Below are 71,160 nucleotides of genomic sequence, written 5' to 3'. Positions count from 1 at the left end.
TCCCAGCCTGGTCCTGTGCTCCCAGCTCTGCAGGTCCAGCACCCAGCCAGCTTTGGACTGGGCACCCCAGAGCTGCCAGCCCAGGGCTCAGGATGTGCCACAAACCCCTTGGGAAGGCTCCTGGAGCTGCTGGTGGTCCCTGCACCTCCCTGTCCCACTCCAGCTTGGTTTTCCCCTGCAGCTGCTGCAGCCAAGCCCTGATTGTTCCTCTGGGGAGAGCCAGACACTTACACCTTACCACAGAAGAGGGCATCCTGAGCCCACAGGCAGGAAGGCTGGGAAATATCAGGAAAAACGAGTGGGTGGGGGAGCTCAAGGGACCAGTGGGAGGATGCGGGAAATCAGTAACAGTGATCTGAAGAACTGGTAACAATTATTAGATCTTTTTTGGTATGAATCATCTCAGAGACTCATTATTTAAATGATGTCACTCAAGGGGCAGTAAAAAATACAGTAGAAGCCACCAGCCTGCCATGAGAGGGGTTTGGAGCCACAGTGGGATGGGCCAAACAGGACTGGGAAACTTCACCAACACATCAAAAAGGGAGTGAGTTTGGTGGAGAACACACACTCTGACAGATCAGGCAGGCAAATCTGTCCTTGGCAAGATGGTGATGTTACTTAGAGCTCTGATGAATCTGCCTGAGCTGCTGGAGAAGGAGTAGCCTCACTTACCTGATGAGCACTGACCTTGTCCTTGCCCTGTGCCCTCCACAAGGGCGGAATTCATATTTGAAGCTACAGGTTGTAAAATCAGCCAGCCAGAACCACCCAGAGGGAACAAACCTAAACAAGAACAACCACACAACCCAAACCAAGCAAACAACAGAGTGAGGTTGAACAGAATCTGTTCTGGGCTCATCAGAGCCACCCAAGAGCTGCCATCCCTGCAGGGGAAGGGGCAGCAGAGGGGGTGCTGCCCTGTGCACAGCTCAGCTCCTTTTACCTTCTTAAACAACTGCAGCAGGAGGAAACACTCTTCAATCAACAACCAGTAGCATCAGCAGGCTCAGGAATCCAGCAGTAACCACATCACAGCCCTCATCCCTTTCTCCACACCTTCCACATGGCACACCCCCTTTTCCCAGACTGCAAACCAGGGCCGTTTTCTGCCAACATAAAGCACCTTCACCACCCAATCCATGTCTGCTTCTCACCTGTGGGCAAAATACCAGATACTGCCAGCGCTCCTTTGCAGCCAGTCACCCAAACCTGGCCGTGGCTGAGGAGCTGGGTGTGAACAGACATTTACAGGGAGTTTAAAGAACTTCCCAGATCCAAAATAGGGGTGGAAACCATCCCTGTGTGTGGAACAGAGCAGGGGCAAAGCTGAAATTACTCACTGCTCCAGGAAGGCTCTTAGCTTCCTGAAGTCAGGGATGATCTCCAGGTTGCTCTTCCCTTTTCAGACACACAGCTGCCAGCATCTCCCATGCAGAAGTGCTCTGCCAGAAGGAGTTTCTTAAGCGTTTCTTAATTTCTCAATAATTTTTTTTTGTACTTGGTGGACGTTTATGGAATTTAGGCACACATAGAGAAAAATATAGGACTTGGCTCCTGGAAACACTGTGCATTAGAGAGCTGCTACTGGTTTCAGACCTTCCTTACCTATGATGGGAGAAAAGGCAAAAGGAAGATTAGAGAACCCCGGAGTTGCAATTTCAACATGGTGGTTTTCAACCCAAGATTGAAGCAATACAAGGTACTGCTCTCCAACAGACCTGACAAACCAGAGATCTGGTTTAAGAAAGAAGATAAAAACCTTCAGGCCTCACCACTATGCACTGATTGTGATGGAGCAACTACTCAAACCCCAGGAACTTTAATTTGCTTGGAGCTTTCTGGGGAGGAGGGAGTGGAGACCGTGGGGATTTAGGGAAGGCTCAAGAGAAGTGCAGCACTTGGTTCCACACATGCATCTGGAGCACAGCCCATTGCAACAAGGTAATGTGAGTTTGAGCCAAGTACACCATGTTGAGTTATCAGTATCTATTATTAACCTAAAAAAATTAACCTTAATTGTTAGCATAATTCTATGTTTTCACAACATCTGTCAGCAATTATTTGTGTTTACTTGCACTGCAAATGCAGAAGAAAAGTCAGAGAAATAAACACCAGAATTCCCACCAGCCTGGTGTTTTCCCACAAAGAATCTCTAATCATTGCTGTTTAGACACTCACATTTGTTCCTTGCCCTCTCCAGTGTGGAATTTCTTCCCAATCCTCTATGACCAGTAACCACCAGTCCTCATTCACCCTGCAGCAAACGGGGACTAACCCCTCTGCAATTAGTGGTGTTAACTCCAGGGTTCTGATGGCAGAAATCAGAGCTGTGCTGTTCCCTGGGTTCCAAAGAGCTCCTGCTCTCCCCTTGGCCATGCCTCAGCCCAGCAAGACGGAGCAGGGAGAGCAAGGGCTGTGCTCCAGTGGCACTCCACCTGTGCAAGGCAGGGTGAGGAACAGGTTAGCTGGGTGAAAAGTTCACTGCAAGCTGAGCTGTCTGTTTCTCTTGCTTAATTTATCCGATATTTGGCTAACCTTGCTCTGAACCCAGCCCCCAAGACCCCCTTCCTCTCATCCCTCCCCAGCGGGCCGGTGTCAGCCAAAGACACCGCCTGCAATTCCCTTCTCCTGACCCTGCCCAGGGGAGGGGGGCTGGGACACAGGGCCAGGCACAGAGCAGAGCCTCAGCACTGCTCAGACAATCATTATTTATGCTCGAAACTTCAACGAGAGCAAACACAAAAAAACCCCACAGTCAGCAACATTGCCTGACCCGGTGCTCCAGCCTGTCAGCCTTCCCGAGGCTGGGTGGCACCCCTGTACCCCCACCCTGCACCCTCTGCAGCCTCCTGCTCCTCTGAGGATGCAACACTTCCTACAGCAGCTTGGGATGCATCCTGACCCCCCTGGCACACAGCTCCCACATCCACAGCCTCCAAGATGCCAGTTAACCCGGGATGTCCATCACCTCATCCCTGCAGCTCAAGATCCTCAAAAGGAAGCTCACTGACAAATTTAAACTTTGCAAAGCAGAGAGCGGTGACTGCAGTGACACAGAACACGAGCAGGGAGACCTTAAAGGGCTTTTCTCGCCCCAAATCCCATCAAGTCCGTGGAGGAAAGGCTGGAGGGTATCAAGATGTGCTACTGCTGCTCTTTGGAGAACAGGATTCCCTGATCCACAGACCTTTATGCATCCATAAGCTGCAGAATACAGCCAAGGTTTGCTCAGAAGCTGCTGTGCAGTTTCTCTTTCCCTGGTAATCTACAGCTTCCCACCCTGTCCCTGTGCCCAAAAAATGGGTGTCAAGAGCCCTGACACTGCCCCTGAAGTGCAGGGCAGTGCTCTGTGGATGCCCTCTCAGCACCTCCTGGCTGCACACGTCAGAGCCCAGCGCTGGTGATGCAAATGTGGAAAAGCTGCCCGGAACACGCGCTCCTGGCAGGCTGCTCTTGTTTTCCTGCTGTGCTCAGGACTGCTCCCAGCACTCTTCAGGGCAGCACAAAGTGCATTTGATGGCTTCTCAATGAACCGGGCACAACTTCAGAGCAAGGCACAAACCAAACCTGCTGAGCTGTCCCTGCTCCCTTTGGTGTTCAGCCCTGGGCTCCCCAGAATCCACACTGCCCCTCCCAGCCTCTGGCACCCTGCTCCCAGTCCCTGCCTCTGAGACAGGGGGACTGAGGATGTGCCTCAGATTCTGGGCATGGAGCAGAACAAATGTTTCCTGCAAATCTTAACTTTATCATTTTTGACCTGACAAAGAAGCTCAGAGCTGTGCCATGGCTTTGATACACCTGAGCTGCCTCAGGTCAGGAGAGACTCTGACAAACAACTTGTTATTATTTTTACAGTCTGCATCATCAGAGTGCCCAAAGCTCCATTACAGTGTGTGTGAACACACAAAGTTCCTGTCCCATGGCAGAAAGAGTCTGACAGCTTTACAATAAGTGGAAATTCCTTGTGGTCTAAGAACAAGATTCAGCTTGTTTCTCGAGGTCAGCAGATGACCTTGCCTTGACACATGGCTTTGTTTCTCTGGAAGCAGTGAGGACTGGCCTAGCTCTGATGTGGCCACTAATTTAGTGACACCATCCATTCCAAACTTCACCACTCCCACACCAAAGTAGCAAAATACCAGTTTACAAAGAGTACTTTGAAATGAAAAAACCCCAGGCTGTTAGCAAAGCACATGATCCAGCAGCACCCTCCCCATCCAATGCTCCACGTTTTCAAGGCATGAAAGTTGCTGAGAAGAGCCAAATAATGTTGTCAGGAAGACATGAAACTCCAAACTGCTACATAAATAAACTGAGGATACACAAAATCTCCTCAGCCCACGTGGCATCACTCCCCTGGTACCTGCATTCCTCAACAGCAGGGCCAGCACAGGTACTCACCACTGCCTCAGCACAATGAATCTGTAAAATAACTAACAATGTATCATTTCCATCCAAGGAATCCTTTGTGCAAACTTTGTTACGGATTTTAACACTTTTTCAAAACTGCTGGAATGAGTCATGGGTGGGTAAAAAGGAACAGGATTGTTCCAGCAGGTGAGAGAGAAGGTCAATCACAGAGCTCAGTGCCACAGATCCCTGTTTGCTCCTTCCAGCCACGGCACAGAAAAGAAAAAATACTTCAAAAGATGCCATACCATAATTAAAGACAAGCTGAATGCAATGAAGCTCAAATTGTTTACAGGTGCAGCTTAAGAATCACCTAATTTGAAAAAAGGACTGCACATAGTGGGTGCAGCCATTTTAATAATTCAGCCCAAAACCCCAGAGTTTGTTCATAACAGAAAAGAGCTTGTGAAAACCTAGAGAGACACAACTTTCACTTTAAAAATACAGGAGAGCAATTAACAGCTCAGACTTCAAAGCTATGTCCTCTTCTCCATGTATCCAACTTAGAGGCTTCTGTTTGTGGGGAAAAATCCCAAACAAAACCAAGAAAAAAACCACAAGAAACACAGAAACCCCAAAACCTCCATCCCCTGCTCCCAAAAAACCATCCCACATCATAAAAATGAAAGAGGGCAGCAATCAGAAATTCACCCTCAGCCTTTCAGGCAGATTCCTCAGCTCTTGAGCCTCTCAGATTCCTGAGGAAGAGTTTAGCCCCCCGTGCCTGCAGAGGGACCCTGACAGACACAATGCTCCCCTGCAGGCACTCAGGGCACAATCCCAGTGCTGCTGCTGCCAGAGCAGGCTCAGACACAGCCCCTGAGCCCCAGGGACTGTGTGACACCAGGAGACCCAGGAATGATGCTTAAAACAGGAATTAAGTGAGATCAGCCCAGCTGGTTGGTGCTGGCTTCAATCCCTCTGCAGGCCATTCAGGAGTTGGACTCAATGGAAGACCCCCTTTGGGGGTGCCTTCCAATCCAGAGGAGTCTGGGATTCTAAATTAAAGCCAAGGACAGGCAAACCCATGACCCTGAGAGCCTTTGGTGAGCTGGTAAGGATGGCCTGGTGTTCTGGGGTTTCTCCATGACCTGCCCCTTCCCACAGCTCTGGGAGGTCCCACTCGAGCCCCAGCCCAGCCCTGGGATGCAGAATCCCAGGAGATAAGTGTCTGAGAGCAGGGTGGCTGTGGAGCCCACCAAGGGCTGCTGTTGCAAGGCAGGATTGTTGTTGGTCACAAACAAGGGTTGTTGTTGATAACACTGTGAGAAAGAACAAGATGTGGCTGGAGAAGGGCCCACGTGGAGGTGGGCAGCACTTTCCTGGACAAACATCCTTGTTCAGGCTCCTGGAGATAAGCACAGCACAGGCACAGGAGTGAGGCTGGGCAGTGGGCAGGGGCTGTGAGGGGGGTCAGCATCACCAGAGTCCCACGAAGCCTCTGACCCATTTCCAGAAAGGTCTGAAAGAACGTCTGTGACACCTCATCTGCATAGAAAGGGAGAAAACAATCCTGACAATGGGAAACCCTGTCCATCAAAGGGAACCCCCCAAGCCTGAGAGGAATGTCAGGGCTCTTGTCACCCATTTTTTGGGCACAGGCACAGGGTGGGTGGGAAGCTGTAGGTTACCAGGGAAAGGGAATTTGCACAGCAGCTTCTGAACAAACCTTGGCTGCATTCTGCAGAGTGAGCAGCTTATGGATGCATAAAGGTCTGTGGATCAGGGAATCCTGTTCTCCAAAGAGCCTCTTTCCCTTTTCCCTTTCCTATTCCCTTTCCCTTTTTTCCTTTCCGTTTTTCCCTTTCCCTTTTTCCTTTCCCTTTTTCCGTTCCCCTTTCCCTTCACTTCCCTCCTTTCCCTTTCCCTTTTCCCTTTCCTATTCCCTTTCTCCTTCCCTTTCCCTTTTCTCTTTCCCTTTTCTCATTCCCATTCCCTTTCCCTTTTTCCTTCCCTTTTTTCCTTTCCCTTTTTCCCTTCCCCTTTCCCTTTCTCTTTCCCTTTTCCCTTTCCTATTCCCTTTCTCCTTCCCTTTCCCTTTTTCCTTTCCCTTTTTCCCTTTCCCTTTCCCTTTCCCTTTCCCTTCCCTTTCCCTTTCCTTGCTGTGCCCATTTATGACCCTGTTTCCTTGCCCTGCAGGGATGCCCTCCAGGCCCTGAGCAGCCCCGGGGGCTCAGTCAGACAGACAGCCAGACAGACAGACAGCCAGCCAGCGGTGCTGGTGTGGCTGGACAGTGACCTCAGCACCAGAGGGGGGACAGCAGCAGGCAGGAGTGGCTCCCTTGGCCGGGCACAGCCAGCACCAACCCTCCACAGCACCTACAGAGCAGCCCAGCACCAACAATGGCTCACATGTGGGATCCATTAGGGCATTTCCAAGGAATTCACGTTCATTGTTTCCCTTGAAATATAAAGGTTATAAAACTTAATGGCCACATGACAAGGAAACTATATGAAACACTCAGAGATTTACAGAGTGACTGCTCAGCTCTCGGGGCATGTGGCTGGAAATTGCTGGGCAAAAGCCAATGAGCCCCATGGTCTGAGCTTTTGGGCAGTTTTCTTATTTCTTCCTTTCTTTTCCTGACCTTGCAGACTGGTATTCGGTTACCACAGCAGCTCCAAAGTCAAACAGAAACACAGCTTGTATCTTCTTTCAAGTATTTATTTCTTTTGTCCTGTTAACACCAAGTAATGAAAGGAATTGTAAGGATTTTTAAGGGTGGGGGGAAGGAATGAAAGCAGGAGAAAGCAAAAAAAAATATGGACATAGTGGCTTAATTTCTCACAGCGTGTGCAGCACAAATGAACAGTAAACAAATCCCAGGGAAAAATGCAAACAAAGGCTACGTTTGCTCAAAGTTCCAAGAAAAAAGCCCATCGTGAGTGCCACTGAGCAAACATTTCTGTGATTAAACCCTCAGAGCCTCTGTGCTCAGCACAGCAGGTACCTCCCCCTTCCCCCAGAGCATCCCTGGGCAGCAGCAGCCACAGGGCCAGGTCTCCAAGCCTTGTTTTGGTTTAAGGCATGGAAATGTTGTAATTGTGGCATTAAGCAGGCATCTAATCCAATGAGTCAAGGGCAAGTGTGAAAATCTGATTAGAGATCTAACTAGGGTTTGTCTGCAGAGAGTGAAACAATCAAGCAGCAGATCATGAACAAATACTGTATTTTGTTGGGATTTCTGACCCAGATTTTGGCAGTCCCAGCCAGGTGAGAAACTCATGATGTTGGCTGCCACCAAAGGATCTTTGGGTGACCCTAAGGGTTGTACCAGCAGTACAATAATAAATTATCTCATTGTGTGACACCAGGTGAAACTGTCCCATTTTCTGTGTCACCTTTCCACGTCTGTAACAAATGGAAGTGCTCTGGCAGGGCCAGGCTGGCACAGGTGAGAGTCAAACAGTGTGCCATGCTTTTCCTGCATTTCCTTTCTTCCCAAACCTCAGCTGCAGCACAACTCCAGCTCACTTTATTTTCTTAAATAGACCAAGGGTGAATGTGCAGCAACACAAACCCCAAAATACCATCATGCCATTCCCCTCATGTGGAAATATGCCATGCCCTGATGTTGGGAGGTCACTCTTATTTCAATGAACTCTTTGCAGGATTTCCAGTGTGATTATTTTTCCCTTGATGACCTGAGGCTGAGAGGCAAATCCAGTGACAGAAACCAAACCAAACTGTGAAAATTTTCTGCTGCGAGTAAAGGCAAATGCACTTTTGACAGTATCCCAAGTTAAGGGTTTTTCCCTTGGAAATGTCTATAGGCACGTTTTTGATCACAGGATTGGAAATATGTCATGAGAACACACTCAAATATGCATTTGCATTAACACTGCTGCCAGAAGCCATCTCACAGTCATCACCAGACATCCTGGAGCCCCTAGAAAGCTTTCTGTGGGATTGGAAGGCATCCAGCCAGGAGAAAGCAAAGCCACCATGCGATGGGGATGGCCAGTTCCACAGGAAAATGAACATTAATGAATGGCAAGCACTCAAAGAGGGAGTTACCGTTAAGGGCTTGCAAGGAAATCACTGGCTGAGAAGCATCATGTGCATAAAATATCTGATAAATGAAAATCTGAAAGAAATCTATGTAAAAATGATCCACTGAAAGAAAACAGGCTGATTTTATAGCAAGAATTGCCCATGTAAAGCAGTGCTGCTGGCTGTAATAAAGATCACTGGAATACAAGTTGCTCACCCAGCCTCAAAGGATGTGTACCTTAGACTGCAAAAGGACACTCAGAAGCATCATGAAAATAATCTATTTTACTACTTGTGTATGAAATTGTCAGAAGAAACCAAACAGCAGTGCTGGGTATTGGGGCTTGCACCGTGTTTCTGTTTTTCCACAGATGACTTTTACCTTATGATTCCCCCTCTAACCATAAAGTGAGGTTCTGGCCACCCACTCCCTCCCAGTCCTTCCCAGTTCAAATTCGGATCATGTAGGTGTTAAACAGAATGTGCAGTGATGAACAGAACTAGCAGCTCTCTGGGGCTGAGCTACACTTCATGCTTCAAAGGAACAAACCTGAAGATATTTAGGGCAGTTTGCAGAGTTAATGTCTCAGAAGGTGTGCACAAGGCACAGGTGAGGGGAGGGAGCAGAGGTGAATCTGCAGGCACAGCATTCTGGCTCAGGAGCTCTCCAAACACAGCCCTCTCCAACAGGAACAATTGGAAGAGACAGATGAAATGATGAAAAATGAAGGGATCAGCAGAAATCAGACCTAATATAAACCCAAGCAAAATAAACTCAGCATGGCTCCTGTGGCTCGTTCAAAAGCAGCTCTTCTCCAATGAACTCAGGTCAGGGGAAGGATGGACTGCAGCTTACTCTGCTCTGTGCTTTAGGAGCCACTGGCAATGGGAAGAGGTTTTTAAAGGGAAATACTGAAGATTGCAACTCTACCTCCTACGTTGCATCACAGGAAATGTGACATCCCCAGCCAGAAAGTGTAACTGCTCCTAAATCCTGAGCTGCGGAATTTGAAAGAATTAACATTATTTTCATAATTGGTGTTAGGTCAGAGCTGTGTGTACTTGCCTGAATTCAAAGCCAAGCAGTAGTTTTTACATAAGAAAGCTTACAAGTCTGTCATTTATTTTTAAAACTGGAATGAAGATGCTTTGACTCTGCATGTGTAAAACAGAAGGAGATCAGGAGGCTCAATGCTGTGTCCCTGGGATGATGGAAGCAGAGCATTCTATTGCACAATTAAATGGAGTTGTTTGTAAATTATTTATGTGCTTTTTAACATATGTAGAAACTTTTGCTACAGGACAAATCAACACTGGGGTTTTTATTTTTCTACATCAGCATCAGATCACTTCTAGAGAAATTCAAGGCCATATTTGATCATTTGATTAACATGCTTGTTAAACCTCAGCTAAAACAACAGGACAACAGAGAAACTGAATGTGGTTTGGGATTCAAAAATATTGTAATAGTTGATCTGGGTGAAGAAGGTTTTTTGGCTATAGCAGACAGTTGAGAAACATGTCAGATTGCTTCTACTGAATAGTCCAAAATATCAGAATATTGAAAGTCACAGACTATTCTGCCACCAAAGCACAAGTGATAGTACTTGCTTGTGTTTCTCTCCACTGTCTTCTGCACAGTCCTTAGAACAGGAGTAAAATATTGCCTGGCTCCACAAGTGCTCTCCATGAATTTGCAGCTCTGATGGGAGTTCAGAAAAAAATATGAGGTATTTTACTGCTGGAAAGAAGAGAGCCAAGCTGATCTGGGATTCTGTTTAATCCCATGGCTGAATTGAGTCATATTCCACATTTATTACCATTAACAAGGGGAGATGTGGCCCAAAGACCTCAAGGTAGGAGCTGCTGTGGCTCTTTTTTTTACTGGTACCTGAGAGACTCCTCCATTCTCTAAGGCTGACACTGACCCAGAGAATTGCTTTGTTCTCTGACTGATGGATTTTTTATTTTTATTTTTTTTACCAGCTATTTTGCTACATTTAACAGTTGAGAGAGCAGAGAGCATGGCTTGTCACCTCTGCTGCTACTTGTAGTAGGCAGAGTTGAAGGAGGTGTAAGACTGGAGTGACCTGTGTGACATGTCTGCAGGGAATCAGTGCTCCCAGCAGGCTCTGGGAACGGGAATTGGGTGTTTGGGTATCACTTGTTTTCCATTCTTGCTATTTCTATCTTCTGTTAACATTCCTCTGACATGAGCCCTTTTTTCTTATCCCATGTGGCAGCAGTGTTCATGTCACCAAAGCACCCCAGGAAGCTGATCACCCTGCACTTACTTCTGTCCTCTCTGCAAAAAGGCACTAAAAGGTGACTTTCCTGGAAAAGATAGCAAGGAATTGCCTCCTTATCTTAGAGCTGAAGTCAGTGCTGCCCTGTGCCAGCCCAGTGCCTGGGAACACTGATCAGATCAGCAGTGATGCCCAAGGGCAGCTGGTGGCCACATCCAAAGGGTCTGACCCTGAAAAATGAAGGAAGATCTCAGTTCATGTACTCCTGATGCCCAGGGTGTGCACATGGTGGCCCAAGGGTCCAGTCAGGGGTGAGATGTGAGGCAGGAGGTGGGAGCTGTGCCCTGAGCTCTCTGGCACCTACGGACAAGCACAGCCTCCCCCAGTGCTCAGGTCTGTCCTGGTTACACCTGGGGCTGCCTCCTTCTTCACCCTGGATTTGTCAGGAGTGTCCTGTGGGACTAGAATTTTAAATCCATCTGTTCAGAGTTTGCATGTGCACTCTTTACTCCACCAGTGCACTGTGATAGTGACCTGCTCAGGAAACCAAATTCACTGCCAAGTGCCCCAGGGACCTGCAGGAAGACAATTTTGGAAGCCAGGATAATTTTCAGACAGAAGCCAGCAGGCTTCTGAGATGGATTGATTTAAGGCATTGATCTTCCCAACAGGGCTCCTCTTCTTAGTTCCACATGGCTTGGAGAAAGAAGACATCCAACAGGAACTCTTCACTTCTATATTCTTTTCATTATCACTTGATTAACATAGGTGGGAAATCTTCCCGTCTAGGATGGCTGTCTGTGAAAAGCCTGTACAATACAGAGGCAACTAACTCAGGTAAAGAAAAATAATATCTAAAAATGCTTTTTCTTAAGAAAAAAATAGGAAATGGAATCACATCTACCTAGAAGCCCCGGGTCAGGATGATTAGTGACACAAGCCAGAGAACCACGTCCTTGTAGTACCTACACATGATGGATGGCCCTTGCAGCTGGAGAAAGTGAGTAGGGAGTCACACTGATCCCTGCTTTTACATGGCTGGGCTGCTTTCCTTCCCTCAAAAAAACCCAGAGTCAGCTGCCAGTTACCAGCACATTGGAGTTTCCGAGCCAGCAAGCTACAAGATTAATTGACTGCTTTTTAGGGCATGGTGACCCACTGGAACGAGCAGGAGTGACAACGGGCTTCTTTTATAGACTTTGCATTTGGCTGGAAATCACACGCCCCTGTTATTATGTAACTCCAGGGATGTAAGGTGGCATCTTGCCTCTGTCTGTTTAGGGCCATCACACTCCCCCTAAGATTGCATCTTATCTTCTATTTTGTATTCTCATATACTTTTCAGTCACTCTCCAACTCCAACTACAGTGCTTTCTTCCCTCATTTAAGGAGGAATTGTTCTAGTTTTATGCAGAAAAAAAATCGTTATATGATGCATAAAAAAAAAATCATCACACATCTGTCTTAATTTTTTTTCTGTGCTAAGATGTCACAGTGCCCATAACAGAGGTGAGCATAAGGAACTAGTAAGTTTGGACTCTTTGGGAAGGTGTGAAGATATGAATTGTCTCAGAGGTTTGTGCCTTCAGTCCAGCCTGGGCAGGCTGGGTCAGTGTGTGTTCCTGCTCACAGGATCTGTTACAGGAACAGAAGGGGGTGTGATGCTGAAAGCAGAGATGACAGGAACGGTCCAGGGGCAATCAGGTGTGTCCTGTGTCTTCCAGCTGTGCTCTGCAGCTGGGGCAGCTCAGCCCCCTGCAGCAGCCCCTGTCTGCTCTGCCCCTCCTGATCCCACTCCCTGGGGCACAGACAGGGGGTTTCAGCTTCCCCAGGGGAGGGAAGGAAGGTGCTGAGGTGACCTCAGGAGAACAGAGGTGGTGAAGGGGGCAAGAAGAATCTGAATTGCCACCTTCCCACAGGGAACACGGGACAGAAGAGAATGAGCTGCAGGGAGCAGGTGAAGTTCTGGTTTTCTTCTTGTCTTTCTCCAAGTCCCTGAATCTGTGGCTGCCACTACTCACAGCTCAACATCTCCCTCAGAAAAGTGTGAGGTCAAAGAGGATTCAGTTCCCCAGAGAATGCAACTGCTGCTGGTGACTGACAGGTTTGCTCAGACTGCAAACATACCAGGATCTTAGTGCTGGGGAGGTGAGAGCTGCAAACAGGGCAGAATATTCTCATTCCCAGGGCTGCTGGTTGGTAAAAATGCAAAATGCTGCATTTGACATAATCCTGCTTTGCCCCAAACTTAGGAACCAGTACTGTCGAAAAAGTGGCTGTCACCTAGATTAAATTTATTAAATCCAGGTGAAGAAATAAAAACAAAAGAGATGCTCCAAGGATCACCTTGCGCTCTTTTCTCAACAGTTGCAGTTCAGCTCGAGGAAGGCACTAGGCCACATTAATGTCTGCTCCAAGCAGATGTGTTCTCTTTGAAATAAATGCACCCACTTATGCTCTGCCTGCACTGAGCCTGTTTCTGGGTTTTGAGGAGCCCTGGCAAGTGCTGTCTGTTAATATCTGAAGGTGGGAGTGTTCAGGGAGTTGTCGGAAAGGCTTGCAAGACTAGATCTGATCATACCCACCCACACTAATTAACACATTACATAAAAGTACAACAAGTTTCTCTTTGCAAACATCAGAATCACTTGCCCAGGCACTTTCTGTGCAGTTCTAGAAGAACTTGAGGGACAGACTCTGTTGCTTTTTAACCTCACCAGAACAATGGGTGAGCGGGGAGGGTACAGCTCCCACTTTCAGGGCCCACTCCTTTTTGTGATGTTGCTAAAAACATGCCATTGGCAGGGACATGGCTGGAACAACCTTTTTAAAGTTCACCAGGGGTGCATGAGGGTGAACTTTTTTCTCATCAAAAACCACAAAAGGAAATATCGAACATGAGGGATCAGATTCCTCTACAAAGGACTCCTCCTCTCCCTGCCCTGCCTTGCTTATTCTGAAAATCACTTACTATAAACAGCAGCCCTTGTAGCCACCTTGAACTGAAAAATCCTCCCATTTAAATTTGGCATTTTTTTTTTTTTTCGTCAAGGGAACATGTTCCAAACTAGCTCATGTTTCTCAAATTTTAAATCAGCAGCAATCTCCTGTATAAGAGCCATAGTGAGGACTCTTTTACTTCTTCAGAGTTTGGAGCAAGTAAAACTAATTTCCTATGAAACTCCTGTGACCTGCTCCTGCAGCCTCACCTGGATTCCTCCAGCAGGATAATAAATGGATATCCCAATCTTGATTTACTCCAGACTCTTGTATGACATCTGGCTTCAAGATGGTGGCACAGAAAATTGCAGTGATGACATAGGAAAACAGAAGGAAAAAAAGAATTGTGCAGTGGAGAGCAGGAGGCAGCAGAGAGAGCGGGGAAAATCAAAATTAAAGTAAATCAAAGGGCGGAAATTCCTCGGAGAAGGCCTTGGGCTTCAACAAAGCTCGTCCACATTTGCAGCACTTCAAGATTACCCAACAGTACCCTGATGTGGGAAGGTCCCAGCAGACCTCAGCAGGCATTCCAGAGGAGCCTTTCTATTAAAAAACAAAAACTCTTCAGTGTCTCCATCCCCGTTCGCAGTGGGCACCGTCCTGCCTCGCAGCGCCCACCCCGCAGGGAACTCCTACCCAACTCTTCCCTGCTATCTGCAAAGCCAAGTTCATGTTTTCCTCATAATTTTCTGCTTGCTGCAACCCTCTCCCCCACCGTGAGTGCTGTTTGACCTGCTGAACGCTCCGGGACCCCGGGGGGAGACAGAGGGAGTTGTGACAGGAGAGGAGAGAGAGGATGAGTCTCAGGATGAGAATACAGCCTTGCTTGTATTCACCAGGAAGAAACAACAGCACCCAGTGTGCAGCTCTGCAGACAGGGAACACCTTTTGTGGTGCAGGGAGAGAGCAGACCCACGCAAGGGACAGGATCTGGGGATGAATGGGGATTCCAGGGTGTGCTTTTACCTCACTTCTGCATTAGGAAGTTACCAATGAACAGAATCTCAGCACAAAGGTTTAATTTCAAGGGGACGCTGCTCTTTCACCACAGCTGATTGCACTTGCAGCTACAAGCCTGGCACGCCCAGCTGGGATTAATGAGAAACTGGAATGGATCACAGAGCACAGGGGAAAGTTGGTATCACCAGATCTTCCTCTCCCAAACCTCTCCTGGCAAACCTGGTACCTTCAGTATTCCAGGCAGATCCTGGAAGGGTTCTCCCCTCATGGCACTTGACCTTCCAGTGAGATGGGCTTCTCAAAAAAAAAAAAGAAAAGACAAAAAATAAAGGTGGAAGCATCTATTAGGGTGGTCTCAAAATGACAGAGAAGTTTCTTTTCATCCTCTCCAGAGAGCCTCAGACATCCAGGAATTCCAAGGAATTTAAGAAACATGTTCAGAGGTGTCACAGTGCTCCAGGTTACAGTTCTGCACTGACTCAGGCAGGAGAGCCCCTCCAAACACTCACCCAGGCAGAGGGAATTCAGCAGTGGCACTTCTGGCAGCACCTTCCTCTTGGAGAGCTCCAGAAAGGAGAAATCCAATGGTCTGCAGTAAGGCCAGACCTGATTTTAACCTGATTCACACCTTTGCACCTCAGTAGCAGGTCTCCATTAAAGAAGTATTTTAGACACAGCTCACAGCTTTTCTGCTGTACCTCAGAAGTCTTTTAGGAGATGATATATTGTGGCATATGGGTTTTGTCCTCATCTAAATTTTTGTATAGAACCTCTTGGTCTATGAACAGATACTGCTTTTCCTTTCTAGAACATGCTGCATTTGAATTTGCTGAGCTTTTGACAGACATTTAGGTAGTCAGACTTGCAATTTGAGGTAGGGAAACACTAGAAATATCTGCTTTGCAGGTCAGGGTGCTCCTTCAGGTGACACATTTTGCCCCAAGCCACACAGGACATCTACAGAAAAGCTCGAAATTCGAGTCAGGAGCCCTAAATTCACTCCTTTAATCACACATCCACCCCTGAGGCACTTCATTCAGGTGTCTCCAGTTGGACTTGCTACTTCCTGTATTGCAATTATATTAATTTCTCTCTTAGTAGTGCTCCAATGTGCTGCTCACTGCATTTTGCACAGGAATGCAGTGTTGCCCTTCCTAGGCTGACCAAGAGAATATTTCACTACAAAAATAAATAATGTCTAGTTGCTTCTGGCACCTCAGTCCAAGCATATTTATCACTTTTGGCTGATCAGTGCCTGATTCAATGTCCCTAAAGCACAATGGGTTTATACCCAGATGAATTCAAAATGCATTTAATCAGGTCTTTGCTAAATGTGCTCCCAAATTTCACATCTCATGAGCACAACAGTACTGACTCTTAGAGCATTATTCCACTTCACTGTGCAGACTGATACAATGGATTTTCCTCTGCATGGATTATGTCAGTGAATGTGTGTTTGTACAAGCAGGCTCTAGCTTTAGTTCTAGATTTAGTTCATCCCCAATGTGCTGCTGCCTACATGTGTGGCAGTCTAGGATTAACACTAAAAATATATTTATATTTTATCAGAAATGAACAAAAAAAAATCAGAACGACAATTTCACATGTGAGTTCAGTGACAGAAAGAATCTTCCACTATTTAAGCTCTCAGCTCTGCTGCCTGAGCCTTCCTGTCCAGCCTCCACAGGGGAAGTACAACAGCTTTTTTGGGCCCAGAAAGAGAAGTCCTGGGTGGCCTCTAGCAAAGAAAACATTGCTTCATGGTTTGCTCCTTCCCCAGTGTGTGCTGGGAACAGCTTCATCATGGGATGGAAAGTAAAGAAAGAGAAAGAAGAACTGTCCATATCTTTTAGTTCTTCAAAGTAATTTCGAAGTTCCCCATTCAAAAAGCTGACATGAAACCAGTGGCAGCTCCTCTGGAGAGAGGGCAGTTTGGGATGGGATGGGATGCCTCTCCACTGAGACAGCCCACAGACACTTCAGAAACAAAAATCACATCTTAAAACTATGAGTAGATTTAACAATTGAACTCTAAAGAATTAAACACCATAGAAACGTTTCACACTTTCTGTTTTTCTTTCCAAGGGTCCACAGTCCACTCACTCAATCCTGTGCAAAGGTCATGTTACTATGGATATGACCTGCAAGAAATGTGTTGCCTCAGAGCAGCACAAGTCACATGAACAGGCTGAAAGCCAAGACTTGCTGATTCACAGTCCTGTAGGATTTTCATGCTCGTGCTGGGTTCAGTGCAGAGCAGTCCTTGTGCCAGCCTATGTTCGTCCTTTGAAAGTGTTCATGCAGGTGTAGCTCCCAGAAAACTTGTGGATTTCTTCAAGTGCTGCCTGGGGGAGAATGCTGGTGTAGAAGCAGAAAGAAAAGGAGCAGATGAGACAAACCCCTCAATCTGTTCTAATGAGAGAGGTGTAAATATGCATTTATGGACATAAATACACAAATGTTCAAAAGCCAGCTAGTGAGAGACACAGACAAAACTGGCATCAGTTTCCTGCTCTGAGGAGGCTTACAGGGAGGAAGTTCCACCCAGTCACTCTTTCTCTACAGAAATATTTATCCAAAAAAGTCTGTAAAAGCTCTAACTTGGAAGATACCATTATGTTTTACTCCTTCTAAATACAATACTCTGATATATACAGATTTAACCTGAATTCTCTGGTTAACCTGCCATCTGGCTGTGCATGGCATGTGGCCTCCTTGTCCTAAAGAATGGATAGAGACCTGACTTCCTGACAGCTACTGTAATGGAAAATAACCTATTAATTCTCAAAATAAAAAGGAACAGCCCTTTTTCTTGTTGACAGAATTTCTGGTAACTTTTACTCCAAATTTTACATTCAGAGCAAAGCATTTACTGTGAATTATTTTTTCTTGTTTTTTTACAAATTTTACAAATTTTACATTCAGAGCAAAGCATTTACTGTGAATTATTTTTTCTTGTTTGAAATGCAATACTGAAATTATTTTCCACAGAAGTCTTATTGCCTTGTTTTAGTTCCTGACTGCAGCAGCTTTTCCAAAGGCTTTAGTGCAAACTGTCATGGAAACACAACTGTGAATGTCCTTCCTCTGTGCTTGTTCCAGAAAATGAAGTTATGGTTTTTTTCCTTAGGTACCTTAAAATTTCAGTCCTGGTCATACACAAAAATATTGATTTAATAGTTTCACTGATGTAACATAGGCAATGCTCTCTAAATGCAGGTGGGATGTCCAGGCCTTATAGTTCAAAAATGCTGCACCATAAAAAGCCTGGAGTTCAACAAGTGACTTAATAAATCCCAATCAACTACCTGTGCAAGTTAATGATTATGAAATTCCCTAGACAAAAACCCAGTTTACACCTCAGGAATGCAAATTTTGGGAACAAAACTGGTTTCATGAGGGGTTATACAAAAAAAAAAAAATCTCCAAAGGGAATTTCAAAGTGTCTCCCTTTTGCTTCCATGACTGTCTTTCAAGGGAAGAGATGAGAGAGCAGTTCAGTCAGCCTGAGCTCTGCCTCAGGGAGCAGACACAGAGCCAACCTTCCCTAGGTGGCCAGGCTATTGCTGGGCAAAGGAAATACTCACCTTTTTAGGATAACAAGAACGTGCATTGTCCATGGAAGGAGCAGGAAGGCTTGATTCATCTGAACAGCTTCTACCGTCCTCCTAGCCACTGTCTCTGGCTTGAGAGGAGGAAAAAGGCTAGGGAACCTGAACAAAGGAAATAAAATAATTACAGCTGAACCAACTCCTCCTTTGAGGTGTTACTGACCACGTCCTGTTACTCTAAGTCATTGCTGGTAACTGGCCATCAAACATGCCCAGCACAGGCTATGTTTCTTAGAGGCAGAAAATTCCAGTTCCAGCCAAAAATGCCCAAAAGCAGAAAGGCAAGTTCCCATTTAGCTAAACAGTTAAGAATGTACATGTTGGTGCCCTCAGGGAGAAGTGGCAGAGAGTAATCAGAGCCCTGATTCAGGGCTTTTCTTAATTTGAATGCAAACCAACACCAAATGCTGTCTTTTCAGTGATGGTGTTTTTCCTTTTACTCTCTGTTCCTCTTTGCTTGATTCAAATCCTTGACAGGTGAAAGACAAATATTTTCCTCCATTGCTTTTAATACCAAACATAAGGCTTTTCCCAGCTCCTGCAAGAGCTTGACACTGCAGATTTTCTTGACTAAGAGAGCACAAGCTGTATTAAAGGTTATTTTACCCACTTTAAAAGATTAATTTGGACAGCCATTACTTGTTCTCTTGGACAGAGGTAAAAAGGAGGTACTGATAGTCTCACTTCAGTAAGTGGCTGTCATTCCTTTCAGTGGGAAAGGATTAAGTATTCCAGTGAATAAAGAAGGAACTTGTACTGTTAATTCTCAAGTAATTTGTAGACTCCTCTTTCTGCATGAACATTGCAGACCTTGCAGATGGCTTCCCCTCCCTGTCTGGTATGGCTTGAACACACGCAGGGAAAGCCAGCTTCCAGCTCTCTCAGCAGCAGTCAATGTCTCCCCAGCACAGGGTGGTGCAGGAATATCCCAGCACACTGAGGGAACCAGTCTGATGGGTCCCAGGTGGCCTGAAGTGACCCTCTGTTCCCAGGCAGCCAAATGAGACATCAAATTCTCTTAACTAAATGAAGCATTAATTAGGAGTGTATTCTGATGATTCATTTAAAATGAGATGCTTTATTCTAGCTCCCCTGGACTGACCTGATTCTCATGCCCTGGAACATCTCTGTGCTGGTGTGGAAGGGCAGGACTGTGGTGGCATTCACCCCAGGACAGTCCAGCAGCCCCAGGGTCAGGCTCTCCATGAAGGCAAAGGATGAGGCTTTGGAGGTGCAATAGTCAATGGCACCAGGGATGGCTGACAAGGCCAGGACAGAGTTCAGGCAAACAATGTGCCCATTCTGGAGCTCCAGCATCCTTGGCAGGAATGCTTTGGTGGTCTGAAGAATAAGAGAGTTAAAAGAAGAAAAGAAAAGAAAAAAAAATTGCTTAGCAGTGATACAACAAAAATAGCACTGACTGAAAAAGATAAAGGTGACACAGACACAAGCCCAAGTGTTCCTGTTCACTATGTAAGCAAAGGAGGGGCAGAGGACCTCGTTGTTTTGTCATTTTCTGAGATTCTAAGTGGGCAAAGTTTGTGTAGAAACACAACAAAAGTCTTTCCTAGCACATACATAAGCAGTACCCCCAGATAGAGGCCATGAACAAAGTGCCTTCTATGCTTAAGAACTTTTACAGGATAAAGTCTTCAAGTAAGTGATGAAATCACAAGAAGCTCTTTTTAATTTCTATTGTCTGATTCAAACTGGACTGAGTTTCATAGCTCCCTTCCCTGTAGTCCCACACTCCTCTGATGTTCCCTTCACATCACCACACAGGAAACTCCTCTGTGAGCTCAGGCTTTGACAAAGACATCAAATGTTTTATTGGAAATCACAGAATGGGAATAAAGAGCATCACTTACTGAGTACTACTGAAAAAATTATGTTGGTTTTTTTTTTTTTATTTTTGACCTCTTTCCTCCTGCCTTTGCCCCTCACATTGTTTTTTCTCTTGTTTTCAAGACAGACTGGTTTTACCAAGCATCCCTTAGAAAGATCTACTGGCTGTAATGTGTCACTCTCCTTCCCAACTCTGAGTACATGGGACACAAGAGCTTATCTCACCCAGAACTGCCCCAGGGTGTTTATGTGCTGGGATTTGAGCAGGGCATCATCGTCGCTGTCCATCAGGCTCTTCCCATGAACCACAGCAGCATTGTTCACCAGGATGGTGATGTCACCCACCTGCAGAAAAAAAAAAAAAAATTTTGTGAAAAAAGGTATCTCTCCTCACAAATCAGCCATTTCCATTAGAGCTGAATAGCCATTAGTGCCCAAATACATTGTTATTTTCATGGTTTTTGACATTCTTGCCTATGGGCCTTGTAATCCTTTGTATCACCTCATACAGATAGCTGGACTTTGTACAATCTTGTCTGTGTGGTCACCCTCCTTTTTTCCCAATATGTTTTTTTTTTTCCCATCAAATACTGAATCACAAAATCACAGAATTGCTAAGGTTGGAAAAGACCTCTGAGATCACCAAGTCCAACCACCAATCCAGCTCCACCACTGTGTTCAGCACTAACCCACCTCCCCAGGTGCCACATCCACATGGATTTTGAACACTTCCAGGGATGGTCACATCCACTACTGCCCCGGGCAGCCTGTTCTGATGCTTTACAACCATTTCCATGAACATGTTTTCACTAATATCCAATCTAAAACCTCCCTTGGTGCAACTTGAGGCCATTTCCCGTCATCCTGTCCCTTGTTCCCTGGGAGCAGAGCTGGACCCCCCTGGCTGCTCCCTCCTGTCAGGGAGCTGTGCAGAGCCAGAAGTGCATGGCACTATTTAAAGTGAAAGCACTTTGATTCGGAAGAAGCAAGGATGAAGGTGAAGGCTAATAATGGAAGTTTATAAATGCAGCTGACATCTTAGCACCCTGTGTCTTTCATGCTGTCCTTCATTTACCCTCCTGGTGCTCTCTCCTCTCTTAATGCTCTGTTGTTTTTCCCCCTGTGAGCCAAGTGCTGCTGAGAGCAAGCTGAGTTTGATCCATTTACGTGCCTATGGGTATAGAGGGGGCTGTTATTTAACACTGAAATTTGTGAAATGATCTATGAAACCTCCAGGGTGAACTCTGCTAAGGGGCAGGCTTTTATAATCTGTGCATTATACTCCACAATACGCATTTTATATATAAAATACACATTACACATAATGAGTCTCCCCCTCCAGAGTCTCCTTTTCCCACAGGGAGCCCCCAGCTCCCCCAGCCCCTCCCAAGCAGTGTTTTTCCCCCTGACCTTCTCCCTCACGGCCTTGGCCTGCCGATAGACCTCCTCACGGTTCCCAACGTCGCAGATGAAGTAGTGGCACTCTGTCCCCATCATCCTGATCTCCTCCGTGGTCTCCTTCAGGCACTTCTCAGTCCGACCCCACAGGATGATCTGCAGCAAGAAACTTTTGTTAGAGGCGAACTGCTTCTGTTTCGTATCTGAAATAATTAAAGCATGCTTCTGACTTGAACGGTTTGATGGAAATCTTTGATGTGTTTTCACTGCCAGGGCTGTTGTTTTGCTTCATTTAAGAAAAGCAATGACTTTCTGTTACATGGGGAGTATCAAGTGGGACCTGTGCTCCGCTGCTGATCTTCTGTTTACAGATTCTTTACAAGCAACACAAGCTAAAACAAAAACTCACATCTGAAGTCTAATGTGACTGGTATATGGAATATTTGGAAATTTTTCTGCATCGTGTCATTTCAAGTCTCTGCCTGTTTTTGCTATACACATGTACAGAATGACAAATTTATTTAAAACCACAAACGTTCCTGAGTATCTGGTGTCTTCTATACTTGTTTTATGTATGGAGATAAAATCTGCTCTGTAGTAAAATGTATTTTTTCAGCCTAGGAATTACTTCCAATGCTGATTGCAGGCTGGTGTCTCACGTGCATTTCAAACAAGGGTTCATCCTAAAGTGAGAAATTTCAAGCATGAATTTATTTTGTAGCTCCTATATGCAGGATTTCACTTGCCACTGCCTTTTAACTCAATAAAAATTAAACACTGCTTCTTGTACAAAGAAAATTCTGAATATTCACAGAACAAGCATTCAAACAATGGAGCATGGATGTGATTTACAATGAGACATAACCAGCCACCCCTATCTGCGTTCCTACACCATCAGTGAGGTCAGAAATAGAAATAACTTGAAAAGTCACCAGGTTCATTAACTTTCATCATGGGGCTTTGTCCAGTACAATTCTTTCTAGTGAGGCAAAAACATCAAGTTTGAGATGGGGCTTCCACCACTGTCCTTCAAACATTAATCTGCAGCTAAACAGACATAACCACAATATTTTTTCTGAGTACACAACCTTATTTGCTACTATTTTAAGGCTACTGGAAGGAACATCATTTCATCTCAGTTACTTAAGATATCTATGAATGAACTGATCTATGGCTTTTGCTCTTCAACTAAGTCTTCTCAGCACTTATCATGTTAGAAATGGTGAGTCACTCTTGTTCTGCAAAAAATACATTGCTGAATGGAGCACGTTACTGCAATCAGCTGACTGTTCTGTGACTCTAAGAGCAAGATCCAAAAGAGAGAGAAGAAATGGTTGCTACACTGAAAATTTTCCATACACACACTATTTCCAAGTATGTGTGACCCAGGAACAGCTCCTTCTCACACTACTGTGTACTGAGTCTGTATGAATCTGACCAGTATATTGATTTTTTTAATGGTTAAAAATAAGTGCACTTACACTTAAAAGATTAAAAGAATCTTTTGAGTTTTCTGAAAGTTGAAAGAACAGAAGGAAAAAGGTCTGAATTGCATCACTGCTTATAGCTCAGTCCCTGCAATTATCTTAATAACAGCAAGATAAACATAAAATTATGTGTGCAATATTCTTACCCCACAACGAATCTCTGGCAGGGAGCTTTAACATGCTTATTTTTAAGGACTAGCTAAGCTTATCTCATAACTGGTACTAAAACTAATCTCTGGCAGGGTCAAAGAGCCTTTAGTGTGCCCAGCAAGGCTAAAATGCAGAAGTACCCGAATCCTTAACCACTTCCTAAACAAGTTACATTTACAATTAATCCCATTTCCATGTCATTAGCACATCTGTGAACACAAACACACCCAGACTGATAAGATTTATATCCTCAAATTCTCCAGAGCACTAACAAATCTGGTTAACCAGAAACTTCAGAGTGTGTATAAATATGCCAGAGCCATTTCACGGGAAATCTTATCTCAGGGGAAGTAATTTTCAAGGAAAAAGCTGTGATCACACTTAAAAACTATAAGAAAGCATATGGCTGAAATTGCAGCTTGTGCACTGGCCTGGCTTCTAAAGTCTCAGCGTATCACCCTTGGCCATCAGGGCTTGGCATCTCCTCAAAGCTTGTAAAACTGATGGCTATTTACTCACTTCTGATCCCAGGGCTAGACCGAGGAATATTTTTCATGTGTACACTGCAGGCTTGAAGGGAAATCAAGAACATGTGAGAAATTTCACAAGCTCTCAGGAAGTATTTACAAAATACTGTTCAGCTGCGAGCACACGCACACTTGCTCTCCCTTTCACAACCCACATGGAAAGGGGAAGGAAAAACCTCTGTGGAAAGGGGAAGAAAAAGCCAGCACAAAATGTCAACTGCAAACATCAAGTCTGATGCCCACAGAGTTTTGCATCCGGGTGAACTTCACCCTCTTTTCAGGGTTGGATTAGTCAATGTGCACACTTAAAAATGAAGTGACTTGCTGAAGAGTGATGGAAGGTAGGACAGGAAGAGGAGAGAAAGAGAAATAAGGTGTCAGACAAGGAGAGTGTAAGGCAGGAAACTGTGCTCACATATCTAACACTCCAGTGCTTCACACTGCTATTGCTAAATAAAAAGTAGATCCCTCACTCTTCACTTCAATCTGTTTCAAACATCCACAGAGCCTCCTGTTCCCAGGAGCTACCACTGGTGCACGGAATGTCAGGAAATATACATGGAAGAATAGTTAAGCAAAGGACGACCTGTCAAAGGAACATCTGTCTGTGATGCAAGTCTTGGATATACTATTTTTTTATGCCCCAACAGTTTCATTGAGACCTTTAATATCCTATAGGCAAGTCTTGCAAGGTGACCCCGTTAAAATCTGGGCCATCTGGGGAAGGCAGGATTTGCTGTTTATCCTGCTGACAACATTCATTTCAACACTGACTTCTTTCCATGAGACGTTTTCATGTCTTTGATACTGTCCACACTCAGGTGAAGGCTTCAGCCTGTGTAAGGGAAAGGCAGTAAATAAAAGACCATTCTTTTGTGAGAGGTCCCTGATGAGCCAGTGGGAAGTGAGGGCTCCTGCCGTCATTTCTGCTACTTTTTACAGATGGATAAAACTCAGAACTCAATACAATGTGCTTTTGGTCCAACTTCAAGCTTGACTGCTCCTATGAGATCATATGAGACTTTAAATTTCTCTCTTACATCTGGCCAGACTGAATTGGCACAGGCTTCCCCCCAGCCTCCCAGGACATCAGATCTTACAGCGAGACAAGTCTGGAGTTGCTGCATTTGTCTCACAGTTGAGGCTTCTGTTGTTGCTGAACATCTTTAGGAAGGGCTTGGTTTGCAGTCTTTCTGCATAGGCAATACAGCAGTTTTCTGATCTTTCTGATGTTTTCTGGGTCCTTTCTCTCCTACTGCCTCCTGAGATTTGCTACAAACTCCTCAGTTCTCTGTGCTCCCGCATTCGCCCTCTTCTGCAAAATGTGCCATTAGTGATGATCATCCAGTGCTCCTGAACAAACCCTTCTGCTCCCTGTTGACCTGATCAGCCACTGTGGCCTGGGGTTGTTTGCTGCTGCCCCATGAGCTCCAGTTACCCAAACATTGGCTCTTCACTTCCCTTGGGATAAAGGAATATTACTCTCTGCTCAGTAAACACCAAGAAAGGCACCACTTTACTTCACCCTGCCCCAGCTGGGATTCGAGGGCTCTGCAGTCATGCAGAGTCCAGAGATGTGGTTTCAGAAATGGTCCATTTTATTAGGAAACACAATTTTTCAAATGTAGACATGGGGCTCAGAGTCTGGTCTGTCTCCTCTTTCCTTTCTAAGTGCAAGTCTGAATTGGCAGTAAGTATGTCCCAAATGGAAGCTGAGAATGACTCCAACAGACACAGAAGTTCCTGTCTGGACAGAGGAAAATAAGAAGGAAAAAGGAGAGGCACTGTGTTCATGATTTCCCAGCCTGTCAGGATGCTGCACAGCCACCCATTCACCGTTAACTTAGTGGTGGACAGAGGAATATTTAATTTGCATTTTGGACAAATTCTTGGACAGTTAATTTTCCATCCTGGAAAGAATCCAGCCCTTATTTCTTCCCCCTCTTCATCTCTAGTGATCCTCCCCTGCCTGTTCCTGCTGCACCAGACACTCTCTCCTTTCACAGAGTTACTGACCAGAAAATTGGCCAGGGCAGGTGTCCGGGGAGGTGGATAATCCTGCTCCAAGGCTTCCTGCCTGTGCTTACCTCGGTGTGACCCCGGGCTGGCAGCAGCCAGGGAGGCAGGTGGAATGGGAAAGCCATCCTGACACTCCAGGCTGCCGGAGGAGCAGGGCAGGATCCCGCCACTGGACACAGGGAAGAAGAGATTTATGATGATGGAGGAACTCTGCGTGCCCTCCTCCCCTTGATGAACTTCAAAGTAGGCAAGGGCTGTGACATCACACTTGGTGCAGATTTTCCCAGGATTTATTAATGGATTTTTGCAAAACAAACCCTATCTGTGGATCTGGAGTCACAGAACTCCTTATCTGACCTTAGGAAAATCCTTTCAGCTGAGGGGCAGGCACTGCATCCTCTGCTCCCAGAGGATTAACTCTGGATCCTTTAACTCTGGATTTAATCTGGATCCTTTAACTCTGGATTTAATTTAATGAGGCCTGTCCCGAGGTCAGAGGGGACTCAGAGGGAAGGGTTTTGCTGCTCTTGGACCAAGGCAAGGCTGTCCAACAGACCTGCACTGGCTTCGTGCCAAAAACCCCAGTCCTGAATGCAGGGCCAAAGCCTGACTTTCACCATAACACAGGAAGAGTTATGCCTCTGACCACCGCAAAATCAGATAAAGCCACTAATTTATATAAACTGGTCTAGACTGAAGCTGCCATCAACCACAATATAAACATGTGATCAATGCTTCCAGAGACTGAAGGCTATTACTACTGCAGGACACAAGGTTAGAGCTAACTTTACATCATTTACAAGGCTAGTTAATTTGTTCAGTCCGATTTTACTGCTAGCACAATTCAAGAACGGCAGCAAAGGAATGTTGCCCTTTGACACTGTCAATTATTTTGGCACTGTATCTCCAGCAAACCCACTGTGCTAGAATTTCTGGCTCCAGTGAGCTGGAGCAGTACTGGAAAGGTGTCCCACCACAACTGCCACTATTGGGTTGTATTTGAGTAAAGAACTGCTCACTCTTGGTCTGTTACAGCACAAGGTGGGCTGTGATTAGCAGATATAACTTCCATTCCGAAAGTTTCTCCATTCTACGATTCACGAAGCAATTCTCTGATACAATCTGAAGACACTGAAAGATTAAAGTGTTGCAGAGAGACACAAATGCCCTTCCTGCCTGATCTCATTATTGCTGCCTCCACAAATCAAGCACAACTCCCAGCCCCAGATCAGCAGCGATAGGAAGTAGTTGGTAGGTCAACACATTTCATTCCCCCTTTCAACCTCCTTCCTAGTCCAGGGGAACAAAAGTTGCTCTGTGTGAGCTGGTATTTGTAATTGCACAGACCTTTGTTCAAACACAGAAAGCCTTTCTGCGCCCAACACTCAGAGTTCCTGCATACTTTTAGGAAGTACAAAGTGTAGATAATCCACTGAAGTATGCCAGCCTTATCCCCCTATATTCACAACGCCTGGTACTACTAACTCACAGCCTGTCCTCGGAAAAAAAACCGCATTCCAGTGTGTCCCATAATCCTGGCAGAGTTGTGCATGTCGTGAGAAAGGGAAGTTAAATCCCATAGCCTCAAAAGCTCCACGTCCTTTGCCTGTCAGTGGCAGATTTTCTCCTCCAGCCCTTCCCCTCTCTTGGCCCCAGGCAAAGGCAGACAAGTTCTTTCAGGAGTCCTCCATGGGAGAGGCAGCTCAAGGCTCATTACTGGGAGAGGGAAAGGTGTGGCCCTGCAGTGTGAAAAGCCAATCTTTGCTTTAGAAAGGGAAAAAAAAAAGAGCCCTGTGATGCCTGAAGTAGGTCAAAATACTTAACCCAGCCCCTTAGTGACACTTCTGTAAAGGTAAGCAAATAAAACAGGCCAGTGGAGAATTTCTCTCAGTTCCCACAGTGAATATCAAAGCTGGAAAGGACAGGTATGAGAAAAGTTGCATGTTAACGTGGAGAATCAAGAGAGTAAGCCTCTGTATCTATTTTACATGCAAGCTTTTCAAGATTACTATTTAGCAGTTGTAAAGCCTGTAAGAATTGAATTTAAATTTAATCCTGCCACCCTGGTAAACACAAACCACAGACTTTATTATAAACTGGTTTAAGTCCAGGAGTAACATATAGTAATGAGATTAAAAGTTAGGGCTAAAGAGACTTCAGAAGGCGACTGAAGGAGTGAATTCCAATCATTTTAGTCTGGAGTCAGAACTTTTACTAGTTCATATATTGGCTTAGCACTCAATGGGATTAACATTATTCACCTAAACAACAGTCAATTCCAGATGTAGCCCAGTCATCCCTTTTTCCCTCTTAAAGAAACCAAACAGCACCTAAAAATAATCACAGAGGAGTACGTCAACACCTGCCTGCTGCTCAACAGAGACCTTCCTTGGAAAGAAAATGTGTGATTTTCCGTGTGCACACAGGCATTTAAGACCAGCTCCCTGTGAAGGAGTGAACAAATGCCCACTGTTCTCACAGCCAGGACTATGTAAGGACAGGTGGCCCCACGCTGACTTTTTTTTTTTTTCCCAGTTTTTTTTTTTTTTTTCCCGCAATTGCTTTCGTCTGCAGCAGGAGCTGCTCTGCAGACTGCCCTGGGAGCAGGGAGGAAGGGCAGGGGTGAGAGGGTGAGGCTGTTTGCGAGGGGAGGTCAGGCAGCCTTCACAGTTCCATTAAGGCCGGCACGGGTCAAGCCCGGTGCGCGTCCCGGCAGAACGCACCGAGGGCCGCAGGCTGTCACCCTGCACGGTCCCTGGGAGCATCTGTGGGGTACAAAGGGACAGAGTGGTGACGGTGAATGGCCTGGCAGCCCGTGTGTGAGAACAGCCTGCTGCTGCTGCAGGGACCGCAGGCACACCTGCTTCTGTGAAATGCCACGCTGTGTTCGGTGTCAGCTACACACACGCAACTTGTGATTGTGCTACGTGTGGAAACCAACCACGGGACACTTATAAAGACAATTCTAATAAATAACTGAGGAAGTAAAGCATGGAAGAAGGCCTTTGAACCTATCCTTTGTTCGCAATTAACCTTTGTAAGTCTTAAGTTGGTTTAGGAGCATTTGAATTAAATGACAGGAACTTTTTGCTAGCAGCTAAGCTATAAAGAGTTTTGCAATAATAACCTTTTGAAGTGTAATTTTAGAATATTGCTTGTCGTAAGGATCTTTGAAACTATAGCTTCAGAATATATAAAAAGGAAACATGCTTATCTCAACGCCTTAACGAAACAGTGAAAAGCAGCTTGAGAAAGGAAGATGAACATCAACTCAAGGATTGATAGTTTGCAGGAAGATTCTCTGGCTGCAGCACAGGAAGAAGTGGCAAATCTGGGGGTGGGGAGAGGGGTTAGAAAAGTTCTGTATTTGAGGTAAGGCTTTGGAGACATCCACCAATAGAAATATAATACTCCACCCTGCAAAAATAACTAGTGTGCTGCTGCTGCCGCCTCCGTCTGCTTGGCATGGCATCCCTATAATCCAGATTCCTATAAAAATGTCCACAGATCTCAGGAAATTGTGGGGAGGGGAAATATGCAGGTGCAGAAAGCCCTTTTGTCCTGCAAGCACACCAGACAAGATGAAGGGATAAAAAGTCAGTAAATAACATTTCAAAGGGGAAAAAGAAATTACTATGATGGTCTGACAGGACATTTCAGCGTCATTGAAGTTTAACTGTGTGCACATTTTTCTTCCAAAATGCTGCATTACTATTTTTACTTACAGCATATAACTATCTGGGTAAAGAACCTATGGCAGGTTAAATGTTCATGTAAGACAGTTAGACATTTACTACAATGCAAAGTTATGTCTACACTGAACAGTAACTGTTCTTGGAAAGCTAAAAAAATCCAGAAGTTAGATTACAAGGTAATGTTAGGAGAAAGGGACATGTGGAATTAAAAAGTGGCTCCAATACAGTATTATTTCACCTGAGTGGGCAAAACTGCCCACAAACTGCCTCTTCAACAATTAACTGAAAAGTCTGCTACTTCTTAACTAACAAAATGGAAAAACCTGACAATATAAATATATGTAAAAGAAGAATGCAAGAGACACAAACTGAGTGCCAGTCGAAGCGGATTCTTCTGTAGAGTTTGCCTTTCCATTTCTGAGATGAATGCTGGAGCAGAGCAGCCTAACCTTGAAATGCTGGGTGGTTTTAATTCCAGTGTGGAGGGCTGGGCACTGCATCCCCCCAGGACAGCACTGACTCCTAGGCTAGACCCTGCATGGCTTATAAAATCATTAGTTATGCTGCATTACCAGTTTAAAGAATTGTCAGCTTTAATTCAGAACACCTTCAGTTTTGCTCCAAGCTAAATCATGATGAGCAGCTCATCAGCACTTCACTTATTTTGGGGAATATATAAAAAAATTCTCTACAAGCTCTATAAAAATAAAAAAAAAATAGATTTATCAATTCGATGCTATACTCAAAACATCACTGAAAAGAAAAACCAGGGAAGGGTTTAAATTTGTTAAGCTGGGAGAAGGTTTCAACAAAAATAGCCATAGAAACGTAAGGGTGAATAATGTTCCCAATGCTGTCATTATAAACTGCCCTCCAGAAAGGGCTAAAATGTGCTCCAGATCATCCATGGGCATAATGGGATGCAGCTCTTGACTGAAAAAATAACTTCTCCCGTGAGGTTACTGGAGAAGTATTGGAGTTAAAATAGCCTGCCTTAAATTTGTGTATAAACTGAACACCAGCAACTGCTCCAGACAAGCTCCCCTACAAGCCTTTCTCTGCCTCTAGAAAAAGAGAACTGCTACCATTTTCAAACCGTATAAAAGCTGTCAAAAGGTGCCTTTCTTGTAAGAATTTTAGTTGAAGAAATAAAGGACACTGCTTAGAAGAAAGCTTCAATATTGAAATGCTTAACTGGTTGCCTATCTTTTCATGTGCTTTTCAAAATGTTATTTTTTAATGGTGGCTGTTGCTATGCAACAGAGCAGAATCTCTAAAATCTATTCATGAGTTGTACAAATGGCAGTTTTCAGGACATATTTAACTCTCTCAGTCTATTAAGTCAAAGAAGGAGGATGGGAATCAGAGAACTGTAAGCTCCCAGAGCACAACCCCCACCCAGGGGTACAGCGTGGCTTAAAAAGGGTTTTTCACTGATCATACAATTTTTTTCAATACACTGTTAAGATGAACTAGCTACCTTGCTTTCAAAAAAATTTGAAAAACAGCACTGCTCTGTTAAATAAAATGATATCTATATGCAAAACCAAAAAGTTATGTACATGTTCATTACTTTTTCCCAGAAATGATCAAAGCAATTCAAATTCAGATTTTGCCACAATGGTAGTTATTAAACAAGAGGTGCTGGTCAGGCAGTCACAAATCCAGCTTTAGCATACTCCTGACTTACAGCTGCCTGAAGTTACCATCTTTTGGATGCGACTCCATGCTTTTCAGGCCACTGCAATGCAAAATGAAGTTAATTCACATCAATGTGAACACAAAATCAATGAAGTTATCACAGAACGAGACAAACCTGACTTTCCAATAAAATAAATTATATAAAGTAACCTGGTCAGTAACTGAGATTTAACTGAGGGGCAGAAATAGAATGTTGAGGCACAGTAATTCTCAGTGTGCTCAAAGGTAGTCACAAGCCCAGCTCTTTGCCTGAAGGGTTCCCTCCCTGCCAGCAGCTTCAGAGCATTGGGGATCTGGAAACTGCTCCAAGAGAGTGTGTGAAATTTAGCCCTAAAAAAACAGGCCTATTTTTGGTTGACTCACATCCACTTTTTGCTTCCACTGAAATAAAAGTGACAAACCCAAGCGAAGTACTGGCCTGAAGGACAGCAATCCCCACGAGCAGCAGTGATGGATTGTCAGTGCTGGAATTGCACTTAGAAACCTGGATTCTGAAACAAACAACACTACTTGGCCTAAATCTGAGACTCAAATGCAAACCAAAAGGGTTTTAACTGTTTTTACTGATTCCAGTGGCTCAAGAAACCATTCTAACTTCATCCCAAATATATCAACTCCCTCTGACATGGATCTTTTTCCAGTCTATAACCAGCATTCTGATTATTTAGTGTGTTTACAATTTCAACAACAACCTGAACATGTGTATCTTATAATTTTATATAATTTATTTTATAAACATAATTTATTTTCAATGGTTAAGAATTTTCTATCTCTTATTGTCCCTTTGAAGTCAGTGAGGAAGAGAAACTAAAACCCCTTTCTAAATGTAAGATGCTCTTGTAAATTCCTGGTTTTGCACAAACGCTGGACGGAGATGGGACAGTGTCAGCGGTCACAGGCATCAGGAAAGCTCAGTGAGAGCTGTAAACAAGTGCAGTGATGTCAGGAGGAGCTGGCTGACCCACTGCTGAACTCTGGCTCTGAAGGACACACCAAGTGCCAGATCCCCTTCCCACACATGTGTGCACACACTCCCCCACCCCTCTCGTCAGAAAAGGTGTCACAGAGCAATCTGCCACAGTTGCACACCATCATCCAGGGAAATAAACCCTGGAGCCCCTTTTGATGGCTGAAGACTTTGCTTTTGAAGAGACAAACCTACTTCCACAAGCACATCAAACATAAACACAGCACGGACAGTGGTCCCTAAGGGGCCTGGATCACAATCCAGGAACAAGCAGCAGAAAGCATTGCACAACCAGCACATCCCAAACCCAAAATCAAACGGCTCAATTCAGCAAGGCAGGACTCCTGATTTCCCAGGGGCCTTGGAAATATTCTGACATAATTCCTGACAGCTCACTGCGGCCAGAGCCAGCCCTGAACTGCTCCCATTTGGGAAAGAAGCACTTGTCCCAGCTGGATGCCTTTAATGTCCCACTTGGAAGCATGACCTCGCCTCCTTAAGGCTGACTTTGTCCTCACTGGGAAGGTTTTTTTAGGAGTTGGGTACAGGGAATTTGAGGTTGTAGTCAACATCAAACCAAGCTGCTGAAAGGGGTGTCAGGATTTTCCATTCCCTCTCCACCAAGCTTTGCCCAGGGAAGTGCTGATCAGAGACAAGCTGTCTGTGTTTACTGCCAGCAAGGAGACTGGAATGACAGATCGAAGACAAGCACTAATTTAATGTTCATGCAGAAAATATCTGACTGCCCACTGCTATTGCTGATCCATTCTGTTGAAGAGCATGGGAAGACAAACTGCTCAGTGTCTTTACAGCAACACTCTTCACTCCCGTAATTTAAACTTGGTATATTTGAGATTTTTCTTGAGGCCCAGTAAAAAGATTACCTAAGGATTTCTGCTTTCAGGTAAATGGTGCAAGTTTGTCAGCTCTTCAGACACAAAGAAAATCTTGGGTGTACCTGGTGAATCAAAGGGCAAATAGAACAAACCCCAGTTATAAGCACATAAAAGATCATGGTTTTTTAAGTGGTGACTTCTGTCTTCTAAACGTAGGCCTGGCCATAAAGGAGACATTTGCTCCTTAGTGAAGATTCTAAGAAACACTGAAGTAAGATCTTCAGTGCCTGAAGTCTGACTTTCTGCTACAGGCCAGCACTCACAGAAGTTCAGACAGCAGGATTCTAGTCCAGGACTTACTGGGAAAGAGGACCTACCAAAATGACAAAGAGTACCCATGGATACACCTGCTCAAGAGAAGGGAAGATGAATGACTGAGTGAAAACTCCATCTGCACCCATTTTTCTTGGCTCTTTCACTGAGATAAGGGAAGAAATAAATTATTAGCCAACTGCTACCCCACCTTTATACAGACTCTTTCTGATCTGTAGCCAAAACTGTGTCATACAGGATAATCACAGACATAGTCTTTCCAGGCATCATTTTACCATCTCAAAATATGTACAATTTTATGTTGGTTAAGTGTACTCAGAGGTACAACTGTCACTGGTTACACACTGGGAGCCAGGTTTACCTCACAGGCACACACCTAAAGCACAACTGATTCAGCAGAGCTGCATTTGTGCTTTCAAACATGATTTCATTGCCATAAATAGAGCACTAACACATTTGCTCAGGCAGTGTAAGAGAAATCCCTACATTAACCAAAACAAATAAGCTCTGCAGCACTGCAGTCAGTAAACTGTAATTAAGAAGGTGGCAACATAAGGGCAGCTGTCCACAAAATCCCATTGTAATTATGCGTAGTTTATGGCTAAACTAATGGGATGAACAATTTAAATTAATTACAAACTCTGCCAAGGTACCCATCTATTCCCAAGTCTATTAATTAGAATCAATTTAATCCCCACTGGGATAAAGGTCAAACAACATGTATTTGACCCTTTTCTGCTGGCGTCAGTGTTATCAGCCAATGGATCTGGCAGCGCCTGGGTCTGACTTGTTCGACTCTTGAGGATGTTGACAGGATGCTTTGAAGAACAGAGTCTGGGCCCAGCTAAAAAAATCTCCAATAATTTCTGCTTTATATTCCTGATAAGCACGGGTTTTAAAAGGCCAGAGCTTATTCTCTCTCGGTGGTCAGCTCTGAGGCTGTTGCTCTCTGTCTTGAGGAGTTTTTCTTTTCAGTCTCCCTTTCCTGCAGAAAACCTTATGCAGCAATTGTGTTAGATTTGTGTCTTCATTTTGGGACAGGAATCAAAGTGAAAGCGAACACTGAACACTAACTAGCATTTGTTACTGGATTTTAAAACAAATACGCAAACTTATACTCAACACTTAAATACTCAATAATCATTAGCTGACATTTTCAAACTGCTCAGAGGGAAAGACACCAAATTTCTAGGTCCTTGTCCAATATTATGGGCAGGCAATCAAGAGAACTGTTACTTTTTTTCTTCTCCCCATCATTCCTGCAGAATGAATTAACCATTCTTCAGTGAACATCATTGTCATCTATTTGTCCTAATTCTTCAGGGTTTTTTGGGTTTTTTTTTAACTTGCCTTGATACTTTCATTCCTCTCACGTTACTGTCAGGCCAAGTTCCTGGTATTTGCTCTGGCAGTTTGATGTAAAACCAGATAGTTCTTGATATGCTGACTTTGAATGTTGCTGATGTCTTTGAGAAATGGAACTCAGTGTATTCAGAGTTTTCTAAGTTCCTCCTTTGTAATTTTACTACAGTATCACTCTAATAAAGCAGGTTTCCACAGCAGCCTTCAGAATAATAAAATCTTTGACTCCTTTAAAATGTTTTAGTCAAATGCTTAGGACTGTATGCATGGATTATGGTCACTCTTAAAGCAAATTGCTGTGCCTGGCTAATTAAATCAGACATTAGCTCAACAGCATGTTTGATTCTTTTATAATGCAGTAAAAACTACCTACAGTGCTTCAGATGGAAACAGTTCTACAAGTCTGGGACTTTTTCTAGCCTGTGCCAGAGCCATGACATAAATGCAACATAAATACTCAGCAGCACTTTTACAAGTCACTGTAGGTGATGAAACTACACAAATAAAATAGGGATGAATCACTTCAGATAAGTGGCCTGAAACATCATGGCCCAAAACCTTCCTGCCAGCCCTGAAGTTCAGAAAATCCACCTTTCTCCTTCCTATGGTCCAAATGAGACTGAGAATCCTGGAATCAGGCTATGGCTGAGGCTCTGGACCTCTGGATGTCCTCTGGTCCAACCCCCCACTCAGGATCAAGCACCTCCTCTACTGCTTGGCCAGGTCAGCTCATTTTTAGTTTCACTGCCTCCCCCTCCAGCTTGCCAGTTCTGAGCCTCTGTTTTCACTTTCAAGGTATTCACTTTCACTTTACCCATACTCCCCTCACCTTTCATTTAGCATTAGGTCTACTGCAGCCTTTACCTCCCAGCATTAATTTTTAGAACATCCTGTTTGTTTTCTAACATTCTTCAAAACTACTGCTACTTTTCAAACCCCACCTTAAAACTTCCATTGCTGTGACGCCTCTTCCAAAACTTGAAACTGGCTCAACAAGTGGTGCTGCAGTCTCTGGCTTTCATCAGCAGAGTTCTGTGTTGGTACTCATTGTCACCTTTTGGTTTTTATCTCCACTGTCACATTTATTTATTTTATCCCTGCCAACCCTGAGGTCAGCATCATCTTTTGCTGTTGTTCTTACAGAGCACATTTAGCATCTTTATGCTAAACAGTCTTTGGTGTGAAGTCAGTTTTTGAGGCACTGCAGTGGCATTAATATATAACCTCATCTTTGAAACTTTAAGATTTTTTACAGCATTGGCACAGTCCTTGTATTTAGTGGGAAGCCTCATTTAACTGCCTTGGTGCCAGACCTTCAGCATGTTAAAAAGTGCTGGATCTTGGTGTGCCAACACAGCATGGTCTCAATTGGGACAGTATTTTCTCATTACATCACTGTGTCTTGATGGGAGATGACAAGACTGTAACTCTGCAAGTACCACTTCTTGTTAACATGATTTATTCTCCTTACAACATACCCAGCAACAAAACACAGGTATGTTCCAAATTATAAGTTAAAACAGCTCCAGCCCAAGCTGCTTCACAGACACGAAAGATCTGAGAGCTGATAAATTCTGGCAGTGCCTGCCAGGCAGAGACACTTATTCAGCATTTATTCCAACTGCTGGCCTTGGCACCAGCACCCAGCACAGGCTTCATGCCACGGAAGCCTGGGACTCCAAACAAGGGCTCTTCTGCCCATCCCTAAATCCAATCAACAAAGTAGGGAGCTGCCAACAGGAAGCCATTAAATAAAGCTGCTGTCAGGATGTAATCTTTGGAGAAATAAAGCCTTTCTGGAGACCATAAAGCCACCCCATCAGATCTATGCTCTCATACTTTACCAAAAGTTTCAAATGAATGTATTATTTCATATGACATGGAAAAACATTCACTCCCCAGCTCTTCTCATGTACTTCTGGCTGCTGATAAGTTGTGACATGCTCCACTGGTTCACTGTAAGATTAAGTGCTTAAATTTAAGGAAGATTAAAGTAACCATCATTTAACATATCCCTGAAGCTGCTGCATTCCTATGGTGGTTTCTTTCCAACCACACACACAACAGGAGAGATTAATCACTTACAACCTCATATTTGCACTACAGGTAAGTATGCTCATTACACTAAGATATCTACAGCATAGAAAATGTGCATTTTCCTTTTAGATTACATTATCCTTTTCACACAATGTCAGATTGCCTTTTCCAAATGGTCACTTACTTTTCTGCATTTCACAATGACTGCACAGAAATCCATTAGACACAAGGGCTGTGTGTCATTGTGGTACCATCACAGGGCAGGAAAAGCATTCAGAACGGGGACAGATGCTCACCTGGCAACAGTTTCTTAGCACTGAAATCTAAATAGATATATATATATAAATTTTACACTGAGTCTTTTGAAACCAGGCCACCTTAAATGTAGTGCACCACACTGGCATATTGCACTGGGTAATGTACATCAGAACTGTGCCCATTTCTTTTATAAACCTAATTTTAAAGGCTTTCTAATTTCATCATGTTAAGTCATGATGCCTGTTAAAAACAAGTACATGGTGATTAATCAGTTTCTGAGGAAAATCAGGTCTCTCAGCTCTGAAAGCATGCCATTTCAAACCAGCTCTTTTCCTTCTATCAGGACTAATATTCTCTGGGGTGGCCAGATCAGGTCTAGTCATGTTCTGAGCTGAGAAGGAATGAATGTGTCAGAAATCAGTTATTACTTGCAGAACAAAAGTGTCTCCTTGACAACTGGCCCAGCACACGGGATTTCAAAGCTGACAGAAGCAGGAGGGTTTCCTGGGGTTCCTGCAGGGATCTCATGCTTTCCCATCCCTTCCCCACTGCCCCAGCACACAGTCAGGAATTATACACCTTTGGACATTACAAAAGAAAGGGTTCCAGGTCTGGAACACTAGAGCACATCTGGATGGAGCCTGGGGCATATTCCCATTGCAGTGCACCAGGAATCTGATGCCAGGCAAGAGAAACTCTCCACTGCAGTTTAGCAAGACTCTTCTACAGGCTCTGAAAGTGCAACCAGAGATGAATGTTAGAGAATGCTAATATTTTAAGACATTTTGGAGTAAGAACTCTTACTGAATCCATGGGAGACACTCATAGCTTCTGTCCTGCACCTCAAAAAGAGTCACAGCTCTGAAACAGCAACAGTGGCCTTTGCCCTCATGTCAGGAGATTGGTATTAATATAATATCCAGCTCTAGTCACAGTGCAGTTAATCCTTGATCATACAGCATTAGTATGTGTTATAAAGAAGCTTTTTGAAGGTATATACTAATTCATACAAATGAGGACAATAATATATGGGTCATTCACTTAGGAGCTGGACTCAATAATCCTTATGGGGTCTCTTCCAACTCAGAGTATTCTGTGAAATCTGTGAACTAATATGTCAATGTGATTCATAAAGACCAAAGTGAAATATTCATACACCTACAGATGCAATTTGTGTGGGAAGAGTGTGCCATTGATAAACTCATCTCAAAACTTGCCAAATTTTCCATTACTGGGAGTACAAAGCTAAATTCTATGACCTGATACCATTTTTTTTACATAACCTCTCACCAATACTCTCAGCCTAAACACAAAATAGCCTCAAATCTTACTCAGCTAAATCCCTCCAATTATACAAGGCTTTCAAGCACTTGTAATTCCTCTGAGGTTTTCAGTTCTGCTGGAGAAAGTGAAACACTGAGGGAAACTCCAGGATCCAGCAGCAGTGTGTGCTTGCACAGCTCCCATCCATCCCTTTCTTGGTGCTGCTTCCTCCCTCAACTTCTTCCCATCCCAACTGTACTGAACTGAAAGAGAACAGCACAACCAAACAACAAGAAATCTTCCAAAATGCAGACACTGAGGTCTGACTGAAAAACACTGTTAAAATACTGATAGAAAGAACAGTTGAGATTTCAGGGCTGCTGGGTGTTTCTGAAAGGCCCAAGAAACACTTCCAAGGTCACTGTCAGATAAACAAGAACACTAAATTACATACTAGAGCTGGGGAATCTGTTTCAGTCCTATAATTAACATCTTTTTCAGTTACTTTTATTAGGTTTTGTTGACATTGAGCAATGCAGAATGCCTAAGAACCAAGCATCCCTTTCCGTTCAATCACACCTCAAATTAGATAATCTGTGAACAAAGTAAATTAAAATGACAAGGAAAATTTTTAGAGATCAAAGTTTTCTAAAAGAAAGCCTAACAAAGATCAAGACATACAAAAGACATAGGAATCAAAACTTCTTCACTAGAGACTATCAAAACCAGGGCTGACAACTTGCTGGCAAAGGCACTATAATGAAACTTCTGTAGGAAAAGCAAACGGCTTTGAGGAAAGCAGGCACAGTTTCCCACTCTACTGAGCAGTGAATGAACCCATTCAGCCCCTACACCCCCTGACTGCTCACATCTGCAGAGGGCTGTTCTCCAACACAAGAAATACTGTTCAAAGGGGCCAGTCTTTCCAATATTAACTGGATTATACAGTACAGCTTTTGCAAAACACCATTAGGCTTTGGAAGTGGATTTTTATTTCATAGGCATTAAATCATAAACTCATAAAAGTCTCTCCTTCTCCCATTTCATTAACACAGACATTCTCTGCCATTTTGGCTCACCAGAGTATCAACAGCCATGAGCCTTGACAGAGCTACCAGTGTGTGAGACTGAGGCAGAGGTGATGCTTCATGGACCAAATACTTTTAAGGTACAGTCAAATTCTCAAGAGTTAAAGCAAGCAACAGTGAGGATTTTGAATTTTGCAAGCAGCCAAGAAGGGACTGCAAGCAGAAAGTTAATTTCTCCAGCAATTCAGCCACAGCAGAGTAGCTTCTCAGCCGGCACTTATGAATCTGGACACATCTCTGGGAAGTTGGATTACAACACTTGAGCACTTCCGGAGAAAAGTCAGTGCTGTTCATCCCTCATAATAACACTAACATGTCCTGGATCATCTGTAACCACTTCATCCCTGCATACAGCTCATTTACATGCTCTTGGCTTTTTCCAGAAGTGCTCCAGGAAGCATTTCAATACACAGTGCCTCCCAGGACCAAGTAGTTCTTGACAACTACTTGAAATTACAAACGGAGTATGGATCCTTTGGCCTCTCAGGGTACACTTGAACAGGAATCATCTGATGATTAAAGTCTCTCATTGCCTAAAAATTGCTGGCAGTCTTAATTGAAAAAAAAAAAACAGAACATACACTTCTGAAGCTGCAAATAGAACTGGCACTGCTTTGTGCCCTTATTGGCTATTTCTGTTGTTGGGCAACAACAGATAGAACAAGAGGACACAGTCTCAAGCTGCGCCAAGGGAGATACAGGCTAGACTTCAGGAGGAAGTTTTTTACAGAAAGAGTGGTCAAATACTGGAATCATATGCCCAGGGAGGTGGTGGAGTCACCATCCCTGAGTGCGTTTAAAAAAAGACTGGATGTGGCACTTGGTGCCATGACCTAGTTGAGGTGTTAGAACATGGGTTGGACTCAATGATCTTAAAGGTCCCTTCCAACCTAGAAATTCTGTGATTCTGTGATTCTTTGGAGAGGCCAACGAACAACTTTGAGAAAAGAAACATCACTTGAGAAGGAAATGTCTCCTAGACATTTACCTAAGTCACATTTGAGGCACAATGGCAGAGCAATGGGGGTAAAGAATGGGAATCAGGATGGATTTACAAGATCATGCCCAAGAGACTTCCATTCCATTAGATTGAGAATTTTAGTCTCCATGCTCATCAGTCAAGCACAAGACATTGTATTTCCATTTGCATAAACACTTTTGGGATTTATTTCTTGTCATCTTCATAGCCTGAAACGCAAGATCAAATTTTACAGTAGAGGAGTTGCAGATGTGACAATTCATAATCTTGTGAAATACAACATTTGCCACCTTGCTTGAAAACGGCTCCGATACATCTCACTTGTGAGCAACAAAACCAGCCTCTGAAACTGAGTGTAAGATGAAATCCCACCCGGTCTAATTACCAGAGAAGTTTCATAGCCTCACAGTCCCAACTAACTTATCTTTCTGAAGATTCTAATCTCAAAAATATGGTTATATATCGCCGCCTACCTCCAAAACCCCGCCACTATGTCTGTGTGCGCAGGCGCTGGGAGCGCTTGGTCAGGACACGCTGCACACCCTCCACCTGAGCCTGAGCCCGTGGCACTGCTGCCAGCCCCCTCCATGGCATGCTGGGCTTGGCCCCAGAATTCCATGCCCTTGCTGGAAGTCTTTCTCTAAACTTGGAATATGGTGACTACACCACCTGATGATCAGAATCTAAGTTATTAATTATGATCAATAATTCAAGATTTGCATGTTGCTGTATGCTAGTTAACAGTGTTAAATGGGAAAAACAGTCAGTTTTCACAAGCCTTATCAAAAGATGACTTGCTAGACGCTCCAAGGCTTTTTCATTTCTTTTTGATTGTCAAATGCAAAGTGTAAAATTGAAGAGGAGTGCCAAGCAGAAGGTTGTGCATGGTACATGGCGACTGCACAAAATCCACAAATTTAGGGTTGAGCACAGAAGCAGGAAAGAAATGAAATCTCATAGCAAAGGGAATGGAAACTACCACATGGAGGTAAAATTAGCATTAAAACTACTAAGGAGATGAAGCCAACTTTGCTGTTCTCACCACAGGCTGGCAGGCAGTGCCCCTGCCAGGGGGATCAGAACTTGCTGAGTGCCATATGTGACTGACTGGACACCATGCTGTAACTGCAAAGAAAATCTAATTCAAATTGACTCAATGCAAAGACAAACACCTTGATGACGCACATGAAAACATCCCAAAAGGCAAAACACTCCAAAGTTCTAACCAATAACTAGCAACACACAGCATTTCAGAACATGGTATGAGACGAGTACAAAGGTTCCCAATAATTATTCTCACATATTCCATATTTTTTCCTTATATAATACATAGAGATTTTGTACTGAAATACAAATAGATAGGACATAGAGATTGAATACAGTCTCTGTCTGTTTACAGTAATTCCATCCTCAGCTCTCTCTCAAAACAGCCCAGTCTCCTTTTGGCCCCTGTCCCCTGGCTCCTCAGGGCCATTGTTCAGCTCCCAGCTCAACTGCAGCAAAACAGCTCTTAAATGTGCTGTGGAAATGGTAGCACTTTAATGCCAGCGCTCAGCATAGCAACCAGCCACTCTAAATAAATAAATAATGAAGCCTGGTATTCCAACAGATAATATAAATACACCTTCAGCAAATTTCTTGGGTCCAAAGGTCAATCAACTTGTTTGCTCTGACTCCCAGAATGTGTAAATCTCAACATGATGTTTAAACACAAACACAGACAAACATCAAAGTTCAATGCTGACATATTTTACACCTCAGAGTTACATGCCAGAATAGCTCTGTACCACACAGAGAAAACTGTAATGCATGTGTAAGGAAGTGATAAAACCCTATCCTGAACTAAATCCAATTTTTTTTCTTTAAATAGCGTCTCATTCTGTATTTTTCCTCTTCTTTCTTCTCTATTTATTCTCATTCATCCTCTCACACAGAGAAGTATTTATGCAGCTGTCTAATTTCACAAGTCCTCCCCTAAATTACCAATAAAATGGGAGATGAAAGTTTCCATCCTAACACTCATTTCAGGGATGTCTGTTTCTGCATCCCTGACTGATTCACTAATAGGAACATACCTGTATTTACAAAACCACGGCATTTCAAGGTAAACCACCAGTTCCTGAGCAAGAGCATGGACCCACCAGCTACACTGGCACTTCTGGGCTGCTGTGCAGACCGGCCACTCTCAGCCCCTCTCCTAAAGGAAATGTGCAAATAAATAATCCCACAGCTTCCACTCAAGCTGTGCTCTTCTTGCCGGGTTCTCATTCATTTTCCCCTTGAACAGCTCTGGGCTGTCCAAAAATGAAATACAAGGGACTTCAGGAAGCACAAGGAATTAATTTCACGAATGGAAACCCAGCAGGGTGAAAGGGATCACTTCTCCCCACTGTCCCAGAGCCACCTGTCCCTCTCCTCTGGGAGATCCTGGTAGATGAGGGCTCGCTGTGCATGATGCCCATGCCCAGCAGTGCCAGGAAGCAGCAATGGAAGTGAGCACCGGCTCCATGCACAGAATTGCTCAGCTCTCCTTCCCCTGCCGCAGGAATCCTGGGCTGAGGCAAAACCCTGTCCTTTGTCAGCAGAGGGGGATTCACGAGGGGGATCTTCCTCACAATCGCGTTTGCACGGCTGGGATGGGGAAAGGCAGGACGCAGCGAAGGAGGAGCGGGCAACTTCTGAAACGCAACTGATGCAACAACTCAGTCCTGCAAAAGGAGAGCTTCTCTCGCCTTTTCCCACCGGTCCCACCTAGAGGTGGGGCAGCAGGGCTCGGTGGCAGAGCAGCAGGTGGGCTCTCCCCCTCCCCTCCCGGCTCACCTTCCTGGCTCCTCTCCTGGCGAATTCCCGGGCCAGGTGCCGGCCGATGCCGCGGCCCCCGCCGGTGACCAGCACGTTCTCCCGGGACAGGTCTCGCAGCTTGGGCGGCAGCACCAGGCACACGGCAGCTTTCACCACCAGATACACCATCTGCACCGGGAACAGCAGCAGGGCGCCCAGCCGCTTCCAGATCATCCTCTTCTCCCAGGCAAAGTTCTCTTCCAAACCGCCACAAAACCAAGGTGACAGAGAAAGAAAAGCAATACCCTTCATGCACCCCCAGATGGGTGACAATTCTTCAACCCCCTTCCAAAACTTGGGGGCAAGAGGTCCTTGGATTGGAAAAATCCTTCCCTCCCCCTAAAAAAAAAAATGGGGGTAGGAGTAAAGTAGTGCAGAAGACCAAGTCACTCCCCTGTTTCTTGATCGGTGTCCTCTGGGATTGTCACACGCAGGTAAAACAGCTTCCTTGCTCTTTAACTGGAAAGCTTTTTTTTAATGAGGGGAAAAAAAAAAAGTAGAATTAAAAGTAACCATACATCCCTCCGCTGCAAAGACCCACATAAAAATCCAGTATCCAAACGAAAGGCTTGTATATTTAGAAAAATAAAATAAAGCAGCCTATGTCTCCAAATTTCAGCCCGCAGTGCCTTCCAGGCAGCTCATTTCTATTCTTAGACTCAGGAAATTGCTTAAATAAGATAGAATTGCCAGGACCTTCTTTTTAAGAAAGGCTCTATTCAGGGTGAGGTTGTTGTTTTTGTTTTAGTATCTATAAATATCTATAGACGCTCTGTCCTGAGCCGGTTGCAAAGGCTGAGCCGGTCACTGCCTCTCTCTGCCCCCTCTCCCGGTTTTTTCACTTGGAGTGTCTGATCACAGAGCAGGAATTACGCCGTGCACTAGTTCAGCTCTGGCTCTTACTCATTTCTGCCTATTGCCGTCTCTGCCGCTCAGGGCCGCGGCGCTGGGGAGGTTTTATACCCCATTAATCCTGATTGACAGTTAAAGTGTCGGGGCGATTTCACTACTGTTCCTGGGAGTGGCTCTGCTCTGCCCTCCCCCGCCGGCCGCCGCCGCGCCGCCAGCTCGCTGCGGCTGGGCGGGCGCTGCCAGCGCGGCCGAGAGGGCCGGCCGCGGGCAAAAGGGCCAGCCGCGGGCACCCTGGGTCACCTGTGGGCAAAAGGGCCTGCCCCGGGCACCCTGGGCCAGCCGCGGGCACCCTGGGTCACCTGCGGGCACCCTGGGTCACCTGTGGGCAAAAGGGCCACCTGTGGGCACTCTGGGCCATTTGTGGGCAGTCTGGGCTTGCTGCAGGCACCCTGGGCCACCTGCAGCCAGCAGGGCCATTTGCGGGCAGTCTGGGCCAGCTGTGGGCACCCTGAGTCACCTGTGGGCAAAAGGGCCAGCCGCGGGCACCCTGGGCCAGCCGCAGGCAGCCTGGGTCACCTGCGGGCAAAAGGGCCAGCTGCGGGCACCCTGGGTCACCTGCGGGCAAAAGGGCGAGCCGCGGGCACCCTGGGTCACCTGTGGGCACCCTGGGTCATCTGCGGGCACCCTGGGCCAGCCGCGGGCACCCTGGGTCACCTGTGGGCAAAAGGGCCAGCCGCGGGCACCCTGGGCCAGCTGCGGACACCCTGGGCCAGCTGCGGGTGCCCTGGGTCATCTGCGGGCACCCTGGGTCACCTGTGGGCACCCTGGGCCAGCTGCGGGCACCCTGGGCCACCTGCAGCCAGCAGGGCCATTTGCGGGCAGTCTGGGCCAGCTGCGGGCACCCTGAGTCAGCTGTGGGCACCCTGGGCTTGCTGCGGCCGGCAGGGCCAGCTGCGGGCACCCTGGGCATCCTGCAGGTACCCCAGGCCACCTGTGAGCACCTTGGGCTTGCTGCAGCCAGCAGGGCCACCTGTGGACACCGTGGGCCAGCTGCAGGCGCCCTGGGCCACCTGCGGCCAGCAGGGCCATCTGCGGGCACCCTGAGTCACCTGCGGGCACCTTGGGCCACCTGCGGGCACTCTGAACCACCTGCGGCCAGCAGGGCCATCTGCGGGCACCCTGAGTCACCTGCGGGCACCTTGGGCCACCTGCGGGCACTCTGAACCACCTGCGGGCACCCTGGGCTTGCTGTGGGCATGCTGGGCTCATGCCATGCTGGCCTTGCTCCCTGTTGCCCTGGCTCTCTTACGCATGCCACGCCGGGCTCTCTGCAGGAGCCAAAGTGCTCTGTCGCCAAGCCAGCCCCTGCGTCCTCCCTCACCTACACGCACCAGAAAGGTGCCCTGGTCTGACCTGAGCCCAGGGAAAAGCAGGTCCAGGAAGAATCAGGGCTGAGGCTGAGTTCAAGGGAGCCATCTGTGCCACACAGAGCTTTGACAGGGAGCTGCTTGCCCAAGATCAGCTGGTGTGTGGAGGGCAAAGCTGCTTGCAGCCCTAGATCACCAGCTGAACCCAGCCTAGGCTGATGACCATCAATATCTAGTACCTCTGGAGCAGTGTTTTTCTGGATAACGTGATACGTCATGGATTTTCCATGCTGGAAGATGCTTGCATTGCTGAGAACTGGAGATTTAGCAGTGGGCAGTGAAAAAGGCAGCCTTGAATTGACAGAGGGAGACTCACCCTTCAAAAAAGGGTGGTTTCTTCCAAGACTTTTTTGTCCGGTGATAAGGGCATACCCAGAAGGTCTCCTTCAAACTCCTGTAATAGGGGAAAGGGCAGAGTGTGATTACAGCAGGTCTCCCTGGCTGTTTGCACTGTTCATCATTAGACAGGTAAGTTCTGATTTCAGGTTGTACAGATGAAGCTTTTCTGAGGAGGCTGTAACTGCACATTGATGCCCAGCCAGGAGCTGTGGCAGAAATCAGAATTAACCTGAAATGCAAAGCTTTGAGGAGATCAAAAGATCTCAAGGATATCAAACCTCACAGGGCTGTCTTCACAGCTGGGCTGGAAAGAAATTCAGGTTTATATCTGCAGGTATCACTAGGATTCATCAAAATGAATCCAAGTCCACAAGTTCACTCAGGTCTGGAGCCAGATGCACTATCCTGGGAAGCCATCTAGAGGTAAACACTGGAATCAAGGGAAAACTGCACTTAAAAACATTCTCAAACTTCTCACATCTCTAGTTACTAAAACATCACCTCAATGGACATTTGAATCTAAGAATCTGTGAGAGAGAGAGGTGAGTTTGGACGCCAAATCCCTTTTAAAAATGAACTCACTTTTCTTCTTTGGAATCAAACAGGTATTTTTGAAAGCAGACATTCAAAGTGGCCACGTGGGAACAGAATGTTCAGGGTTTTTTTGTTGGCAGAAAAAAGGGCAGCCAAGTTTCTGGTGCCCTCCACATTCAACAGCTCTATCACACATAGATTTTTTGATAAAAAATATGAAAAATACCTAAATCATTGAATTTCATCTCTTTAAAAGTTCCACAAAAGTTTTAAGGGAAGGAAAAAAAGAAATAAAATTGAGAAGAGAAACTTGCACAATTTTTACCTTTAATTGTCAGGTTACCTCATATGAAATAAGCCATATGACTGTCACAGCATAATCATAGTGTCAGGAGAGGGTTTTGAAGAGAGGATGAAGCATCCTAACTGGAAAGTGTCTGTACAGAATCAGTGAGTGTTCCCTAACTCAGCTGCATCTGAGCCAAGCAGAGAATTTCCGTGGCCTGTTGGCAGCATTTAGCACCTTGGTGTGTTTTTACAGTAATACCTCTAGAAATGCAGCTCGGGGAGGCACCTGGCATTGCAATTTTCCTCTCAGTACAACAGCTCTGGAAGGGAGAGAGAAATTACCCAGAGAACCCAGTGTCTGGCTTAGACAGGAATGACTCAGTGTCTGGACTGGGAACAAATATAACAACTTCGGTACGGAAATAAGGAGCCGTGTTGAAAATGAAAGGATGTGAACTCCATCGAAGTATATTTGGGTTTTTTTGATTCCTGAGTTCAGTCTCTTTGTGCTTAAAGCACCACGGACACATTTAAAATAGAAAACTCATCAATATTGCAGAGTTAACTTGTTTAGATTTAAAAGAAAATTAATTATGAATGTAAAACATTTGCAGGTCCTTTGAAGCCAGGGGGAATGGAATAATCTTGTGGGCATTTATTTCATGTGTCTATTTCCAGCTTGAATAATAATCTAAATATGTGTTTGAAGAGATTTTTTTATTCATTGTGATTTTGACCTATGTACAAAGTTGCTACCAAATTTGGATTGGGAATTAAAAAACAGTTCTAGATATATAACATTTTCCTAACCAGCTCTTCAAATTTCATTGAAGTATGAACTATTTTACTTCTTTACTGCTTTAGATTTACCTTGAAGCAGTGAAAACTAGTAGATGCTACATTGTACAAACCTACAAAAACAAGAAGCAGAAGCAGATTTATAGTAAAACTGAAGTTAGTGCATCTTGCATGTAGTAAATAAAAACTACATGCAAGTTATTTTAAAATTCATGTGATTTAACCAAAAAGTCAAATAGCTTTAAATACTACACATACTATATGTGAGAGCATTAGAACTTTACAGGTATTTCCCTTTTAATTGCAGTTCTACTCTGAAAAGGGGAAAAAAAAAGGAATATTCTGGAATTTCACCTGATTTTTGTACAGCAACCACTGCACTCTTTCTTGGCAAGATGTCCGTATGTGAGAGCATTAGAACTTTAGAGGTATTTCCCTTTTAATTGCAGTTCTGCTCTGAAAAGGGAAAAATAAGGAATGTTCTGGAATTTCACCTGATTTTTGTACAGCAACCACTGCACTCTTGCTTGGCAAGATGTCCTTTTCCAAACTGTCACCTTTACAAAACCAACATGAACTTTTACTCACAAAGTCCATCTCTGTTAGTGAGACTCCCTAAAGTACACTTTCACACGGGGCTGATTGTCCAAGGTGTTTTCCCTGCTGCAGGTACAAAGGGGTGCTCAGCACACACCTTTGTGAGGGTAACAAGGATCTGTCCCATCACTGCCTTCTCTCTAATTATCAGTCCCAGGCTGGCCCAAAGTGAATCCCACCCGTGTTTCCACTCAGAAGTCCTGAACCAGTGCCCTGAAACATTCCATAAGCAGGCCTGTTAATTCTGTGAAATTGCATCATCTTCAGAATTAATTTTGCATTTTCAGCAGTTGTTTCTTACACAGACACTCACAACAAAGCACAAACTGAAAAAACAACCAACACAACAACTTTTTAAATCCATTTTCATGGCACTTTTAACTATGTTTATTCCAGTTTATGAGAGCAAGAAGGTAGTCAGGCTGTCTGGCACACAGTGGGATTCTTCGGGTGGTCCTGTGCAGGGCCAGGAGTCGAACTTTGATGATCCTTATGGATATGTTCCAACTTGGGATATTCTATGATTCTGTGTAATGTATTTCAGTGGTAACTCAAGCCAGTTTTGGCTTCCATTTGTTGGTTTGGATTTCTGGGTTTGTACTTGTGTAGCTTTTGGACTGTACTTAGTGTGGATTTACTCATATTCTCAATAAGAGTCATAAAAACCGATTTTTTCTGACGTGTGGTGGCTTGAAGGAAAAAACAGCAGTGAAAAGCACATTTACCTCCAAAACAAGTTGATACACTCTCTATACACATCACTTACATGACAAAGCTCCATTTTTGCAGAATGATGTTACCTGGATCTCTGAAGAGGCTCAGGCAGTGTCTGAATGCTCACAGTTCATGTTGAACCTGTATTTATAGGCAGAACTGTGCTCACAGAGCCTTTGCAGCCAAGTTTCTACCAGCCTTGGAAGGTTGTTTGTACAAATGAGGTTGCTAAACTGCAAGAACTTTCAAAAGGAAAATGAGCTGGAAATTAAAACTATGCTTGAGGCACTTCTGAAAGCCCTTTGGGCTAACAATTCTGTGTTTTCAACTTAAAAAGCCCCACTCAGATATATACAGTGCAAACCTGGGAACACAGAGCAGCAGTTCCACAATAGAAAGGCTGTGTGACTACGGTGGCAAGTAATTCAATTTTTTTACATCAGTGGAGGGGTTTTTATCATAGACAATCTATCATGATCACAGAATAAAACTTAAAGCTCCTTTAAAATAAGAAAATCTTTTGCCAAGCTGATCTGGTTTTTGTTAGATGAAGTACTGCTGTCAGATTTGGATAAATCAAGAGCTAAATTTTTGTGCTTCTTGATTTCATTTTTCCCTTGTGTTCACATTTTCCATTTGAAATGTGTCCCAGTCGTTCTGTGATTTCACACTGTCCTTCTATATGCTATTAAGAGTCTGATACTGTTGCCTTCTAAGTTCTGCCATGGACTAAGCTCAAAGGAAATGGGTTTCTGGTTAACATCCAGCCTGACAGCAAAGACTGCGTCAGGCCTTTTACAAAAAGCTGCATTTTGATGTCTTAGGGCTTTCCCAGAGTCTTACAACAAAGCAGTGTCATGGGTAAAGATATAAAAATGTCTTACTGAGTAAGTCTAAATTCTAGGTAACATCCCTTTCTAGACTCAGATGTAAAAATAATTGTCTTTATAAGCAGAAGTTTACACAGTGCTCACAGGGGCTCTCTAGAATTCAAAGGGATGCAATCTCACCTATGTGGTACTTGTTCCACTTGCTGAGTTGTTTTCATACATGTTAGAATTTGTCATTTGTTGTAACTGCACTTGGTTTTCCTCACCTATCTGTGATTAGAAGCCAGATCTCTCAACATCTTAGGCTGCTTCAAGAGAGAACAACGCAAAAATACCCCACGTGAACAGGAATGGAGTGATCATGTTTGTTAACCTGATTGACTCGTCTTACCTTCTCTTTGGTGCCTTTACTGACTTTTAGGCCAGTGAATATTTACCCATTCCTTCTGACTAACTCCTCAGTCCTGACAAAACTTCTAAGACATACAAGGAACTGGGGAAACAGAAGAATTATGTCTTTAAGGCTCTTAAAATTAGAGAAAAGTCCTGAAATCCTACTAAACCAATGTGACATCAATTTTGACACAAACTGAAAGCAAGCTAATGCCTGTAACAAGTTTGCACTGGTAACTTGTAAACTAGCTTAGAAAGGAAATCTCAGGATAAAATATTCCCTGAATTCCTTCTAACAATGTCTTTTTAAAAGAATTCCTTACATGCAGCTGTAACTTCTTTTCAGAGGGAGAGGTTCACTAATATTTACTGAGATGAAATAATTCAGGGCCTCTAACTGTCTGAAGCTTCTTCAAACTTGACAGTTTTACAAAGGATATGAAAAAGAACAGGAATGTTAGGAAGAGAATGGTGCTGTCAAAGGCAAACAATTTTGACTGGGAGGCTAGGATAGGTCAGGTGTATGAACTGATGTGGGGAAATAAGATCACACTAAAATCAATAAACCCCAACCTAGATATTACCTCACAGAATGTAAAAGTAGTGTTAATTTTTGCTTTAGTTTATGTTGTTTTGTTTTTAAAAAATCATTCAGTTTAGTGTAGCCTGACAGGTTTGGATGGAGTAGGGTTGGGAGAGGCTCAGTGAAGTGCCCTGCACCTCAGCAATGGAAGAGATCATTTATTACCCAGCTTAGTCAGTTCATTTGCATCAGAATTGGAAAGATGACTGTGATGACAAGGTCCAGGCCTGCTGAGTTAAACTGAGAATTCCACGTTATTGCTTAAATAGATTTCATTATCTTCTTGTCCTTAACACCTTTTCTTTCTTTCTATCTATCTATCATCTATCTATCTATCTATCTATCTATATCTATCTATCATCTATCTATGTCTATCTGTATCTATCTATCTCTCTATCATCTATCATCTATCTATCTATCTATCTATCTCTGTCTGTCTATCTGCCTATCTATCTATCTATCTATCTATCTATCTATCTATCTATCATTCTTTCTTAATTTAAAACCACATAATTCAATCTTCTTGCTGACCTCCTCTGAAGTTAAGGATTAGACCTTTTCCCTTAAGCATCCAGTCTGGTCACTCATCATCCGGTATTTTATCTCTTATGACTCATCTTGTTTACTCATTCCACACAGCCAAATATTTTTTTACCCCACTGACTAATTCACATTGAAGTTTCTTGCTCTTAGCTATAACACATATTTTGTATAAATGGGATTTTTCTAAGCAGATATATTTTGTCTGCTTTTTTAAAGTGTGCAAGAAAATGTAGAAAGGACTCACCTTTTTCAGTGAAGATCTCTCTGAGGAAGTTCATTACAGGTTGGTTAGCCAAATGCAGAATCCTGTGGCTCATGAAAAGGAGTACTTCTCTCTATTGCCATGATCACAAGCTTTTATAAGGGTTTTTAAATGAGGTATTGGGGTAATTAGTGGGGATAAAGAAATGTTTCAGTGTTCAGAGGATAAGCACAGGTTGTATTGCTTATGTCAAGCTGAGCTAATGCTTGTTTGTTTTTTAATCTTACCCAAACAAGTCTTGTCCAGTCACATTGTGGACAGAAATACACAAAGTTACACTTGGTGACTCATTCCTGCACTGTCATCACCTCCTTTGGTGCAAGCTTTTGGATATTATATGCTCTGGTCACACCTGAATTACAATCATGGATAACACAGAATCGTCTTGGAAAACACAGCAAAATATGGAGTTGTAAAGATATCAAAATCTTTTCTTTAGAAAGAATCAGCGCAGAGGGTTAGGGCCAAAATTCTCCAAGTCAAGGAGAAGTTTCCCTGTGCTAGCACAGCACCATTGGTGACCCCAGAGCCCCTTGCTGCTCACTCAGGCTGGCAAATAACTGAGAGGTCTATGTGGATCTCCAAAAGCAAAATTCCTGGAGACTGAGTTCAGAATGCCTGTTCTAACTGTTCTGGCCAGCTGTCTGCCTCAGCAAGCGAGCAGGGGAAAAGATCAGCACTAAGCAAAAAGCCTTGGAATCATCCTTCAGTCCTATTCCAAGAGCAAAACCACTACAATTCCTGACCATGGAGACTGTAGTCCAGAGCAGCCACTCTTCTTTAGGCTCTGAGACACTCAATGGTACACTTGCAAAACATCCCAGAGAACTTTCCAGACCCATAAAGCAGATAAAAAAGAAACCCATTTGCAATTCTGTAATATACAAAAGAAAGGTGTTTCCTGGAAGTGACTGTGCTATGTATGAGCTTGAACCATACCAAGTGCAGTTGTCACAGCCGGATGTTTGCAGGCTTCCAGCACCTGCCAGCCCTGCCTACAGGAGAAGGGCAGGGGGAATCTGTATGCAAATGATATGCAGATGACGTCTCCGTGCAATCAGTCTGGAGGATATAAATACTGACAGAATCATATCAAACAGTGTCTAATTATTCCCACCAAAGAACAATGGAATCCTATTATATTCTGGTTTTAATAGCAGGAATTTTAGTTGCTTTTGTATTGCTGGTTTTAATTGCAACTGATAATAATTTCTTCAAGGGAGAGATTCCTTCTGATATTGACCAGCCAGCAAAGCTTCGCCTTTATCACTGTATGTACACTCTGATGGAAATTCTGGTGAGTTTCATGCCCTGGGATACTGGGATTTTCAGAAAAGGAAAGACCTAAGTATGAAGACATGCATCTACAAATACTACAACTATATGTAATGGGAAGCACACAGTAACACAGATTTAAAGGCCAAAGGTTGATTTGGTTTCTATTATCATATATAAAGCAGCCAGGATGAGGTGAGTTCTTTCAACACTGAGATATCCATTCTTATGCTGCAATTGTGTATTTCCATAATGAAATGACTGGTTCTGTGGATGACAGGAGGGCTGTTCATAATTTACATGAATAATAATAACCTGAATTGCTATGTCTAAGTGCACTCTGATATATGTAAGGCAGTTTCCTAAATTCTGAGCTATTTGCAGTAATTTTCTTACCCTTGTTTCTGTTCTTATTCTGCAGTGACTGAATTACAGAATACTAGTTAAATACCATAGAATCAGGTAGATTGGAAGACACCTCCAGAAGTCATCTAATTGAACCTCCTGCCAAAGCAGGTTTAGGCCTGTTGTCACCTCTTATCTAAGCACCTGGAAGCCAGACTCACTGTGCTGTGGGCTTTGCCATCACAGAAAGAAACAGCTTTCACCCAAAAAGCTTTCAAAGTAGGCAACAGGAGTATGTAGGAGCAGCCTAAGCCCTGTCATGTCTGGCACGTAACATGTCAAAAGAAAGCCTGCAGGAAAATTGGAGTGGTTTCTTTGATGTTTGTATGAAGCTCACCTCAATTCTCTAATCCCCAGTTATACAGAAAGAACACAGGAACTTGGCCCCACATCCTGAGAGCTGATTTGGGCCATTACAATCTATTAAAAGACTTAAGTGGGTTGCTTGAACTTACACAGCAACATTCACCAAATCCAGTGGTTGTCCCTGATTCTCCAGTGATACTTTTCTGCCTTGGCTGCCATGACAGAATGCTGTCCTTGCATATTTCATACTGCTCTTTGTGTTACGTTATATATAAACTTAATATAATAGTATGACAGTAATATTATAATAGGACAATGCTATTAAATTCTCTAATTTCGCTGCTTGGTGGGTGAAAAGATTCTTTCAGGTGATACTTTTAACCCATTTATACAGCTTTTAAGTGTCTGTTAAGGAATAAGTGCATATGTTCTCTTCATTAATAATACATTCCCTAAACTTCAGGATCCTTTTCTGAATAGCTTTTAAGATGTATTTCACCACTTGCTATGCACTGAATCAACCTACTCACCTATTTTTCTCTCAAAAGCCTTTAGGCATCGACTGGTACTTTGGGTGCATTCCTGGTTTATGTTTTTGCTCAGAGGAGCAGCCCTCACAGTAATGACTTCACAGGTTTCTTTTTAAGTGCTTTGTGTCTGTTATTTTAAATATTTTAAATATATTTTGCGTATGTGTATTTTAAAATGCTTTGTGTATGACGTGTGCAATTAACTTATCCTGCTCATCCTGATGAATGCTGCTCTTCCTGTGCCACAGAGCTGTGCCACCACTATGCCAGTGATGTATGCTCCTGTAAAAACCTCTTTTTCCACAATACAAGACAGGCTTTTGCTCTCTTCTTCCACCCTACTTGCAACGTCTTAGAAAAGCTGCAGCACAAGATAAGTGTGTAGCAGAAGGTACATAAATGATGCTCCTGTAAAAACCTCTTTTTCCACAATACAAGACAGGCTTTTGCTTTCTTCTTCCACCCTACCTGCAATGTCTTAGAAAAGCTGCAGCACCAGATAAGTGTTTACCTTCAAGCAGAAGGTACATAAATGATGCTCCTGCTGCATCTGTCCCCTGTCATGAAGAGATCATGTAACATGGAAGAGATGAGAGGAAGCCTCCTGGCTTTTGTTTTAAACTACTCAGACTGATCTATGTTCAGACTAACTGTGCATATTGCACTGTGTGAGGAAGCTTTGACGATAATTATTGTGGTTGGAAAAGCACACTTCAGAGTGACTGACAGAAAGACTCTCTGATGTAGTCCTAAAGTCCATGAAGCTCACATTGAGTGGGTCTTGCTGCTTTTGGTATGTGATTTTGTAATTATTTTCAAGTAAAAATCTGGTCCCCATATGACCTTCCACATAAAAAACCAGTTTGTGTCAGAATTTAGGTATTCCAGCAAATGGTTTTTCAAAGACTGTTTCACAAGAAAAGCTGACATACTCTTTTTCATACACATATTAGCATTTTAGGACCTGGTTTATGTAATAAATTTCACCTACTAACACTGATCACATCTGTCTAGAAATATTCAAACCTTTTAGGTTTTTAATGTATTGCTATAGGTTCTGAAGTATTTCCTAATTATTGATTAAGTTTCTTGACAGAGTACATACCAAATTCCCTCTTCTCCTTCCTGACAGTGAATTTGGAGATGCCTCTGTGATGTCAGGAACTCCTAAGACAAGGCAAGGATATTTAGATAGGATGCTCTGATAACAAGTTTATCATATATATTACTGTCATTTGAAAGCCCTAAAAAATCTCAAGGATGTTAGAAAATTCAAATGAGATTAAATGGAAATTCTGCCAACTTCACACATTCCAAAACCATAACTCTGACAGAAGGACTGACTTAAGAGTCATGAGAGTTTTGAAAATTGCTGTTTGGAGAAGATTAGATTCACCCTGTGGTTTCTGCCACCATTGCACTGGTCTTAAAGTAGCTTTCCCCTTTGCTGTGATACTTTAAAATGTGCTTTTTCAAATCCAAGGCAAGAACTGTGGCCATCCATTTGTCTCTTAAACTACCCTAAGCACTCCTGGCATTGGCAGAGTGTTATGAAAAAACTCCAGATAATCTCTGGATTCCCATCTTTGTTTCTGACTGGTTTTCTCCCTCTTCCATGCCTCATGGTGATTTCTTTTATTACTCCTCACCCAATTTGTTTATTGCAGACTGGTTTAGATTATAAGAAAGAAAGAATCTCTGATACACAGGTTGAAAAATACAATTTACACAAGCGTGTCTTCAGTTTGTAAGGAATTGATACAGAGACTTCTGTGGCTTTGAAAAGAACAACAATACAATTTGCAAATGGCTTGTGATGACTGTCATCATTACAGAAGAATGAATTGCAGTAGTCCACAAGGGCATTTAAATCACTATGTAATAGGAAGGGAAATGTTGTTCTAACAGGAAATACATCCATTACAAAATGTGTTCAAAGGAGGATTTCAGTGTGATCTTTAGACTGTCTGAATTATCAGCAGTTGACTGGCCTTGGATGAGGCTATTTAACAAACCTTCCTTGTCTTCAGAATATTTGGTTTTTTTGCTGATTAGGTGTAAAAACTGACCGCAGGCTCATTTATGAATGGCTGTGAGATCTTGAAAAAGGCAGTGGTTTTACTAATGGAGGAGGAAATAAGGTTCAGAACCATTTTCATTAGTTCCTCACTTGGGCCAGCAGCCCCTCAGCAATGATCATAGACACAATGGTTGTCTTACAGCTTGTTCTCACTGACCCCATGGCAGGGAGATGACCCAACACCGTTAAGTCATCCAGTCTTGCCCACAGACTGGCCTGTGCTTTTTTCCCCCAGTATGATAATCCTGTGCTTTATTCCCCCAGTATAATAATCCTGTCATGAGAGTGACATTTTCATTTCACCTAACCTTAAATATTTTAATTGAGGCATCTGAAGTACAGTTTATCATGGAGAGGAACAGACACCTCCAGAGCATGATTTAACACATCCAGAACTGGAACTATCCCCAAGAAATGCCTCTTTCTGTTCAGTCATTAGGAAAGGAGCCTCAGGCCTCCCAGCTTCCACACCTGAGCAAATGCCTGTTCTTACTTGTGGTAAATCCAGATCACAGGAACTAGAAGGTATTTATATAACACACTTAATGGAACAAGTATTACAACATTCTTCCCACAATAAGGAAGATGTAAATCTTCATTTTCTTTAACCAAAACCCCAAAGACAGTTATTTGTGGGAATCCTAAAGACTAACCAACCCAATTATGCTAAAGACAGTGTAGGAAAAAGTAGCTTGTGGCCTTTACAAAGTGGGAATACTTGTATTCCCTATAGTGATTTCTCATTTTTTCCTCTTTTATCTATCTAGGCAGAGAATTTAAACCACTTGGGTATCATCAAGGAGCACACACTTATCAGGCTGATCACAGATGGACTCCCAGCATGCTGGGATTCCCAGCTCTTCATTAAGGATCTTCATTTTGATGGGGTACCCATAAGGATTTACCTCCCAAGGGAACCATCTGCCAGCAAACGGAGAGGAGTTGTCTTCATCCATGGAGGATGCGGCATTTTCGGAAGCATCAGTAAGGACCTGAAAGAGAAAATGTGATGATTTAGCTTTTTTAACTGCCTGTTTTTAAAATCCCCTGACCCTAAGAAGTCACTGAAGCTTAGTTTGCGAGACTGGAGATAGAAATCACTTAGTGCTTATTTTTAATTTTTTAAACTCTCTAATCTGCACTTATTTAGTATTTACATTATTTTTTTTAAATGGGATATAGCACTCTTTATCATAGAACCATTGGGATCACAAAATGATTTGGGTGGAAGTGACCTTAAATACAATCTTCTTTCACCTCCTGCCATGGGCAGGGACATCTTTCACTATCCCAGGTTGCTCCAAGCTCTGTCAGTCCTGGCCTTGGACACTTTCAGGGGTGGGACAGCCACAGCTTCTCCAGGCAACCTGTGCCAGGGCCTTACCACCCTTATAATAAAAATGTGTTCCTTACATGGAAACAAATTCTATCCTCTCTCAGTTTAAAACCACTGCCCATTTTCTAATAGTAAAAATCATAACAATTCCTTATTTTCCACCCAGATCAGTGATCTTCTAAATGTATGAATTATACAGCAAGTCCTGATCAGCAAAAGTCTAGATTATTTTTACCCTAAAGAAAATCTGGGTACTACTAAATAGGCAAGGGGCTGACAAGATATTGTGGTAATATGTCATAAAAATATAAGTGACAATATTGACTGAAGTTTTCTAAGCTGTTAATTACATCAACAACTTTTGTTCTTCAGGAAGTTATGAAAGAATATGCCGGTACATAGCCAGAAAATCTGATTCAGTGGTCGTGTCTGTTGGGTAAGTGAAATTCAACCAGCACTAATCCCAGAATTAGAGAACTCTGCTGCTTTGCCCCTGCCTCCCACACACCCCTGAACTTACATTTCTTTGAAAAGAAAAGAAACTGAGCTCTGGTGCTGTCTTCCCCACACTGCTGTTATGTGGGGAGCAAGTGCATGCCCTGGAATGGCAATGGAAATACCTGAGCCAAGGTCAGAGTTACAGGTTTGGTCATTGTACCTCACTATCACCACAGAAATCATTACCTTTGCTTGATAATAAGAAATTATAAGCATTTTAATATTTTAATATGTATTGAATATATTTAAATATATTAAATATGTTAATATTTAATATTTTTATTTAAAATAATCTGAGATGATTTTAAGGAGTAAATAATGAGACTAAAATTTAGTATTTTTAAAACCAGCATGGACCACTGTTTCCTACAAAGATGTTTTGATTATGGAAAATACATGATGGTATAAAGAAACCTTAATTTCCAACAAATTTTTCCATGAAAAAGTTTACTATTAAAGGATTTTATTAAATTGGGAGGAATTGGTTTTGAGAAGGGAGGAAAAGTTGTTCTGGTTTTCTTCAGCATATAAAAACTTTAAACTAGATATAATTAATGCTGTGATTAATATTGGTTTGGGGCAGTTTTTGCATGGGATGTATCTCAGATGAGACACTCCCAATGTGTAACACCAGCTGCTTTTTCTACTTCTCAGGTATCATTTAGCACCTGAGCACAAGTATCCAGCCCAGGTTCTGGAGTGTCTCACTGCTACCGTGCACTTCCTGAAGACTGCAGAGACCCACGGGGTGGACCCCGCTCGGATTGTTGTTTGTGGGGACAGTGCAGGGGGCACGTTCGCCGCCTGTGTTTGCCAAGACCTGGGGCACAGGACAGATATCCCAAAGATTCGGGCCCAGGTGCTGATCTATCCCTATCTGCAAGCACTGAACTTCAATCTGCCATCTCACCAGAAAAATGCTGCCGTTGCCTTCCTGTCCCGGGAGCGCACGGTCCATTTCATTCTCAAATACCTCAACAAGGACTGCTCCCTGAAGGAACCAATTCTGGCTGGTTCTCATGTTCCTGAGAGTATAAATTTGAAATATAGGAAATGGATAAGTCCAGATTTCATTCCAGATGAGTTTAAACTGGGCTATAAACCACCACTCCCCACTTTGTTTTTACCTCAAGTCCACGAAGAAGTGCAAGAACTGTTTGAACCCCGGATGTCCCCGCTGCTGGCAGAGGATGCTGTTATTTGTGGTGTCCCTGACACCTGTATTGTCACCTGTGAGCACGATGTGCTCAGGGATGAAGGGCTGTTGTACAAGAAACGCTTAGAGGACAACAACGTACGCGTGACCTGGCACCACGTGGAAAAAGGCTTTCACGGTGCACTGGGGTTTTTTGGATATGGTTTTTTCTCTTTCCCATCATCAAATACTGTGATGAACCATGCTGTAGACTTTATAAAAAGCTATTAAATAATTTTCTTGCATACAGTGAACTGGTATTTAGAAAGAGTGTAATTCAATTAAATTAGTATTTACCAGCCCATTAGAATCAAGGCAAGAACTTATGACATTAGCATGGTCTGCTGAATTCTGATTTTTACTTGCTATTGCTTAGAAATGTGATGTTTAGAGGTTTTTTGTAAGCTTGCTTTGATGCTGTCTTCTTGCATTGTAAGAATTTTTGTTCTCTTCATATGTCAAAGAATAAAAACTCCTTGTAACAAAAACCACTCTAAAGTGTAAGTTAAAATCCCATGCAGTGTGTGAGTAATTAGCCATGTGCACATGCATGCACACCTAGTGCCCCCAAAATCAGCATGGCAATATCTCTGGAGAGTGAAGATCCTTTTCCTACTTCAGGGATGAGTAGTAATCACCATCAGAGTGTCTGTACAGACATTTATGTTTAAAATATGCATTTATGTTGCATTTATGTTTAAAATCTGAAGGAATGAATTGGGCATACTTACAAACCTGATTTTAAAGGGAAATGGGAGGCAGGCAGGTTGGTACAGTTCACACGGTGCATGAGATGGGTACCTGAGACTGCAACAGAGATTAAGTGAGGGAGAACTGCTCAAAAATAACTGAATATCCTCTAAATTATATTCTATAAAGTTCCTTTCAGAGCAGCATTTAATTGTATTCAGCTTACCTGGCTTTTGGGGAAAAAGGATGTAAATAGCATGGAACCTGCCAAATAATTTCTGTGGATATCCAAAGCCAAAGAAAAATCTGAGGTCAATTGTTATCTTGCTGTAATTGTTATATTGCTTATTAGGAGAAATCCACCCTTGCTAAACACAGATGCAAAAAATAATTGCCATTGCATTGCAAAATAGCTGGGCATACAATGCCTAGGAATTGTAAAATGTTTAATTGTTGTGCAACTACCTTGCCTTTATAAAATCCGTACACACATGACTGTGGAAAGAGTTTGTACATGTCTCCTCCCTGCCAGGCAAACTGTGAGTAGGAAGAAGACAGTTCATTGCCCCATTCATTGAACTTAATGTTCTGTGTTGTCACCATGTAAATGAATGCTGGTGACAGGTGAGTTGGGTTACATCTCTGCAGCAACAAGTCACTACTCAAAGGTTCTCATTCTCCAGTCCCTCTCAGCAAAATGAATTTACATTTCTTCATGCACCCTTGACACAATAGAAAGTTTATTTGTTTCATTTTTCCTGTTGCAGGCAATTTGCTCTTCAAACAAAGAAATGCTTCCAGGGGTAAATAATGTGATAGTTCCAAATGTTCCACTCTTTGAGGATTCAGGATCTGCTTTGGTTACGAAGACAAAGGTTGGGTTACCAGCTCACACATTAGTAGCTGAAGCTGGGCCAACAGTCTGTATCTGCTATAAAAGCGTTGCAAGAAGTTTATTGACATTGGAGAAGCTGGAGAAGGTTGGCAAGTGCCAGAACTAAGGAGGTCTGTACAGTTCCACCTTGTATTTTGTAAGTTATGAGATGGTCACAGACAATCTTATGCTATTTTACACACAGTTCAGTGCAGCATTATACTCCTTGCCAGTTCAGCTACTCAATACTTTTCTCTCTTTTATCAGTCTCTGGAATTATGACTCATTTATGGGTCTATGTCCAAACATTGACACTGATCTGCTCCTGAGATTTTTCCATGGTCCTTTATCCATTGGTCTTTAATTTACTACAAATAATAACAAATTAAGCTTTATAATATGTCAGCAGCATTATTAGTTCTCTTGATCACGCAGTTCTCTTTAATTATGGGCTATAACCATTGAGTGCAGATGGGTAAGCAGAGAACAGCAAATGCTGAAATAATGTATTCTTTGTTTAATCATGATTCCCAGATTTTCTAAACCTTAAGAAATCAAATGATCTAACTGTCTCTATGGAACTTCCTGTACTTTATTTTAATTGCTTTAATTAATTACAGATCAGCCATGTGTCTTGCATTGCGAAGATAGAATGTTTGAAAACATTCTTATAGACCCCTGTCTTGGTTTGGAAAGACAGGTGTGTGCTAAGGAAGAAATGTCCCAAATGCATGATATTTTCACATACAAATTAAAAAAAAAAATCAAGTACAATACCACCTACAGAATTTTGGACTCCAAAGTCATTCCTCAAGGAATTATGCAGCCAGAGAGTGAGGACTGGCAAGCCCAGCTCCCATTCAGTTCAGGCTTCCAGCACCACATGGTTCTCATGCTCTGCAGAACCCAAAAGGAGCTTCTTGGGTCACACAGCACTTTCTCTGGAATGTTTCCCAGTATCCCAGTTCAGGCTCCCATTTACAGTGCGTTCTGTTGCTAGCTAATCAAGCACCATGATCAAGAGGCAGGGAATATTTTACATCTGCTACACCTGGCTCAGTCTTTCTCCTTGCATGTGCACCCATATCACAGAAAAAGAGCAAGGAATGACAAGATTTCAGGCCTGGACATTAAGCTTTTCACTGTTATTATTGTTTTCACAATTAATAAGAAAGGGTGTCGTCCCTGGTGTAGGAGAAAATAGGGCTTTGGCCTGGTCTATCCCCTGCTTTATCTCACAGCAGCAGAGACAAGGTCAAAAATTATCAGAAGCTAGAGAGAACATTTATTTGAAAGATTATGTAGGGAATGGTTTTCTCCATCCTGGGCCTCAAGTTTGTGAATTGCTGAGACTAAGCTTACACAGCATTAAGTACTACTCTGTACCAGGAATGTCCAAAGGGAAAAAGCACATTATTATTTCAGAAACCAACTAGTTTATTTCTTTGACAGCTTCCAGCATATCCAGTCTTTGTGTGGAGCCCCTGTGGCTGCTGTGAAGTCCAGACCTTGTCAATGTGCCCAAATGAGTCCAAGACCTACCAGCTGTGGGTCAATTGGAACCAACAAGGTTTAGATCACAGAAGAACCATGGGTGGGAAGAACTGCAGTACAGACACCTGTGACAGGTGTCAAGAGCACTCTTAGATCCCCAGAAGGGCCAAATCTGGTAGGTGTACTTAGACCACACCTCACCCACTGGGACAGCAGAGTTTAGCATAGGCCAATTAATTCCTTTGACTATTAAATGCTGAAGAAGGGAGCTGCAATTGTTTTGTGCAACAATATTTCTCAATTCTCTTGCCTGAGTTGTAAGAAAGGTGAGCCCTCTGTTCACTGCCATTTCTCAAGAGTGTCCCAATTGCCAAGCAGTGTGCCTTTCACCTAAATTCCTTATCGAGATGGACATCAAACACCATTATCGAGAAGGATAAACAAAAAGGAATCTGATTTTATACTTAGCATATTAATAACTTTCTGGGAGGGAGAGGCATGGGGACATTGGGAAATGGAAATCCACAGAGTTGCTGGATAAAATGAAGAAACAGTTTGGAAGAAACAGAGAGAACAGAACACGGAATCAGCTGCTTCTCAGAAAGTGTAACACCAGACTCAAAAGTGAAGCCCCATCCTGCTTATTCTAAACAGTTTCTGAAGTCAGGTATCAAGCCTGAGCCATTTCCTTTGCAGGTCGTGGACTATGCATGCCAAAGCCCTGGGGTTCTCTGTCTTTAGTTTCATTTTATTCTACAATTCAAGGTCAGCTCATCCCTTATATTATTGTATTAGTATTTAATAAAATAATTTACACACTTACTTTACCCATACTGTGATTTTTCAGAATGAGAATCTGCTGCCTTCATAGGCTAAGCAGACTGCTAAAAACACTCTTCCCAAAGGTGACATCACATGAGCTGTGCTTTACAGATATTTTTTGCTTCAGGTTAAATCTTATCACTAATTTTTTGTATATGGAAAAATATGTTAGCTCCAGAGGAAGATCCTAGAGCTCACAACAGAAAAGAATGGGCTGCTGATGTCCAGTCAGTGCTACTAGCACTGACACCGTGAAGTTCAAGTCTAGTTTTCATCAGTTGGAATCACATTTCTACCTGGAATGACATCTGTACATAGTATCTTCCTGAAACACAGAGACTGCAGCACTGCCAAGAGGCAAATAAAAAACCAAACAAAAAATCTGCTGCTGCAGGAGAAGAACCATTGAGGAGGATGAGGCAAGAACAGCTCTCAGACCAGGCTGCAGCTGCCTCTGGCTCCACTGGACTCAAAAGTGCAATGGCAGCAGCATCCAAAATCTGCCATCACAGGTGATGAAACATGTCTGTGACACTGAGCCTTGATTTCAATAAAAGTCTGAAAAAGTAAGGCATGGAGGCAAACTAAGCACGAATCTGAGCTTGGAAGATGATTACCAAGAAATGCTGCTCAGAAACTCACAAATAATCAAAACTTGCCTGTAATCAAAAACCAGAGAGACAGAAGAAGTTTTTGTCTTCCTGCAAACTGCCAGTGCAATGATCGATCAATCAAGTTCTGCTGTGATGGGCACAGCCTTGTTTCAGCAAATGTGAAAACCACTTATGCAAGGCTCTCCCACAACAAATTGTTACTGTCTAATTGTATGGTTGAGTTACCACATGTTTTCATCTTCCTATTGGCATTTTTAAACGATGGATTATGAGCCATGACGAGACCAGCTAATCCTGTGCCTCTACTGCCAGAAATCTGAAAATCTGAGAAACGGGGAGGAGGCCACAGCTGGTTCCTTCTCAGGCTCCTACCAACACAGCAAGATGGAACTTCTCCTGGCCATTTTTCTCACTGTGTTGACTGCTATTGTGGCAATTTCTTTCTATTATGAACACCCCAAAGCAGAAATTCCTCATGGAATCAGTGAGCGCCAAAAGCTTTATCTTCTTCATTACATCATGAACTTTGGGCTTGGTCTGGTAAGTTAAACTTAATTAAAGCTTGAGTTTTTAATTCTATTTCTGTTAGAGGGATAATGGTTTGGTGATGTTTTTTAGAATCGATGTTTAAATAAATTGCAAATATGCAACTGGACTTATTAGGTGATGTAAGCAGATTCCTTCAGCTGTGCTGGGCATAACAGACTCCCCTCTTTGCTACACAGCACCAAAGGCAATATTTGTGAAAAATAAAATCGGGCAGACTGTGCAATTCCCAGTTTTTTCTGACGGTCTGTGTTTTAGCTATTCATGCCTGCTGCCCCAAGGCACTGCTGGAAGGCTTAGAAGGTAACTTGCCTTGTGTATGTGGAATTTCTGCTCTGTATAACACTGTGCTTGCTTACAGAGTGAGCAGCTAAACGATGTCTGTGATCTCAGCTCTCTCCTACAACCCTGTCACTCTCCTCCTGAGGCATCTGAAGAGCTGCCACATTCATCATCATTTGCCTTTCAATATGCCTGAACAACTTTCTTCTTTGAGACAGTACACGTAATACCTAAAGTGACTTTCTGTGTCATTGTTTTTGGCACATTTGTGATTCTTCCTCGCTTTTCATCCTTGTTTCTTTCCAAAACTAAAACATGACATGCACTTGTCTTTCTGCTTCATCAATCATCCTGTCCTGAATTAACTGTTGCCCCAGTCACTTAAAAAACCCTTCTGTGATACCTAGACTAAGCTTCTTTTAGTTGTTTAAATTGTGAAAAAAAAACTGTTCAGTCTCTTTGGCTTGTGCATTACATTTCACTTCAATTCTATGTTCTAATGTTGTTAATTCTTCCTTTCTTTCCCTGCCCCATTGCTAAATAAGTTTTCTTTGAAGTCAGTGAGCTCCCAAGAAGGTGACTCACTATGTCTCTGGTGCCACACCCAGGCCTCAACACTGCTTTGACAGCAAACCGAAAAAATAAGATAGAAATTGAAGTCAATTTTCTTACAAGTATTATACAGTGTATAACCTGTGTGATTACTCTTTATCCATTGAAGTTTTATTTTTGTAATTCATTTGTTAAAAGTGAAACTGCAGAATTTAGAAATTTACTGGTGATTTAATGTGATTTTTAACTTCTGATCTTACAATTTTGCATCCTTTCTGCTGGCCAGTGAGAGGCCCTTGGCACTGTCACACACTGCCTGAAAGGAGCAGAGAGATAAGGATTAATGGAGGGTTAAACCAAAGTTTAAATGCAAGTAGTGTTCAAGGCATGTAGTCCTGCTATGGCTGTTGGGCAAATTACTTGTGCCAAATTCTTTCAAGGGCTGACAAGCCATGAAGTCAAAACTGCATGGAAAATTAAAGTGTACAAGTATATCCAGTGTTCAGCTGGGACAAAAGGAAATACCAAAACATTGTGGTTGGTAAGGTCTCCTAGGACTCCTTTTTTTAGTATTTTCAAGACAGAGATGAACTCCATATTCCATACAGATATAGCTAACTGCAGGTTTAACCTTTACTGTTACAAAAGTATTAGTGTGAGGAAAGAAAGTACCAGAGGGAAATTGAAGAATAAATAAGTAAAGTTCTTTTCCCACGGATTTGGACGAGGAGTTCTATAGAAGGAATTGATGTGAGAATATAACTTTGCCACAAGACAATCCTTCCTGTATATGGGATCAGCTCTTGAGATGACCTAAAACAGGCTACATACACCAAATTTAACAGGATCATGTTACTGAGCCACATGAGGTCTGTGAAATATGAGATGGAAACCAGAAGGGCAGCTCTTTAAGATCTATGCAGTGCAGACCTTCATATGTATAATTTTCATTGAAATGCATATGAATGAATAATGGCAGCACTACAAACTGAATTACTCATTAGAGATGTCTGCTGTGGAAGTAGTGCAAAATTGAATCCAATATAGTGGAAATACAGTGATACTGCCTCATATTTTTCATCTTGAGCAGCCTACAAGTGAAACAGCTTAAAGCCATGCAGGTGCAATGGAGTAGATGAGCCCACAGTGACATCAGAATTTTAGCCCGACTGTTTAAGTAAGAATCAGTGGGCTGTGAGAAGATCAAGCCAGGGTTCAAAGCTATTCTTGGTCAGGAGGACAGAGATGTGGTAGATGCAATGGATTTTTTTTTTCCCTGTAAGTTTAAACATAGTGTGAGTTTGGGAAACAAAAGTATTGGCTATGTTTATTCATCCAAAGCTAAAGTTTAAAATACTGTAACTACTCTCTCTGTATTTTGTTCAGGCACATGGCTACTGAAACACCTGACAAGGTGAAGTATTTGACACCTTTTATCTACTATTAATAGTTTGATTGTTTTCCTACTTGGAGTAATTGACCATGGAGTTTAAAATTTTTCATTATCAATCTCCAGGTGAGATAGAAATTTACACTAATTTGGTCTCTTGTGGTTTCTTTTATCACCAGGCAACTTTTTTGGACAAAGTAGGTATAATCTCAGAGGTCCATCTCCTCAGGGTTATGATGGACACAATACCACCATTTAAGGATACAAGTCTTCTTATCAAGGACTTAAGGTTTGAAAGGGTTGAAGTGAGAATTTACCAGCTAAAAACATCAAACAATAACCAAAGAAGGGGAATTCTGTATTTTCATGGAGGAGTTGGCCAGTTTGGAAGTATCCGTAAGTAATATAAATAATATGAGTTATAACTACATCCAGAATGGGTCAGGGAAGGAACCACAGTACAGAAATAATGTGAGTTATAACTACATGCAGAATGGGTCAGGGAAGGAACCACAGTACAGAAATAATGTGAGCTATAACTCCATCCAGAATGGGTCAGGGAAGGGACCACAGTGGATCATCTGGTCCCACTTCTCTGCTCCAGCAGAGCATCCCACAGCACAGGGCACAGGATTGTGTCCAGAAAGCTCTGGAATATCCCCAGTGAGGGACACTCCACAACCACACACCACAGAGTTTCTGATCTGATTTGGTATATCTTAAATTACAAGAGTTAGTAGGTTTAACATTATAGATTAAAAAAAAATTCAGGACAGCAGAATCAATTTATTTACATGCAATAGGCATAATGTTAAATTGTCTTTATATAGATTGCATATCTAGAATAGTCTCTGATCATTTTTAATATCTATTTTCTTCCTCTTTATGCTTATGAGAAAAGTAGAAAATCTCATTAGAATTTTATTTCTTATTTAAAGCACCCATTTTTTGTTCACAAATGTGTGCAAGCTTTTATGTGTGTATTGTGCTGTGTGTCTTTATAGTGGAAAAACAAGGAAAAAACACATTTTGGAATTTGAATGGGAAAGAGATGAGATGATGCCTCATGCACAAGAAATATTCTTGTACTGGGTTTAGCAGATTTTTTGTTTTTTGGGGTTTTTTAAAACAATTTCTCCCCTTCAGAATCACTTTAAAAGTGGCAGCAGTGGTGCTGTCTGTAACTTTTCAAAGAGGGAACCAAAACAATTCACTGGTTTAAATTCTAGGTTTCTTACCGGCCAGAAAATTCTCACAGCTGGAAGGGTGAATGGTGAAGGAAATGGTGAGCAATGCCCAGATCAGACCGTGCCACATGCTACACATGTTGTGTAGCATTAACCATGCAAGAGAGATAAGAATTTCAGTATATTTTAATTCCATTTATTTTTAAAGCAAGTTATAATTGCAGTGAACTGTTTTGTTTTATAGGGGCCTACGAAAGAACGTGCCGCTACTTCTGCAGGAAAACCAACTCAGTGGTGGTGTGTGTAGGGTGAGTGCACCCAGCCCAGACTCTCTGACCCTAGGCTGGCAAGCCTTTACTGCACTCAAGCTCCTTGTGAAGTACATTCAGTACCTATACTCAAAGATCCCAGCACTAATTCACCAGCACTAATTCTTCTCAGGAGGAATTAGTCAATTAATCCCCAACTGTTTATTTCCAAATGAAATCCATTACAGTAATTTTATAATTTGTACCTAGCACTAAGACATGAGGATGTTTTTGTTTTCTAGAGCCATATTCAAACCACCTTAGGCTGAAAGCCTGAAGTGTAACTGTTTCTCTTGAAAGTACAGTTGCCCAGAATACCAATACTCATTTTAGAAGTTCTGAAAAATACAAGAACCTCATGAGTTTAAAACAAGAGGTTACAAACCAAGCTCGACATATCCATCCTCCAAAGAAATCTATACACTTGACTCTGTTGACTCTTGAACCTTGACTGACTTGACTCTTGAACTCTTGAACTTTGACTCTTGAACCTCTTCTGTGACTCTTAAATTCTTCAGAAAGTTATACTTGCAGGCATGATGCATTTGCATGAAGAAATGGAAGCAGGAAATCCACATTTAACTTGCAGTCAACCTGAGATGACCATTAAAAATATTTCTCTGATGAGCCGTAATACTTTTTTAAAAGAAACAATGCCTAAAAGTTCAGGCAAAGAGTTGATTACAAGTGCATTAATTGCTATTTATATCCTAAAATACTTGAAGAACCAATAACTCATTGATTCTGTTTAATGAATTCAGCTTCCAGAACACTGAAAACCTTTCAGATTTTCATTATCGATTTTTATGCTCATATTTTCTATGCTCATATTCTCTAACAATTTGTTGTTAAATGTTCATTTTCTAATTGGAATTAATGATAACTGATTGACACACTTGCCTTGCCGGCTAATTCCAAAATAACTCTCATGTGCCTTCAGCCACTTACAAGATATGTAAAGAAATATTTTGCAAAGCTAGAACAGTGTACTGACTCTCCCAGACATGAACAGTAGCAAATAATACATCAAAAGCACTAATTTGGATGAATTCTATTGCTGCAATTATAATCACAGAGTATTTTCCTGTCTTTTGAGACAAATAAATGAATGACAAGATTTCATTGGGCCCATTCACTAGAAACGACTGTGCTAAAACACTTTCACTCCTATTTAGGTATCGTTTAGCTCCTGAGCACCCATTTCCAGCCCAGTTTGAGGACTGTCTCACTGCTGCCATCCACTTTCTGAGGACTGCACAAGACCATGGCGTTGACCCTTCCCGCGTTGTCATCTGTGGAGACAGCAGTGGAGGGACACTCACTGCTGCTGTTGCCCAAGCACTGGTGAACAGAAGAGACCTCCCAAAGCTGAGAGCACAAATCCTAATATATCCTTTTCTGCAGTGTGTGGACTTCAATTTGCCTTCTTATCAGCAGAATGAGAGAGTCCCCATTTTGCTAAAGGAACGAACCCTTGTTCTTGGCTTGAAATATGTTAATGTGGAATTGGGCCTCATCAAAGAATTTTTTAAAGGTTGCCATATTTCAGAAGATCGGAGACTGAAATATCAGAAGTGGGTGAGTCCTGACTACATCCCTCATGAGTTTAAAACAAGAGGTTACAAACCACCTCCTACATATCTACCCTCAAAAGAAATCTGTGAAGTGGCTGAGGCCATGTTGGAGCCTGTTTTTTCACCACTGTTGGCTGAAGACAGTGTTATTGCTCAGCTTCCTGAGACTTTCATTTTAACCTGTGAATTTGATGTGCTTAGAGATGATGGATTGCTGTACAAGAAACGACTGGAGGACCATGGTATAAAAGTGACCTGGTGCCATCTGCAAGAGGGGTTCCATGGAACACTGTTCTTAGCACTTTTTGGTAGGCTGCTACGATTCTGCTCTGGAACTAAAGGCCTAGAAAAGATAGTCAATTTTATAAGACTGATGTAAAATTCCATCTCTTGCTTTCTTTTACTGATTCCTATCTCTTTCTGCTTACAAACGTATTTTTAAAAATCCTCAATTTTCCTTTCCTTAAATCATCACCTTAAATTTCTGCACTGCATCTGTCTTCTTTCTACCCACTAAGTTGATTGCATTATGGTCTTTGCTTAATTTTCTCTCAGGAGAGACAAAATCAGGTGAATTTATATTTCTTTCCTCTGCCAGCTCTTCAGTTCTCTCTTGTAGCTATTAAAGATCTCATCCTTATAGCATGGGGTTTGCAATGTGGTCAGGTTCAGTAAAGTTCTGCTACTATTAGAACACAAACCACATATAAAAACAACCTGGGGCAGGTGTGAATCTACAGGTACATAAAGAGTATGGTCAAAGACTTAAGAAAGCCTGTATCTGGTGAGAGCTCAATTTGAGACAAGCTTAAAGAGAAATGAATGTAGCAGGAAAAATGTAAACATAGACAGAAATGAAAGAAAGGGAAGAGAAGGAGAGGAAGAGAAAGGGCAGGCCTGGAACTACAGATGTTATAACAAGTATTGGTTAAAGAAAACAACATCTGTTAAAAAAATCATGCATATGCATTTTATTTATAGGTAATAGATACATGGGAATATAAAGTAATATCAGTTCCTTTACAAAGTGTAGGCTCACACTGCTGATGCAGGAAGGACTCTCCCTTTGAGGGACAGTGTCAAGTGCCATTGGGGAAAAAGGATAATGATTGAGAAAATTTTAAAAAAAATTAAAAAATCAAAGTTCAGGTCAATCTTAAACTGTTTACAACAAGACATGAATGAGCAATGAAACCAATACAAAATAAAATGGCATAACAAAAATGTAAAGCTATTTTCTCAGAAATGAACTCAAGTATTGCCAGAAGTGTCAGTAAATGTTTTACTTACACCATTCTGAGGTGAATGTATAATTGTAGAACAGTATAATTGTTTCAGGTCTTGTTATAATCTTATGTCCTGAATTAAAATAACTTATCATGTCACTAGACTCTATTGTCTTAAATTCTTCAGTAAGTTCTACTTGGAGGCAGGATGCATTTCCATGAAGAATCAAAACCAGGGCAAGGATGCAGTTTTACTGACAGTCAAAACTTCTGACTGTCTTTGCTTAAATTAACACCTGGAACACTACCCACACTGAAATTACCACCATTCTTGTCAGGGAAATTTCTAGCTCTGTAATTTTCAAAGAATACTCTCTGTACCTGATATTACACTATGTGTTTTCTGCCCCCCACTGGCTCACTTAAACTACAACCAAAAGCAAGGATGCTGCAGACTGTTATGTAAGACACATGATCCAACAGAAGACACCCTATAAGCAAGGGAAGGGCTTTCCTGCAATGCTCTGCATGGCTATTTACATTCAGCACAAGAGCAAAGAAAAGCCTGCCAGAACAATATGAATTACATTTAATTACACTCACATAGTAGTCAGGAAAAAGGGGAAATTTTATAGGGATCTTCCATATGGCATCTCTAATGAATACAATGCAAATAAGTATAAAGCTCAGAAGATCTTCTCCAGTGTTTTCCTGATTTCTAGGCACACACTAACACTGTTGAATGCTGTTGTGGTGCTGTTGAATGCACACTGTTGAATGCTGCCTGTTTTCCATATGTGCAACCC

General features: G+C 43.0%; 3 protein-coding genes across 4 annotated transcripts; 2 read left to right on the top strand and 1 right to left on the bottom strand.

Moving 5' to 3' along the window:
* Window positions 1–14,939: 14,939 nt before the first annotated feature.
* Window positions 14,940–43,953, bottom strand: DHRS3 (dehydrogenase/reductase 3). 2 transcript variants are annotated; one of them, XM_041476591.1, is made up of 6 exons: window positions 42,990–43,953; window positions 21,480–21,623; window positions 20,295–20,414; window positions 19,327–19,565; window positions 18,201–18,326; window positions 14,940–16,971 (listed from the first exon to the last, which is right to left on the bottom strand). In XM_041476591.1, exons 1-6 carry the CDS (start codon window positions 43,260–43,262, stop codon window positions 16,887–16,889), a joined length of 987 nt encoding a protein of 328 aa, XP_041332525.1. In that variant the 5' UTR covers window positions 43,263–43,953; the 3' UTR covers window positions 14,940–16,886. The 2 variants fall into 2 exon arrangements, with proteins under 2 accessions (XP_041332525.1, XP_041332526.1); XM_041476592.1 differs by lacking the exon at window positions 42,990–43,953 and adding an exon at window positions 35,486–35,506.
* A 1,552-nt stretch (window positions 43,954–45,505) lies between these two features.
* Window positions 45,506–59,026, top strand: LOC121358403 (arylacetamide deacetylase-like 4). The gene is made up of 4 exons (XM_041476561.1): window positions 45,506–45,757; window positions 56,534–56,750; window positions 57,475–57,538; window positions 58,255–59,026. Exons 1-4 carry the CDS (start codon window positions 45,506–45,508, stop codon window positions 59,024–59,026), a joined length of 1,305 nt encoding a protein of 434 aa, XP_041332495.1.
* Window positions 59,027–63,673: 4,647 nt separating this feature from the next.
* LOC121358484 (arylacetamide deacetylase-like 4) lies at window positions 63,674–69,507 on the top strand. The gene is made up of 4 exons (XM_041476707.1): window positions 63,674–63,829; window positions 66,239–66,455; window positions 67,491–67,554; window positions 68,730–69,507. The coding sequence occupies exons 1-4, from the start codon at window positions 63,674–63,676 to the stop codon at window positions 69,505–69,507; spliced, it is 1,215 nt and encodes a 404-aa protein (XP_041332641.1).
* The last annotated feature ends 1,653 nt before the right edge of the window (window positions 69,508–71,160 follow it).

Source organism: Pyrgilauda ruficollis, unplaced genomic scaffold (genome assembly GCF_017590135.1).
Source record: "Pyrgilauda ruficollis isolate IOZ18807 unplaced genomic scaffold, ASM1759013v1 scaffold39, whole genome shotgun sequence".
Taxonomy (NCBI): domain Eukaryota; kingdom Metazoa; phylum Chordata; class Aves; order Passeriformes; family Passeridae; genus Pyrgilauda; species Pyrgilauda ruficollis.
Note: the sequence above shows the minus strand (reverse complement) of the source record. Positions and strands in the feature narration are given on the sequence as shown.

Bases quoted from the DNA above. Each gene is read 5' to 3' on its own strand.
- LOC121358403 (XM_041476561.1), top strand. From the start codon at position 45,506: ATGGATTTTCCATGCTGGAAGATGCTTGCATTGCTGAGAACTGGAGAT. The intron at 45,758-56,533 runs GTAAGTTCTGAT...TTATCTATCTAG, and splicing joins CACTGTTCATCATTAGACAG to GCAGAGAATTTAAACCACTT. The intron at 56,751-57,474 runs GTAAGGACCTGA...TTTGTTCTTCAG, and splicing joins CGGCATTTTCGGAAGCATCA to GAAGTTATGAAAGAATATGC.
- DHRS3 (XM_041476591.1), bottom strand. From the start codon at position 43,262: ATGAAGGGTATTGCTTTTCTTTCTCTGTCACCTTGGTTTTGTGGCGGT. The intron at 21,624-42,989 runs GTGAGCCGGGAG...TTCTTGCTGCAG, and splicing joins CCAGGAGAGGAGCCAGGAAG to ATCATCCTGTGGGGTCGGAC. The intron at 20,415-21,479 runs GTCAGGGGGAAA...TTTTTTCTGCAG, and splicing joins CCAAGGCCGTGAGGGAGAAG to GTGGGTGACATCACCATCCT.
- LOC121358484 (XM_041476707.1), top strand. From the start codon at position 63,674: ATGGAACTTCTCCTGGCCATTTTTCTCACTGTGTTGACTGCTATTGTG. The intron at 63,830-66,238 runs GTAAGTTAAACT...TTTTATCACCAG, and splicing joins TGAACTTTGGGCTTGGTCTG to GCAACTTTTTTGGACAAAGT. The intron at 67,555-68,729 runs GTGAGTGCACCC...ACTCCTATTTAG, and splicing joins TCAGTGGTGGTGTGTGTAGG to GTATCGTTTAGCTCCTGAGC.